Here is a 60,948-nt window from a genome sequence, read left to right on the forward strand (position 1 = left end):
AAGAAAAAGCTCAGATCAATGGGTTCATAACTCATTCCTCTGTCCTGACTGTCCACCTGTCCAAAGGACAGCCTCAGTGACAATTAATTTGCTCTCTTTTCAAAATAACCCCCATCCTGTCTGTGGTAAAGGTTTTAAAATGGTAAATACAGTGTGATCAGATGAATTCTCAGTAGTGGGGAACAGCAATGATGAGATATAGATGGTATCTTTAAACAGAAAATAAAATGTCACTGTCACAAGAATCATCAGGAGAAATCTTATGGAACACAATGTCCCTTTCAAACATACATATTGTAAATGTCCACATTATAATTATATATAGTTAGCTACACTATGGGGCTGAGTGCTACCTCACTTATTCCATATTATTTAAGACCTGTGGCAAACTTTATAGGTTTGCTATAACAAAGAAGTCTGCCAAAACGCTTCAGGTCTCCCTCTCTCTCTCTCTCTCTCTGAATTTCTCTCGCACTCTCTTTCAGTATGTGTGTGTGCTTGCACGGTCGATGTTTGGCCATTAAGAAACCCCACCTTTCAGCATGTGGGCCCAGCCAAGTTTTAAGGGAATGTGTCTTGTTTTGACTGGCCTGTGTAAATGGATATTTCTTTCTGTCCCGCGTGCGCGCACTCCTCTTTTTCGGTCCTGAGTGAGGTTTCTTTCTTTTGGGCAAACACTCTGCCGCTCTCCTTGAGACTGCCACAGCCGCTTAACAATGGAGGCAGTGTTTTGGGGGAAGCCACAGAAACACCCCATGTAACCGTGTCCCAGACCAGCCAGGAGAACTGAGGATGCATTCTTTGTGGGACAGCCCAGAGGAAACACAGAGGTTTCGGGCAAGACATGCCTCTGTTTGAATTGGAGTGCCCCCATGTTATTTTTGTCTAACCTGCGGTGAGCTGGCAGATTTTTAGAAATTAACCTGGAAGCCGAGTGCTGGCCACCACACAGCTTGTTACAAACCTCGCTCATGGGAAAAAAAACGGTTTTTTTTGGCTTGTACAGAAAAATAAATAGAAGGTTTTTAAAAAAAAAAAAAAATCTGCACGGTAATCATAACATCATGCTCCTACCTGTTCTGACACATGCTGCTTCTTAAAAGAACCGTTTCTTTGAAACATGCTTAGCCCAAAATATACAGCTCAACTAAGCTTGCACTGTTTAGATGTTTAGTACAGTAATGGAATGTACAGTAAACCAGGAAACACTGGGCCCACAGTTTATATTTCTATTTTGAGAAAGTGGCCTGATTTGCTCAAACAAGGTAAACACAGACAGTCAAAGCTTATACATATTATTTTTCACAACATTTCTCTTATTTTTCAGTCAATTATAGCACCTCAGAAGAGGATGAATGAACATAATGTGTTAGCTGGGATGGTCTTCACCCTTAACCAGTGAAAGAACAAGAGCAACACAATTTCATGTGTGCTTAAAGTACTGAACACTTGGCATTATTGTAATTTTGATGTTCTTACCTTTTATTTTTTTACAGGAATTTTTCACGATACATTTGAAATGAGTAATTACATTGAAAAAATGAGCATTTTAAAATTATTTGATTATTTTATAGACAGTACACTGTTTATCCCTGCAATTCACTAAACTGTGAATATGCTGGAAATGTAAGCAATTCACCAAACTGTGAATATGCTGGAAATGTAAGTTCATTAACATGATTTTGGAATTTGCACTTTCAAGTGAAGTACTCTATTGTAACACAGCATCAAACAGCAGCCAGTGGTATGAAAACTGGAATTTACATCTTTTAGATGTTATATACAATACCAGAATGCTTTCGGAAGACATTGTGATGGACTTTGGTGCATTTTATTGATGTACAAATATTGTTCAAAAACTGTGCACATCTCAGTGCCTGAAAACACCAGCCAATCAAAGTAGAGGCAATTCATGTTGTAGGTATTGTCCAGATTGACTTTTGTGTTTTCAAGCGAGTTTACTGGGGGCCTTTGTGATGGAGACCTAGGAACGTCTGGCTTATTGATTTTAATACTGCGCATAGAGAAGGCCTTTTACCTTTGAGACATATGGCAGGAAAGATGTCTGGGCCCGCATTTATGAGGCTCTCAGCCTGTGGTGTGGATCCCTCACAACTCACAAAGGAAGCCCCCTCAAGGGAGACTGAATGGTTTTAGTACCCTGCAGATCACTGCCAAGTTATCTTAGAAGGGTTAAACTGTTCTTTATCCCTCAACCCCCCCCCCCCCCAACACACTCACACACAACCACACACACACACAAACATATACACACATACTCTCCCTCACACACACACACACACAAAGTCAAAAAACAAAACAAGTATACTGTCAGATTGTTCCCCCCAGAGGGAAAACGTTGGCTTGCCTTTATTGGGTGGAAAAGCTTTTTTCGGGGTCCTGCCAATCTAAGAAGGGGAAGGCCCCTGTGTTTGTTTTGTTGATCTAGAAGGGATGGAGAGAGAAAGAGCTCCTCAGCCCTCTGTTGTCTACCTCAATCCCAAACCCACAGCCCTCCCTCCCTCCACTCCCTGGCCAAGGCCTTCTTCAAAAGCAGCTCCTCTTGAATGCCCGTTAGCATCAAAGAATTCCCAAATAATTACAGAAGTTTAACTAAACAAACAGAGAAAGAGAGAGTGGGGCATGGGGGGGGGGGGGGGAGCAAAGAGGGGCTGGGCTCTTTTTGTGTCGGGGGACTCGTAGGAGCACAGAACAGGCTCTGTGTTCTCTCACGTCAGGCCCTGCCAAGGGTTACTTCACCCTGACTCCCTTGGCCCTTGGTGCGCTGCGTGAGTCAGTGTCTGCAGCCCCATTACCCGCCCCCTGGCCCCCCGAAACCTCCTCCATGTCAGTGTGGGAAAGACTTGCTCAGGCTGGATACCATTATTCCCCTCCGTAACTCTAGACGGGGGTATTCAATATCTGCAGCTACGCTTCCAAATTGCAAGTTGGCTGAGTGGGCGTTGGAAAAATCCCACCACTCCGGTGCTGGTGTGGCCTGTTCTCTTACCATCTCCATAACTGTTTGCAGACCCCACCACCGGGGCCAAGATTCCTCCATTGTATCCACTTTTCTCATCACTGGACAGCAAATTAGCAGCACCAGCTGGGAAAGTGAGGAGAGCAGGAAGGCAGCTGGAAGCCTTTGCAACTTTTATAGAAACTTCATGGCCATGCCAAAGAGCATGATCCTATGTACACACACATATATGCACACACACACACACACACACATGCACACATAGACAAGCGTACACACGTACATGCATGCACACACATGTACATGCACACACATCCATGCATGCATAATAGACAGCAAGCATGAACACGTACACATGCATAATAAAGAAACAAATATCCATACACTAGCTACACACATACACATACACATAATACACATACACATATAATAGACAGACACAAACATCCACACACTAGACATACACACATGCACACACTAGACACACACGCATTTACATACACACAGACACACCTAAAGAACCACAAACACACACAATCCTTATACACATGCAAACAGAAGGAACATTGCTCTGTATATCACATAATCATAACAGCTTTAACAGCTTGCCATGTAGTTAGTAAAGTAGTTAGTCTTTAATCTAAATGATAATTACTCTAATAAAACATTGCTCTTTAACATGTAATGTCATAAACAGACATCCTGAGACAATCCAATGGGCAATGAAAGAAGTAATGCAGAAGACTGTCATAAAACGAGAGTTCCATATAAATATATACACACACACACACACTAGGGTCCAAAATTATTGGGACACCTGGGCATTTTGTGGTTAAGTGTGGATGTGTCCATGTAGCTATTAGTTTTATCACTCGAACCTAATTTATGGTGTGGCGAAAACAAACTGACAATTCCATGACATTAACTTCATTTTAAAAGGTACCTACATACTTATTGAGTGCAGACAAGTGAACAAAAATGACCATCAGTTCAATTAGGCCTGATTGAACGTTGTCCTACCCCCTAATTGAACACTCATACTGAAGCCTATATAAACCTAACAAGGTTGGAACATGGTCACAGAAAATGAAGCTGAAATTGACATTGACATAAATATGACTTTCCCAATGTCTGATGGAATATGCAGCAAAAATATTGTGGGTTTTCAGAAAAAAGTGTAGTGTCCCAGTAATTTTGGACCCCAGTGTGTATATAAATATATATATATATATATATATATATATGGTATCAAAAATAGTCTTCTGCATTACTTAGCAAGGTGAAAACAAACCAGAAAACACCAATGGACATAGTGGCATATGAAACACATGTGTAGAGAAAGCTGTGAACCCCACAGATGTAATGTTGTTGGAGAATTTGTCTGCAACTGTTCAACTGCACTCATCAAAGTGAAAATAAAATGAGTAATGCTGTGACACACACACACACACACACACACAAACACACACATGCATTTGTCCTCAGAAGACCTGTCATAAACCTCCATGATGGCCTGAGTGTTTGCCATGGCTGCTTTCCCAGCAGACATGCCCATCTCACATCCAACCCGAGCGAAATCTGTTTAAACACACCAAGGGAAAAAAACACTTTCAAGGAAGCACACAAATCTCTCTCGTTGGTGACAACTTTTAACACTTCAAACGCTGCTAGGCTGGCACTGGGCCATGGTGTCTCCAGGGAGTGGGTGGTGGGAATGAGATGGCTGTGCTTTGGCCCTGTTCTCAGTCGCTTGCCGCAGACTAGCCAGCGTGAAGCCCTCGCTGAACCGGAAGGAAAACAAACCCCAGCACCCCGATGAACACAGAAGAATTTCCCGTTTCTCCTCTGCTCTCATGGAGCACTGCCAAAAACATCATTTGCAAACCATAATGAGAACCAGGATATCTGTCCTCCCCTCTCCTCTCCTCCTGACTCTCTCTCTCTCTCTCTGTTCTTCCTCTCCTTTGTTTGTTATTGAACAGTGAGGTAAGGTAAAGGATCGTGCCCCCCCTCCCTTCTGCTCCCCCCACCCACTGACTCTTATTAAGGGAAGCAGTGAGCCTGCTCTTTCCTGACTGTGTGGAAGATTCAAAACACATTGCCACACATCGCCCCTCATCGTTAACACCACACATCTGTCAGGACCCAGGCTGGGGCTGGTGGAAGCCAGCTCCTACATCTGGTTTTTGTATCAGCCTGTCGACATTAACCCCTCTGTGCTGCAGTGCCCGAGTGCGGGGGGGTCACCGTGGCCTCCAGGACATAGTGTCCCAATCCTGGGAGAGGTGCAGGCTTTGCACCCAATGCCCCACAGCAGGAGATGACAAAATATTAGAGGCACAGCAACCATACCTCGGTGCACCACACCATACCATACTGTGCCACACTGGCTCCTGCAGGCTTTTTTTCCTTTGTTTTTCTGGATTTATTCCCCCCTTTCTTTCCTTTTTTATAAAAGACTGTAATGCAATATGTGACCTGGAATGCTTTGCTATGCAGGCCTGCATCACCTCGAACCAGTCCCGCTCGCTGTGGCAGAATTCACGAACAGCCGTGTTAATATTCACAGTGAGGAGCTGAGAGAAAATTGTCCTCTGGGTAGTCTTTGAGGGATATGACACGGAACAGGATCTTGATTTGTGGGTGGCACAGCAAGTGTCTTTTGTTAATGGCATCCTTTGACAATGGAAGTGTGTCTGCATTCTGCACATAGTGCAATAGCACCCCCTTCTGGCAAAATGTTCTCAGAGTCTCTGAGATGCATGACCGTGTACATTCACGGTTTGGCCTGCTAACTGTAGGTCTTCATCAAAGCTATCTGAGCAAATTGGCTGTCATTGGCTCAAGCAGTTACTGCAATGCACTGTGTCTGTATGAAAGCAGAACCAATGGCAGCATCGTGTGATTCCTATTGCGGCCAAATAAAGCTCCAGAGGATGACATGGGTTAATGGCACTGAAAAGGGACGGCTGTTCCAAGATGGACAGCTGTACACTTGGAGACTAAGGTACAAATATGGCCCCTGAACATGACTCCACTTCAGGGCTATGACTCTTAAGTGACTCTGATGCTGGGCCTTGGGTATACAGGCAGCTGGTCTGTAGCTGGCATAGGCAGCCACCTTAACTGGAGTTCTGGAAATACAAAATCCATCTGGGTTTTTGATCAATCTAAACTCCTCTGGAAAAATCATGAAGAGAAATTAATGCAAGTGTCCCTGCGTGAGGGTAATGTTCTTTTTTTTGCTTTAGGGACACCCACATTGTGGGAGCTGGAATGACGCAGCTGAGGATCAAACCCTTAACCCTACAGTGGAGGATGGCACACTCCACCGCAAATGTCCCTCCAACCGGTTCCACTGGTAACTGACTAAACAGGGCGGTAAATATCGACCTGCTGCCAAAAGCAGGCCAGCATCATGGTATCGGGAAGCCTGACAGTGGCACAAAGCAGTTCTACCAGGGAAAGGAGTGGAAAAAGCCGGAGAGCGGAATGCTTGCCATTCTGTTCCAGAGGAACAATCCGCTCAGACGCTAAGACGCGCAGCCAGCGAAACCGCTCCTGGCGCTGTGGTGTGAAAAGCTGATTTCCTCTGTTACGCTTCCAGCTCTGCTGCGCTCCATTGTTCCAGTATCGGAGCCCGGAGCCTCCCAGGGGTCGCTGGTGGCAGCGCTGCTTCAGGGCACAGTTAGGCATGCACCGTGGCCCCCGCAAACCTCTGGGGTTCTGGCAGCAGGGCGAGCGCCAGCTCCTTCCCCTGAACCCCGTCATCATGGTTTTTGCGGTAGTTTATCTCTCGCACAAAGCGGAAAATCACGTCCTGATGTTTTTTAAAAAAAATCATGCTGCATTGTAAACAGCCAAACCGCAGTTAAAGTAGGTCCTGTAGATGTGCTTTTCAGATCCTGCGAATGTCTGGAATTGCAATGCGGTCTTGGATTTCCACAGCGTCTGGGGGCATTTGCTACAGCCTTGATTCAACTCAACCTTGATCACCTCGATCAAGCAGGCTCATGTTCCCCTCCGAACTGTCAGAGAATTAGCGGTTGCAGGGAACCGCTGGAGTATCGCCACAGTCAGACGGATTGAGTCACCTAGGTGGGGCGTTTCAGAGTTTTATTGCCAGGGCTGACCCCATGGACCACAGAGACGCAGCGCAACACTCATGTACTGCACACAGACACAATGCCCTGGAGATCATGATGCAGTCGATCTCCCCTGAACGGGCGGAGAAGTTACAGTAATGCTTACAGACCCCCTCCAGAATGTTGATTTGCTTTAAGGTGTCACACAGGAGTGCATAAATCACAGGCAACGTTGGTTGGTGTGAACAAAGCAATCAAGCCTTACAAAGGCATGGCAACAGCAAGTGCCTTTGCCAAATCATTTATGGCCATCAGAAATGGTCACTCTCTACCTCCTCTGAGGAGACATGTGGATCAGCTGTTGGTTATCTGTGAGTATAGGTGAGGGTACAGGACTGTGGAATCACCATTAGTGTAGGGAACTGGACTTGTAATCTGAAGGCTGTGGGTTTAAATCCCAAATGGTGTGCTGTTGTTGTACCCAGACAGTTAACCTTTTTAACTTCAGGCAACCCACAGCTGTCCAAATGGATGTGTAAAATGTAGGGTTTGCTTCACTGGAAAGAGGAGGGTGTCAGGGAAACAATGTTAAGAAGGAAATGCAAGTCATCCTGGAATAAACATCCCATAATCATATTAGTAATAAGGGGATGGCATGCTTGGGCTGTTATGGAGACCATTTTTATTAAAAATGCTGGTAAGAGTGATTATCCAATGAAGAAACTTGGAACTTAAGATTATTATCAAGAAAATATTGGTATCCTAGTAACAAGAAACATGAAAACAAAAATACTGCTGTATTGTCCGTCTTCATCCAATTCACAGTATTGCTGCATAATGAATACCTTTGATAGAAGTACCCTCCGCATATATGGCAGGTGATGTCAAAATTATACATATATATTTTTTACTTTTTTAAATAAATTTTTCACAAATTTTTTATTTATTTTATTATTTTTTTTTTACTTAAAATGAGTCACAAAATTTTTTAAAAATCAGCAGAGACAGTGCATTAATCTTATGAGCCACAAGGAAGTCTGGCAGGACAACAAACCACTGGGCTATCAATCTGAATACTCAAATATGAAAAAGATACATTGCATTCAACATGTCATTTATTTTTTTAATCATATATAGTTTTCAAATTTTTTAATCAACAGACATGACATGACACAACATACATGACAAAGCAGATAAAAAGCCAAGTAACTTCATTTTAAAGCCACATTTTGTATTCCAGTCAAACACAAGAATACATTTCTTTAATTGGTAACATTGTAAACATTTGTTGGATACTTTAAGGCTCGTCAACAGAGTAAGACAAACTGAAAGTGAAATTTTTAGCTGCTCTGTACAGAGCAAAACTGATTTTTACACATAAGCATAGCATAGCATACAAGCAGACAAAAACACAAACTCATCCACATATTTTCTCCTTACTGCCCCCTTGTCTCCGAAAGCCAAATTTCAAAATTAACCCAGTCATAAGTTCTAGGCAGTTCCTGCAGATGGCAGCACACACCCCAAGATAATAAAAAAGCTGGACTGGCAAAAGGCATATTACAAACACACATGGAACACTGGGCATTTTTTAACAGGATCTACCTGATGTAAGGCAATACATGGACTCACATTTGTTCGCCACTGATAAACATGGCAGAAAGAGGCTGTCACTGACATGGACACTCCTCTATTAAAACAAGAGGAAAAAACCCTCCTGAAAATAAAGAGCACATCTGTTACGTTAACCTACAGACTTTACGGTATGCATCCTAGTCCTGAAGGCATACGAGTCCTGTATTTTTTGGTTTTCCCAAGCAGTTCTGGTTTTGGGTCCAATGAGCTAAAAATCTCCACGGGCCCTCAGCACTTTTGAAGCTCCTGTCTTAGGGGGGAATATGGAAGCTGCCGGAGGCGACGCTCAACTCCCTAACACGCAGGTCACTCTGGGACACACCATTAATCTTTAATGTGATCACGAGACTTTCGCACCGTTCCGCCTGGCTAAATCGCGACGTTTGAACCTCGACGTCAGTCTAAACATTGAAATGGCAGGAACAGAAAATCCAGGCAAGGATTACAGAGAATTACGGAGGGCATTAGTTCACATGGTCATGCAAAGTAGCGAGAAACCCCTCTCCTATTGTATTGCAGAGAGAGGGGCATTGACGAACTGGGGCTAAACGTGCAGGTCCTGCTCTAGGCCTTTGCTTCTGCTGGCATGCTGCACGGTAGCACTGTGTTTGGCCTTGTCTTTGGAAGTCATTCGCACCATAATCCTCAGTTTCCGGCAGAGCCGGTGTTGTCCTCCTGGTCTGATACACATGCCCGCATCGTGTGTTTAAAACCAAACATTATGAAAAAGCAGTAAGTTCTTTAGGAGTAAGAAAGTAAGAGGCATGAAATGACATGACGCCAAATGTGTTTCATGTTGCAACATAGCAGTTAAACACTCTAATTAGATTACAAAAAAAAAAAAAAAAACTTCCTGGCTTCAGGAACTGGAAGAAGCTCTGGGTAATCAGGGGAGGAATTTGCGGACACAGGAAGGCATCCAAGTCCATCTGAGGAAACCGAAAACGAAAAGAGGCTTTCACCCCATTCCAAAGCTTGAAGCCATCATAGCATGTGTGCTAACAGTTTTAAGAGCTTTTTTGAGGACAAATGAGGACACAGGGTGGACAGAGTCAGTCAAGAGCATGACACAGAATCACTTGGGTTTTCCTTCACAAGGAAACAAAACAAATAAGTATTAAACATTCAATCGTTTTGAAGCCCGTGGCGTGCAGTAAAACAGATGGTATTACACCATGGTAAAGTAAATGCATGTGAGTTATGTCATTATGTGTCCCAGAAACTGTCAAGTGTGGCAGGTTCTCAAGACTAACAAAAAAGTCAAGGGCATTTTACATTACATTATTGGCATTTAGCAGATGCTTTTATCCAGAGTGACTTACATCAGTTACAGCTCTTTACAACGTTATCCATTTATACAGCTGGATGTTTACTGAGGCAATTATGGGTTAAGTACCTCACCCAAGGGTACAGCAGCAGTGCCCCCTTGGAGAATCAAACCAGAAACCTTTCATTTACGAGTCCTGCTCCTTAACCACTGTGTTACACTCCCACCCCACTGCCAATAAGTGTCTAGAATGTACAGGAAAGAAGACAACAATTAAATTTACATGGGACTGACGAAACTGGAGGTTAACTGCATTGAGCTCGGATAAAGCACCAAAGATTACAAGGCCTATCTGGTACACCCAACCCCAACTGACTCATTGAGGGTTACCACAGAGAAGGAACCTGCGTGGTTTCAGAGTAACTTTCTGAGAGGCACAAACAAATTGTGGTCAGTCATCTGGTTGAGGCTGGAGGTGAAGGGGGGGTGTAGCTTGTGTGCAGCATAGTCCAACGGAGGTCAGTACACTGCACAGCAAAAGACTGTGGGAGGCAGGATGCAAGAGAGGGAGCATGAGAGGAGAATCAGACATGAGGAAGGAGGAAGGGGGTGGAGAGACGGAGAGGAGCAGGAGAGAAAAGATCTTTGTCCAGATGTGGCAGGCGCAGGGACACCCCCCTCAAGGGTTCTTCTTGACCACGTGGATGAAGTAGCAGGGTGCCTGAGCTTGCCCTGGGGTGTAGCTCTTGAAGTCTCCATACACACTCTGCTCACACTTGCCACTGAAGGCCTCCCTCAGAATCTCCTTGAAGTTTTCCAGCCGGTGGGGGTAGTAGGAGAGACGAAACTTACTGCAAAGCAGACAGTGATGCATTACTATATTTTACTCACATTCCATAACTGTACATCACTGCAATGCAAACAATATGAAGTTAGAGCATTGCATATCCCATTGCTGTTCAAACTTACAGACAGCAAAAACTTGGTAATGGACTTACATGCAAACTGAAGTACAAATTCAGTTACAGTTCAAATAATATGTATATATGTATATGACATTTCAACAACAGTTTAAGATTATTTTTTTTTTTTATCTTTGCAATAGACAGTCCCAAAAACATGACCTACATCTTACATAATTTTACCTTTTGCTTTCTTGTTACTCAGAGTGACAGCTGAACATTAACATTTGTACAGTTGGACATTAACAGAGACAGTTTGGACTTCCAAACCTTCCAAAGGAGCACAACAGGAGTACACCACAAGAGAACCAATCCTGCAACTGTTTAAAAGCCCTGCTCCTTCCCACTACACCAACCGACTGAAGATGTAATTGCATGGAGAAATACTATCCAAGAGAAATTACTTTCAAAACATGTTGTGCCTTTGTGGACACCTGAAGCTCTCCCTACCAAATAACAGTCACCAATGACTTTCGGTAATGGGCTTAAAGTACAAGTCAGCAAGCTAGCCTATTTATTTATATATTTATCTTTCCTTTGATTTCAGTACTTTTCCATGGCTTTTTTAGAACAATGGGATATTTACTACTTTCTGTGAGATTTCAACGGCTTTACAGGATAAAAATATTATTTCAAGGATTTTCCTAGATTTAAAGTACTGTAGGACCCCTGTGCAAATGCCAGTGTGAGAGCAACCCCAGCAGACTGACATCACTTAAAGCCCAAGACATTGCTTACAGGGATGGGGGGCTTGGCAATATATTTTAAAATAAGGTTCAAATTTCACATGTTCATCCAAAGTGAACCGTCATCACACATCCATTTGCTGTGCTTGATTCTAACTGAATTCATAAATTGGGCGCTTCCAGTCAAACCTGGGTATCAATGAACTGCAATGCCCAGCTTGGACTCGAGCCTGTACCTGAGCTCAGGCGTGCTTTGTTGACCCTCTGGGTGGGGTACCTGCACAGTGTAGTCCAGGGTAATCATGTGTGGTTTGCTGTTGACCCACAGCACCGAGGTGGAAATGTCCTGAGTCAGGTCACTCTGAAACAGAACACACACAACTGCATAATCACACGTCTGAAACACAACACACACAACCACACATTCACACAGATCACTCAACCACAACACATACAACCGCGCAATCATATGTCTGAAACACAACACACAAAACCACACAAATACAGGTCACTCTGAAACACAACACACAATCACAGATCACGCTGAAACACAACCCACTCAATAAAATGTCACTATAGCACAAGTGTAGGTATACACAGTTCCAGGTCACTCTGTAATAAAGCACATGCACACTACCACACAATTCTGAAGTCTAACAACACAAACAGTTGCAGTTTGCTCTGACACCTCCACTTCTACTGGGAAAGAAATCACTCACTCTCCCCCAACAGATTACTCAAAAAAAAAAAAAAACACAGAGAGACCCTCTTACAGTGGGACACCATACACTAACACAGATCACTCAGTGCAGACACACAGACAGATGACTGGTCATGCCTGTGGTTACACTATTATCAGCTCTGGTTTACACATGAGCCTGTACCAGCCACTGCTGGGAGGAGTGCCATATCCTTGATTGATTCATTCAAGGATCCTCCTCTTAACATTAACCAATTAACACTGCAGGAGAACTTATCTCTCAAATTGCTTATAATTTCACCTGTCTCCAATCTCCAATGTCACGGTAGCTCTCAGGTGCTCCGCTTTTTGAATAAAGCCTTTTTTACGCCCTGCTCCTGTAGAAAATTGACAACATCCGCTTGGCTCTGCAGACTGATTTATTTTTAAACTACAGCTGCTTCTCTGAGCTGGCAGGAAGAATAACCTTTCCCTACATCCTGGACACTTGAACTCCTCCCTCAGAGCAGAGCAGCTGCCTTGTAAAACTGCTTTCTCAGGCCTTCGTCAAAACACATCATTGTTTAGAAAAGCAGACATTTTGGTCTTCTCACTAAAGTTGCCTTTGAACGATAAAGAAAAAATATCAGTTGGGCCATGGCTTTGAAATAACTGTAGACAGTCAGTCAAAACAAGCTTCATACTAACACCTCTAATGTGGAAAAGCATAATACAGATGATTGTAAAATGTAAAAATGTAAAAATGTAAAGTTCTTAAGTCAAAATGCCTTAACAGCAAGTCTTTTTATGAACTGAAGTAAGGTTTTCTTGGATCCCCTTCGGCCTGATGCTTTAACAGTTTACTGAAAGTCTTTTTTAACTGGAAGTCACCAAGCTTAATTTTCCCAGAGTGAATCAGTTTCTAAAAGAAACACAAATCCTAGTCCTACAGAACACCACTGGAATCCACACTGGCTGTCCCCACTTTAAGGTTTAGAATTTCATCTCTTTCTTCACATCTTATAATTTTGGCTCCATTCAGAATAAAATATTTTTATTTTTTATGCAGCAGTTGGCAGATGCTCTGTGAGTGTGCACATGCACTCCTGTACCTTATAATAGATGTTCTTCCCTGGTGGCGCTCTCCCGGTCTCCAGGATGTAGTCATAATTCCGGTGGTCAATGATGAGGATGCCACCAGGCCTCACCATGCTGGCAATATTTTGCAGAGCCAGCTTCTGGTCACTCTGGTCGCCTGTGATGGTTGATTCATTCATTCATTCATTCATAGACAATCAATCAATCAAAACACAGCAGGAAGACACAATGCAGTGCAAGTTCTCACAGCCTCTTTCCCCATTGTTCTCACCTTTGAAGTCTGGTAAATGAGCGAACGAGTTCCCTAAGCAGATGACAGCATCGAAACCGCTCCCCGGCTTCTCCACATCATCCGATAAGGTCAGCCAGTTGGCCTCCTCAATCACTGCACAGAATGACATCATCGCTATTATACAGCAATCAATTAAACATTATTCTTCCATAGAGAATCTTTACAACTGCTTTGGTACAATGCACTGGAAAGGGACAGAATGTGTTTTCCTGAGGGAATCTAAAAAGCAGAAAACCCAGAGACTGCTGGGGGAAAATGGAAAACTATTCTCCAGGAGTCCAGAAGGCAATCAAGAAACACTGGAAAACAGGAGTACAAACAACATAATGGAACTAAAAGCTTAGAAATTGAACTGGGGGATATATTCCTAAGTAAATCCACAGGTGTCACCCCCCCCCACCACCCCAAAAAAAGAAAACAATCTACAGTACATACCCATGTAGTTTGCTTCACATTTTGACCTTGCCCAACACAAGAGTCAGGAGGATGAAGTCTTACCCCACTGGTCAAAGGCAGGCTCTTTTCTCCTCTCCCATCTTGCCTTCAGGGCATACTTGAGCATCTTGTCACTAGCGTCCACACTGACCACTTTGAAGCCCTCCTCCACCAGCATGATGGAGTCCACACTGCACATACACACACACAAAGCACAGCACACCTGTCACTTTCACATGGACTGGCACTGGATGGCTTACACTTGTGAACATGTGAACTCTGGTCTGTACTGCTACATTAGGTATTTGCTGAGGTGTTTCAGGTGAAGGAACATGCTCAGCAGTACAGAGCCCTGCCATAGATCTGAGCATGCAACCCTCTAATATACAGGTCAAGGTTCCTCAAAAAAAATTCTTGCTGCTGTCCTGAATAAGCTTTAATGGGGGATAAGGGGGAGATTGTTTGCCAACTTTACATGGTGTTGATCTTCGAAGACCTCCTACTTTGTGACAACTGATGCATGCAACTGGACTGCATTTATAATTAGATGTGTCTCAGTTACAGTGCCATAAGCTTACTGCCAGAGGAAGAGGAATTTGGATGAGGCATTTCAGAGAGAGAGAGAGAGAGAGAGAGAGAGAGAGAGAGAGAGAGAGAGAGAGAGAGAGAGAGAAAATGCAACCACCACCCTGAGGCTGCACATGAGATGCCAAGATCTGATACTGCACAGCTGGAAGGTCGCATGGCTGAAGGCATTCCTCTGAACCAAATTTAGCAAGGCCACTGCCCTTTGCTCCTCCTAATGCCAAAACATGTTTACAACATGGCACACCAAAGCATCTCAGTTCTACCAGGATACGGGGACCAATCTCAGAACCTACTCTGCTGCAGATTCGTTCTCTAACCAAGGGAAAATTGAAGTCTCAGCTGCCCAATCTCTGTGGTAGGTCCAGATGCACAACCAAGCAGGATCACTAACTAATGATTAGAGTGCTGTCAAACAATCTGGAGACATGGAGACTACTGATTGCAGATGTCATGCTAAAGAATGGTGCAGTAAGATCTGCTTCCTGGTTTACCAGAATTACACTAAAACAGTCAACTCTACGCCACAATAAGTAACTCCTGTTGTAATAAGTAACAATGCATAGCATGAAATATCTCACTGGTTCTGCCAAAGCCATTTTCCCTTCTCCTATTTCTCTCCTTGTAAAGGAAAAGGCTGCTTACTACCAAACAACATAGAGACAACAGCCAATTATAAAGTGCCACATTTTAGCAGTTTGGCAGTTTAGTCACAAAAAACACTGCAGGTATGACAGCCAGAACTGAGGCAATGGGCCAACAACACCTATGAGGCAACTTCCACAATTCCTTGAGAATTAGGCTGCACCTTATGGAAATTTTAACCCAATGCATCTGTGCTTCTTCCACTCTGCTAATAAAACTTCACAGATCCCAGGGTCCCAGAGATACCTGTTAAGGCAACTGTGAAACATGCGCTCCAACATGTGCTGAAAGATCTGCAAATGATGTTTCTCAGTTCTTTCAATTTGCAGTTTACAGAGTCAGACAGAGCAGCAACCGTGACAATTATCAAGTGTGCACTCACAGTAAAACAGGAACTTTCCTATCACTTTCTCATTAGTCTGTTGAACAATCACTGTATTGAAGTACATACCTATTACAAATAAAACATTTCCAACATTTTTGGCAGGCCATCATATTAAAATTTGGAACCAAAGAGTGGGTTGAATGGAAAAGAAAAACTATAATTTCATAGTAATGTAAGTTCAGATGCATCGACACAAGATACATAAGTATGCCTGATATGGAATAAGCCTATCCATTTTGTCTTATCTATACTGGCAACAAAAGCTAAATTATAATAGTGACATTATAATGTTTCTTTAAAAGAAAAAAGTAAATTGTGTTCTTCACCCCATTATCTTCTGGATGCTAACCTGTTAACCTCTGTGACTCCAATGTGTTTTTCAATTTGCATTTTTTAGCGAAGAGTAATGTGGAAAGCTCAACATTCCTGCAACAAACAATAACAGCAAGGACAAATTAGCACCACTATGCCCTTGATCAGTGACCAACCAGGGGTCATGTACAGTGCCATGGGGTTGTGCAGCTATCTCTGTGAATGTTTACACTGTCCTACTAACACAGACTTTCTGCTGGTCAGCAGCATTGAATATATATATATATATATATATATATATATATATATATATATATATATATATATATATATATATATATATATATATATATATATCCTCCATGTATTTTTCACAACATAACTGTTTTTAACCTGAATTTGGACACATGACTGCACCCTGAAAATGTTTCCCTGTGATAAAAAAAAAAATGAAACACATCACTGCAATACTGCCACGGTGAAAACATTCTCGATTTAAACGCGGTCAGAAAGCGTCTGATGAAACCATAAAACTGCACAGGAGGCGCACCTGCTGAACGTGCGGTGCTGACCGTGAGGGTGGAAGCTGTCTCTAACAGAATGCATGCGCCTGGCATATCAGGCAGACAAAAAAAATATATACACAATTCTCAAGGTCCCACTCAGGGCACAAACAGAGAAACCCCCGAGCAGACCGTGCGAGCAGTGTGTGGAGGTCAGGTTAAATGCAGCGCCGCAAACGTGAAGAGCGCAGGCGGCAACCTGAAACTGAGGCAGCATCCAGCAGCCTTGCCCGTCTGCATGACTTCGCCCTTGCCATGCGTGAAATTCAATAGCACCTGCTGGCTCTAAGGCATGAGCACTGACCATCAGATAAAAAAGCAACTAACAAATGCCAAACGGGCTACTGCTGCAATCTAACCTTGCGTTTCCTTTTGCGTGACAGTCTTGCCACGGCTATGTTTTTTTTTATAACTATCGGCACATGAAAAAACAAATTCTGACACATGGAAGGGTATTTATTATTATTACTACTACTACTACGACTACTTATTGGAATGATACAAGTATAGACAGGCACAAAGCTAAGCCCGAAAATGTGCGCTATGCTAATACAAATAAAAGACGATAATTTCATCTTTTTTTCATGCTTTTTTTTTGGGGGGGGGGGGGCACCGTTCTGTTTCAACTCTCCAGCAGCGTAGTAGCCGTGGAGAAGGAGGGGGGTGTGGGTTCCGTAAATTCAACGCCCACAAGACTGTGACAGCTGCTGAGTACTGCAACAAGACAACATTCCATTCTTAATTCCATTCTTTCTTGACACAAAATATATCGCATTTTCAGATCTGAACATAACCGCAGAGATATTTATAAAGTGTCATCCGACCTCCGCATTAGTGCTCACACCTAAGCTAATTATTGTTACCCCATTCAATGGATTTTAAGATCTAACATGTAGACAGACATATACACAAGTGGAACCTATAGAAATGAAATGGGGGACCAGCTAGCATGCTAACTATTTCACAATTTCCTATCTTAGTGAAATAATGCCAGTTCGCGTAGACCACGAGCTAGTCAGGCCTACAACAGCTGTAACGTCACAGAGTGCGTGGGCAACATAAGAATACGAATCGCAGACATACCCTGTGCCGCACGCTACATCCAGAACTCTCTGGCAGCCGTGCTGTTTCAGCAGAGACACCACCCAGCTCCTGTACTCTTCCGTTCTACTCCGCGTATCTCCGATATAAAGCTGCCACACCTTCGCCGCTTTTCCGTCCGCATATTGATCAGGTAAACCTACGGCGGCTACACCGAGAGAGCGTGTCCGATAAACACTGTCGACCATGCCTGCGAAAACGATCTAACTTGCAATGCAGCTAAACACTGAGTTGAACACAATGCAGGAAGGAACTGGAATGCAGACGAATGTTAACTTTGGTATCGCTTTCTAAACTTGTCCTCCGTTTCAGACTGCTGACTTTTGCTGCTAAATAAAGCCTGGCGTGCACACTCTTCCTTTCCGTAGTGTTTGCGGCTCATGTTATTTTTTATACGCGAACACTCCGGTAAGGGAAACTTTAGACCAATCAAACACTAATATACACTCACGCCTTCTTTTCTATTGGTGCGAATGAGAGATGACGTTGCTGTTCCTCGTTCAAACCAATAAACATTTACACTGAAAGAGCGTGTCTCATGTAACCCCGCCTTGAAAGTGGATGTGAGATTTCGTCAGGGACGGACAGAAATTGTTTCAAACGCGTTAATAATTTATCTTATCGATGAATAAATAATAAAAAAAAACGCGTGGTGTCAAAACCATAGTATTCAGACAACCCTGTGATAAAAACGTTTATTTCCAAAGGGATATTGATAATCTCACCAGAATTTAGAAATATAAAACAATGTAGATAGTAGTCATGTAGTTGATGTAGTAGTCAAATGTCCGGCTGAATGACAGATTTTGTTATAGTGACGGGAGGATTCTTGCATTATTTCCCAGAACAACTGACATACGAGGCGGTTCTATATATTAAACACTGAGGGGGGATTATGAGGACAATCGCTTGTATAAAATAAGTAGCGATTCTCTGTAATATTGTTAACAAACTAAAATAAATGCCCATATAACATTGTTACACAAACACTAAGGGCAAGTTCACATGTGCCGTTGCAAGTCTCATCCTGTCCTTCCAAGTTAGATGCAGTCTGGATTCAGTGTTATTGATCTAGCACTGTGATTGGTGGATTTCAGTTCAGACAAAACTCACCACCCCTTCTTGAGGGCATTGGTTAGCAGAGCAGGTGGCAGACAGGTTTGGGCAGTACCAAACCAGCAGTGAAAATGTTCACTCTCTGAACCCTCCAGCTTTGTGCTGTGCAGGGGCCAAACAAATGTTCGGTTAGAAACTTATAAAAAAAAAAGGCAAGCAGTGTCTTGATCTGACTTAGGTATTTTTCTTTCCTGGGGCTTCTTTCCCCTCTCTGGAGGCAACACAGATGTGAATGGAAAACAAAAAAGCACAGCAGCAGGGCCAATGGGTGCAGATTTGGCTTAGGGGAGGGGATGATGCAACCTGCCCCTGTTATTATCACAGACTGCACTGGCAGCCTTGGCCTAGTTAGTCACTACTGACAGGAGAGAGAAACAGTGTTGAGAACAGCAATAGAACCTACTGATTACACATAGACAACACAGCATATGTGTAACATTCAAATGTTTTAAAAGTTTCAACCAATTTTTAAGACCCTTAGTTTTGTTTCTCTTCATCATTATAAAGTCTTCTGTTTATAGTATATCTTCCTTAGTTATGTTCTTTAAAATATTTTTTTCTATTGTGAGTTTTATAGTATATCTTCCTTAAGTTATTTCTTTAAATTATATATTTTTCTATTGTGAGTTTTGCACAGTCTGCCCTGCTGCCGACCATCATTTCACTGCTTAGTGTACATTGTACCTTGGCGTGTGACAAATAAAACGTTGAACTTTGAACTTTGTAGGTCTACACATTAGTTCTTGAGAGTTTCCATATGAAAATAAACAGTTTTTAATCTTGCTCTGCTTTACCTCTTGTGTTTTGCCATTGTTTGTTTGCCGTTTGTCTTTGAAGGACCTGCTTTGCCACCGTGCTAATATAATAGGAATTGGCTGGCATCAGTGAGGAGTGTTGTAGGAGGGCAAGGCTGTTTCCATAGAAATCAGACTTATGCACCAGATGACTCAGTCTATCAACACAATGAATGACAAAGCATTAATGTTTCATATCACATTTTCATACACCCCGAAGACACCATAATAGCTGCTTCTAGGAAGGCCATAGGTATCATTTAAGCTTTGTGAAAGAGTTTTGATGTCTCATATGAGGTAACACCAGACTCAGCTTGAGTTCTGAGGCTCTGTAAGAGCAAGAATGTACAAATGGACAGAAAAGGAGAAAGCACTTTAAAATCATTGGACAGTTGCTGTTCATGCATACCTCATTCATTCCAGCCTTATTCCATATATGTGTCCTGCACTACTGCTGTTGGCTGTTGTAACACTACTGTTGTTTGGTGTTTGTTGTTGTCATTTCGACGCTGTGTGCAAGCGCTACGAGAGACATTCAAACCCGACTCAAATGCCTTGTATGTGCAGAAGCACGTTTGGCATAAATGTACTGAATGATATGATGCCATGCTCTCTTCTTCAGGGTGAGGGTACCTAAGCAATGCATAGTTCATTAACATCACTGTAATGTAAATTAATGAGTTATCCTTGCACATGGCTCGAGTGATTGTGCCCTCACCCTGACGTTCCAGGGTGGCATTATGCTTTTATCAAAACTCAGGTCTTGATGATTCATTGACTGTGTGGGCTCAATCATCACAATTTGTTCCAGTTTTAAAAGAATGTTAAAAGGCTTATCTTCTTTCTCAGGCACCTGGCTTGATCTGGACAGACTGTTAATCAGGTTCTTCCTGCTTGTGTGCAAACATTTTGAATTCTCTTTTATGTTTGTTTTGTTTTTTTTTTTTCTTATCCATTGCCTCATGTCTTGTATGCTTATTGGCTGATGACTGCAGAAATTGAACACTCCTTTTCAGTTTGTTTTTCATTGCCCTGTGCATGCAGATTCCAGTCAAACCAGAGCCCATCTCAAAATAAATTCATTCAAAAGGTATTGGCATCTTTGATCATCTTTTTCTGATTTTTATAAATAATCTTTACCTGATAGAGGTGTCATTTTATTCCATTTTATTCCAATCACAACCTCCACCCCATCACTCCAACTTCTCCCTTACAGGCCCAGGCCTCTGCTCTCTTGCCCTTGTGATGGTGAAACACATACATTATAGCAACGTTTCCCAAACCTCTCCTGGAGGACCAATTGTCCTGCATGTCTTAGAAATTAGGTCCCCCTGCTCCAACACAGCTGATTTAAATGATCAGTTTGTTATTAAGCAGCTTCAGGAGTTCATAACAAGTTGTTCATTTGAATAAGCTGTGTTGGAGCAGGGAGAGATCTAAAACATGCAGGACAAGTGGTCCTCCAGGAGAGGTTTGGGAAACGCTGCATTATAGCACAAGTCCTTTTAGGTTTGTGCCTGTATATGTGCATAAGCTGTTTAGCATGAAGAATCTGTCAGAATGGAAGGATTATCAATATCCTAGTGATCGTGATACACTTACCATTGATGGGAATATTAGCTGTTCAGCGCATTTTTTGTATGGAAGAGTTTTGTTCAGAGCTTGGTATAATTAACAACAGCAGCAAACATCATATGCTGGACTGTCTGAACAGTGCACTTGAGAAACAAGAGTTCTGTGATTTTCCCCAGTGTACATGCTGATGTACAGTGACATACAGAATGATTTGATTGCTTGCTAAAATCAAAGCTTATGCTAAACTGATATGAACAGAGTAGGATATGGGGTATTTTATCTTTAGCACCTGGGAAAGAGTCTTTGTCATTCCTGGCCAATGATCAGAGCAATGATTAGCAGTCATCAGGGGAAGCTTTTTGAAGATCATTCATCAGTTACCATTTTTAGCATTGTAAGAAAAAAGGACGCAATTCCGATCTTCGTGGAAAAGACTTCTTTATTTACAGGAACGGCAGTTGTCAGAAGTACGTGAAAATGCACTCTGGGTTCAGCAGAATCAATGTGAACCCCAAGCACTCAGTGAAAACATTCTTTATACTGATACAGAGCTTTGATCAGGATTGACAATAATTAGCATAGAGGTGGTGAAATACAGGAGGTCTGGTAATTAGATCATCTTCCCTAGCAAGAACAGTTCTCAATCACCTATTAGTGGTTTCTTTAGCAGTATCAATTGCTGCAATGTCTAGCTGTGGCCAAAGTGACAATTGAAGTCTGTGAGCAGAACTGTGGTTACAATAAAGCCATCTAGACAAATGAATACAAGTATTTGCATGCCTTAAGTGAGAGGATCTGTGCTATCTTATGCTGCACTGAGTGAGCTGGTTTAGGGACCTGGACCAAAATCTTACAATAATTTTACAGTAATCTTACAGCATAGAATTTTTGATTTTGAGTTACATTGGATCATTTTGAACATTTAGGTTTTAAAATCATCGCTAAAATATTTACTGACACAAAAAAGAGGAATTAGTTGACTGTGGTTAACATTTGCAGCAACGTTACATTAGGAATGGCTGTCCGACTCACTTTCAGTTAAACTTTTATTTTTGCAGCTTGCTGATCACTCACTAATGTTTAATATCATGAGGAGCTGTTTGCGACCTTCACATTAGGCAAGAGATTGAAGTTCAGTTCGTACTGGAGCAGACTGCACTAGACAGTCTCAGACTTTGAACCCCCCAAGGTGGACACATTCTGAACTAACAACAGCTACTTTTACCTCTGTCCTGATTTACCTCTGAACGTCATGTTTGTGACAAATCATAGCTAATCTGACAAAAGTATTTTGGTTTAAAAAGTGGATAGATTCTTCTTCACATTGTTGCATGTCCTGTATACAAATAATCCTGAGAAATCCCCAAAAGGCACAAGGGACCCATATCCTCTGAGTAACATTAACAGTCTTTAGATTTTGAATATATAGTCCCTGGCATCCTAAGAATTGCCGGGTCGGGTGGTCCCAGAGAAGGAAAAAAAGGTGTGTGGTAACAGCGTTGGCAGCCTAAATGATGCCATGGACAAGACTGGAATGCAAATACATTACCAAATACATCAGTAGTATGAAAGGCTTGTCTGCCTGACATTTGGCACAGTATTCCATTCAACATTCTGTATTCATATGCTCATTCTTCCACAGATGAGGTGGTCAGTGGTTTGGCTGCATCCTTTGCTTAAGATAAGTGGATTCTTAATTTTTTAGGGAGGCTATTTCAGACAAATGGTATTTAACAACTAAAGAATTTTTTTCCCCACAAGAATAAGATAACATGCCTCAGAAGGTAGGCGATCAGATGACTGCTACTCCCAATGTCCGCAGCTGTTTTCTGTATCTCTGTTCTCATGCTACCAAGTCTCCAATCAGCCCTCCTAACTGCCAGGACTCCATTTATGTCCACCTGAATCCAGCACCCTCCTGGATTGGTGGGTAGCCTATACATCCATTCACCTTCTCAAGCTTCTCTTCATGTGGACTGTGCTATTCCCACGGGTAAATAAATAACACAATCTGGCTGAGAAATGGCATTCCGTCTTAGTGAAAGGTGCTTCAGCTCTGTCAGGCTGCCTGTCTGTCTTTTGCATGGATTTTCTGTTAATGAGAACCTATGTTGCATAAGCGCTTTTTTTTCTAGCCCTGCATGCTTGCATCATGGTACCTGCGCCGTGCTTAAAAGACTCAAAAGCATGCAGTTGAGCATGCAAAACTGAAGAGTTTTTTTTTTTTTCAAACTCATGTGACCACACAAACATACGCAATGCAGCCTACTTCTGCTATTTCAGTTGTGGTGATTTCCCCAAACATGGACTGCTTTGCATGCTTTTTCCTACAGTTGCAAAATGCATGCATCAACATGACAAAACATGTTGATGTAGGCTATGTTGACAGTGCACTCATTCCTCTCCCCCTGCTCTGGTTCCCCACAATGCACATGCCCAGTATATCAAAGTCGTTTGATTCTAAGTTAAATATTTTTTAAAATAACATTCTGAAAAGGTTCAGTATGACTGATATATTTACGCAACGTATATTACAGTTTTATGCTGTATAGTTGATTTGCAAGGACACAGAAGAGTGTGGTGTGAAAACAAGAGTGTACACAATACACAGTGTGCTTTGTTTTTTGTGTGCTTGTGATGTGCTTGCGCTCTGTGTTTCTTAGCAGTATGATTTCCTGATACAATGTAATCATTCATTAAATCAGTACCTCCACCTTGAATATCTTCTCCACAGAGTACATCTCCAGCACTGCACAGCTGAGAATCTGTGCTTGTGCTGCACATCTTCAACTAGCCCTAACTGGAAGATTATCGTAGCGTTCAGCACTCATAAATGGAAATAAATGAAATTGTCTTGGCTGGCATGGTGTAAAAGATTTAATCCGCATTCACAATACTGCACAATTCAGGCCACAGACAGGGTTGTAATTACATTTAATCTATATTTAAATCTAGTTCAATTTAATCTGCTTCAGTCAGGAAATGTGCCCCCATTTGTGCCACTCGTTTTTCCGGTGACACACAATGGCTTTGTCACGGAAACAAACAGATCATCAGATCCGCACAGATCTCTGAACAAAAAAGTGCATCACTCAGTGTTTTACAGAGAATGACAGAGGAGAAATGAATAGGTCACTCTTTGTTAATACTCCATAAGAGTTATGTGAGTTTCTTTCTCCCTGCCACTTTGTTTTTAATTTATTCACACATACAAATGACCACATTGATATCTGTATCATGCTCCTGTCTGGCCAATCTTTTTTTTTATTATTCTAATAATAGATGTCTATCACAAAATGTCACATTTAATTTTAAAAGGTTCGACACTGCTTTTACCTCTGGTCTGTGTAAAAGAGTTTAACAGCTGCAGGACAGGTATGCATTGTCTCCACTGTGGTGCTTCTGGGAGTATATGAATGGTCTCCAGTACAACTAGATCTGAGTCTGAAAAAAAAAAAATCAGGAATCCCAGTAATCTGCTTACGTCACCTGTAAATGTCCATGTTTTTCAGTCCACAGGTAAGTACTTGTCCTGTCTGACAATAAACTTCACTGAACTGTAGGATCTGCCATCTCCCCTCTGAACCAATGATATGTATCCACACAGATGAGGTCATCAGCATTAATCCCTTTCCTTGTGTGGCCTAGTTTTACATGCAGGTGATGCTTCCACATCCAGTTGACAGTTCTTGCTTTCTATCTTCAGATACAGTACCCTCAGTAAGACACACAGACATCCATCTTTTCCAGGTTTATTGACTGCTTAGAGGTGATTCCACAATAGCTGGTTCTGTGTAGATCCACAAGAATTTGTGTTATATCTGTGTTAATCTAATCATTTGTGTGCATGACCAGAAAATATACAGACAATGAGCTGTTGTCATGACACAAAAACAGTTTTTGTTAGGATTAACAAAAAGTGCTCTGCAGGGGGTCCTTGTGTTTACAAAGATTATGTGCACGCATGACACTTTACTTGCATCACATCACAAATTACATGGTGGGGGTTATAATCAGCATAATGTGAGAGTTGACATCTTGGTGTTAGTCTAAGAATTTAAGAATCCAAGTTAAGAATTCAAATGCAAATGCAGATAAAGCGTTCCACATCATCTGGCATCACATCACAGTTTGATGGTTATGTATTCTAAAAAAAAATAATAATAATAATTGTGCAAAAAATTACCTCTGGGCGGTATACTTCTTTAAACTGAATTAATTTATGTTAGTATTATTTTTCTATATTTATCATAAATCACTTTTAGCTGTTGCTTTGGCTAATTACAGTTTGCATTATTTGGTATTCCATTAAACCTATGCCTGCACGTGCTCTCTGTGTGAGCACAATGGAAACACTAATTCATCTATGAGATACATTTTTCAGTAAGAGGTTTGATTAAATAAATCAATAAATTATATTCTAATCAAAAAATTAACTTACAGAAGGAATGTTCCTCAAAGCATGAAGATAATTAGAAGTCTGTTCAGCATGTGAAAATGTGCCTTTCAGCAGCCTAACCAGGTGACCACTTAGCCTCATATCAACACTGACCCCTAGTGGTCAGGTATTTAGTAGCCGCAATCCTCCAGATCTGTGAGGAGGGATTATTTGACAGTTGGTTTGGCAAATTCTGGACTTGGCAAGAACAGGCATGTAATTGCTCTCTATCATAATTATTGTAATTATTCTTGATAATATGCTTAGCATGCACACATATCCTGGGAAACTTTCAGGGAATCTTTGTACTGCAAGTGCCAATTATGTGAAGTGCATAATACAATGTTCAAAGCAAATGTAAGCAAACGTACAATACATATCTACATAAAATACAAAATGCAGTGTATCACTACAGTATAATAATATAGAAGTGACAAAATTGTGAGACAATTTACACTAAATGAGTTTTATATCAGAGATACTCATTTCATGATTTACAGTACAAGTACAGAGTAGGATGTACAGAAATAGAAATATGAAATACACATTAGCCTGAGGGAGCCAGTCCTGAGAAGTCAGCAGGAGGGGGTGATGGATCTGAGGAGCCTGTGAAGAAACAGCAAAGACGAAGGGTCAAAAGTACAAGGATCAGGGAAAAATTCAGGTTTGTGAGGAAATCATCCTGAAGAGATACAGGGGAGCGCTACCTGAGAAGTAGCTTTTTGAATGAGGTACAGACACTAGTTGTTACCAATGGAAGCAGGCAAGATAAGGGGAAAACCATTTAAGAAGCAGAACTGTGAATTATTGGGACAGTGAGGATGACACTGGCAGGGAGGGTGGCTGGGAGGATGCTGATGTCACAATGATCCAGGAAGGTCAGCACAACAGCATGGAGCTTTGGATTAGGATATACTGTTTTGATGTTGGTCGGGAATTGGTGTTATGTGGGTCAATATCTCCATGTTCTGACACATAGAGATGAATAATTTTACTAATTGATGTGTTCACACTATTACATTCTGGGATGGGTTGAGTTAGGGTTGGTGTTAAGGGTAGGAACAAGGTTATCAAGGGATAGAATTAGGGTTAAGATTGGGGTTAAGGATGATGTTAAAGATAGGCCTAGGTTTAGGGTTAATTCAAGCCATAGGCCTAACACCAACAACAGCCCTACCACCAATACTATTCCTAACCATAGCCCTAAATATAACGGCAAACCTAAATTTAATAATAACTCTAACCCCAAGAACTGAAAAGTGCAGTTGCGAAAACAAGAACTAAAAATAATAATACAATGAGCATCAGTGCTTGCCAAGTTTTGGCGTTATTCATTCGGAGTATATCTAATATGACCTTCAAAATCTGACCCTGGCCCATCACTGTCCAGGGAGTTCTAACTGGAGTCATCCTGCTTTTAAAAAACCTTTGTGACAACCACTACAAAGGTCAAAAGCACAGGTTGTGATGCATCTGATCAGTCCACATCTCTTCGCTCTCGCCATTTTTACATCAGAATAACGCATTGATGGATCAGCTAAATTTACTATACATGGAAGAACTTCAGCCTCAAGGGATGTAGATTTATTTATGTAAAGTGGAGGAGAGCAGTTTTAGGGGAAATCATTTAAGCACACCAGGAGCTCTCTGTCTGTATTGGCGTCAGGGGAGGGAGGAGTTATTCAGGTACATGTCTGCCTCTGTTGAACTGAGACACAAGTGTCCCTCTCCTCCTACTCCATGCTGCAGATTCTAAAGTTATTACGTTCACACTCTCTTTCACACTACTATCCTGTGCCAAATACCTGATAGCTCTAGGTCAGGCGTATACAGCACACATAAAGAAATAAGTAAATCAATGCTCAGTGGTGTAATAATGGATGCACATTTCACACATCATATGTTAGCCTCAACATCAACAATTTGGATGCTTAACTCATAGCAAACCACAACATTGAAATGACATTTCAACTAAGCCCTTGTAAAAAAAACATTCTCAAACTTTCAAAACAGGGAACATTTTATGATTGCATATTTCAGAACATTTTCATTCACATATTGACTAGGTATCTATAGTAAATATTTGAACAATATCAAATATACAGTACCAATATACTGGAAAAAAATCAGTATTGGCAGGGGTCACTGATGCTCCGAGGGAGCTCTTTGATTACTGCTTACTAGCTGTGAGCTCTAAAATCACTGAAACAGGTCCCCTTCCCTCTCCTACAAGTATGTGTCACTGTATTAGATATTACTATATGTCCTTAGATATTTGGATCACACAGGATTCTGTGGTTTTTGACTTTGATTTTGTGGTTTTGATTTTGATTTTAATTACCCCAGAGGATATTTCATTAGCTACAGTAATTCTTGATGCAAAAACGTGAAACAATGCTTTAGATTTCTTGACTGCATATTCGTTGATACTTTTTTTTAGTTTAGAAGGTGCTCAGAAGCCATCCTGAAGTTCGGGTAAAAATGTAGGTCTGGGGTCATAAATGACCTATCGTTGAGGGCTAAAGTTAAAACATAAAACAACAGCAAAGGAACAATGGTTATTAAGTGATACAAATGAGATTGCCATCTATCAAGATAAGTGGTATTAAATAAAGGCATTATTCATCATGGTGATAAGTGATCGAAAAATATGCTTATGATATTTCAGTCTGATTATTGTCGTCCTTAGGCACAGTCATTTGTGGGTGTGTATTTGAATGTTTTGCCTGTTTTCTGCCAGTAGATGGCATTCTTTCTTTACAGATTGACATTTAGGTAAATGCATTTGTGCAGCGGTTACTTTCTGCCCTTGACAGCAGATCTAAAATCAGATCGTCCACCTCCGATAGCAATCAAAAGCATTCAATGTGAAATTTTGAGTGGGACTCAGGACCAGTTGCTGAGGGTGGAAAATGTCTATACCAGACTCGCAGTCACTGTGGGTAGTATTCAACTCTCTGAGAGTTGTCGATCTGTAGAGTTTAGTCAGGGCAAGTACATCAACAGCATCCTGGTTCTCCTGTATGGCTTCTTCTTAAGTGACCTTACTTGACCTTGAACAGTGCTGTTCTGTGCATATTCTGAACACATTTCCATAAGCCATGTGATGGAAGCTTGTGCCATGACAATTTGGACCTGAGAAAAGGGATTTTCCACCCAAATGAAATGTCTTTTGACTTTTGTGAACGTGATGAACATTACTTTTTAGGGCGGATCGAAAATGCAACTGCAACATCAGTTGATGATTAACAATTAATCAATGCATGTATTTTTATTGTACTTACAATGCAAGATTAATCTATAAAAAGCAATTAAGAGATATGGCCACGTTTTGATTATTACAGTTAGACTACAGTTTGTTTTATTTCAATTTACTTGTTTGAAACTTGCTTAATAATTTATGTTTTTAAGGAGGTTAATCTTGTTTACTACTTTTTTTATATACTTTTAAGAAAAGGTAGCATAAAGAGGGGAGGCTGTAACTGAGACCATGATGAGTGCAGTAATGTGTATAAAAGTCTGCAATACACTGTGTTTATGACTGTGAGGCTAAAGGTGTGTGAATGCGTGTGAGAGAGAGCATATGTGTGTGTGTTTCCTCCACTGTCCAAGCAGTGTAGGTCATGGTGTGTACGATAGATTTTTTACAGTGTGTTTGTGAGTCTGAACGTGTGCGTGGGAGTTCTCTTCATTGTGTTTACAAGCGTAAGCTCCGCATAGTGTGAGAGACTCCAGCTCTGCATTTACACGCGCGAGCGACGCTCAGCTGGAGGTCAAAGGAACCTGTGTCCTTCCTCAGCGTCCACACAATGCCCACGCTCCTAAGACGGTCTCTCCGCATTGTTTTCCCTCAAAGCGGTTCCCTCAAGAACGCAAACAGCCGCCGGCACGCTGCCAGCCGGCCTCCCAGGGTCACCGGCGCTGCGACCAGGGGGTGTCCGAAAAGTTTCCGCCTCAGATAGCTGCCGCAAATCAGGAAATAATTGGTGCAAGAGAGTGCGCGGCGGAGGGCAGCAGCTGACCTCCGTCAGTTCTTTCCATGCCAGGAGATGTTGTGAAGGGAAGCACCGGATTGGTATATCCGGTGCCCTTCCTCTGTTCACAGGGGAGCAAGCGGGAAGTGAGCCGGGATAGCCGGATGCCAAGGCCAGCATGTTTGTCCCGGGCACACAAGGGTGTAGGCGCGGCGATGCGGTACGGAGCCGCGGCTATTAATACATTACCTATTGCCTTGGGTAGGCGGTGGCACTGGACAGCCTTGTACGGCCATCGCTGTGTGCCCTCTGAATGAGCAGTGCAAATGTACTCCCCCTCTCCTTATTGAATTCTGGACCCATTGTAATGTCCAGACATGGATTTTAGTGTAAATTACACGAGGTCCTTGTGGTGTCAACTGGGGACAGAAAGGCACAACAAGGCCTGCACACAAGAAGTGGAAAATGGTGAAAAAAAGAAGGGTCATTTTACACCCCTCCTTAAGCCCCCCTCACCCCTACATGGGCATTTCCCCCGGAAGGGTGCAGAATAGAATAGCTACAGCATAGTGGTAAGAAATAAGGCTTGTAACCAAAGTGTTGCCGGTTCGATTCCCAGCCTGGGCACTGTTGCTGTACCCTTAGACAAGGTTCTTAGCCTAGAGTTGTACAAATGAATAACATGTAAAAACTGTAAGCTATGTAAATCAATCTGTTATCATAAGATCATCTGTTAAATGCTGATAATGTAACATAATGAAGAGTGAGAACAAGGCTCTTGTTGGACACAAATGGCCCAGTTATAGAAAGACTGTGTGTGTACAACAGCTTGCTAGCAAATTCAGCACAGAGCTGCCTTAATCTGTTCACAAGTACACACTGCAGCCAGGGAGCACAAACTGTGTGTGAAGGATGACAATGTGAAGCGGACTGTCGTTTTTGGATGTTGTAGGGGGATTGCATAACCCGCCCCTCTCGACAAGATGGGACAAGGGCCTTAGAGGCATGCCTTCTCAGTGGAAAGTTTGGATTTGGACTAAGCAAATGTCTGTGGGCCACCTCAAATGCCTCTTTTGATCCGTACAACAAAAGCGCCAAGTGACAAGCGCGAGATTTGACAACTTCTTTCCTGAGGACTTTAGATTAGGCAGAAGTTCAAGATTGGGAGCTTGTTTTTTCTTCTGTGTTTTTTTTTTTTCCCTCCTGGCTCGCAGCACATCAAAAGATAACATATTAGCTTTGGCTAAAGCTTGAACCTGTGGTTCCTTATTCGACATATCAGTGTAAGATTTCAGCGGCTGATCACACCTCTGCTCCATTTTCTGCTTTTCTGAAGCGCACCATTTTGTAAACGGACATACCTTATTGGAAAGAAATGTATTCACTTCAACAGAGTATTAATAACATGTCATTCATGCAGTATAATCACCTTAAATTTTCCTCCTGAACAGTCTACAGTGCACATATATCGACCATTTATAGATGCAGAATCAAAAACAATCATAATACAGTAAATACAGCTGCATCTTGTTTTTGTTGCTTTTGACTTATTAATGCTTACAGCTTGTTATTAACATGTAGGCCTATTATATCTTACATATTCCTATGTACAGCTGAATGTTCCATTGACAGAATTGAGGTTAAGTAACTTGCTCAAGGTCATAACAGCAGCTTCCACGCAATATCTACAGACATTTGGTAACAGTGCCAGCAGCCCGTATCCACTATTCCACACTGCTGTGCCAAAGTAGAATACCATGAAAATTGACTACGTTTTAATCAAATAATCACACCTCCCGGGTAGCACTCTCTGTGCTGCTAGTTAAATTTTACAGGGCAAACTCAAGAGCAAGGTGGTGGCGTTCAAAGAAAGCTAATCTGTGCAGGAAATGGTCTGTGTTTATTGGAAAATGTGTCAGTGAGGAGAGCAGGCTGAGTAAAGTGCTTGTGTTTTATCTGCTGAAGATAATGTTTTACTGTGGAGCAAAGGATCCTTTCGAGACCTCCGCGGTACAGTGTGCTCCAATGCATGTCGATGGCACCCTTAGTTTCCGTGATTAGATATTCAGGCCGTTCAAGCTCCTGTTTTGCTGTTTATGACCCAAATGAGACCAAATTTTGTCTCTGCTCTTGTATTATTTATATCACATTTGTCCTTCGGAGGTTGTTAAAGAGTTGACTTTTCGAAGAACGTTTTATTATTTTATCATCAACACCGTAGTCTGTGCCCTGCAGAATGTCCAGACAGAGAAAGTTATTACTGCATCCGCAAGGCTTGGTCCAGAAGGCTGTTTGTGGGTTTGAAGACAAAGAGAGCTTTGCTTTGAAGACAAGGGAAGTCCAGAATGTTTTTACATTCACCATAACGGCACAAATTGAGCATGTAAGCACCCGTAATGAGACTCTTCCATGGACTTGGATGAAGAATGTATGGAACCTTTGAATCAAAACAGAATTACTTCTGTATTTCAGACATAAATGATTGATTTGGGATATCTATTAAAAGATCAAGGCAGCAGTGCTTTTGTGACACACATAATTCTGAAGGGGGCCCATAACCAAGGGCAGATTGTCATGTGGCCTCTTGATAACACTTCTGGCAGTTTGGTTCCCTTATCGTAATCAATGAGCCTGTTGTGAAATGTTTCAAAAGGTCAGGACTCTGTCTGAATCAGTCTTTCTAGTGAAAGTGCAGCCCCAGATAGGGAGAGCAATGCTTCAACAGAAACAATGTTCAACAAAAATAGCAGAAAACAGACTTGAGGTCACTGCTGATCGTCACTCAGTGCTCACACTGTGCGCCAGAAATGCTGGATGTATGTATTTGTTCCCACAGATGAAATTTAGTTATGCAATAAGTTAATGCTGAAATTTTAGCAGGATTAGTATTTGTATATGCATTTACCAAGTTGATGTAACAGCTTTACAAGAGATAACGTAACAAGATCACTCTTTGGATATTCATAAAAAATAAATATATGACTATACACCTACACACACATACTGCATATGCATATACATATATACAATGTTCTGCAAAAGTCTTAGGCATTTTGCATTTCTACACTCTGAAGCAGAAAGATACTAAAATATGCCATTTTAACCATTGCCTTTTTCACCTTTCTTGACAGAGGTGTAATAGATTTGCAATCAGCCCTGATTTCAAGAGTTATCTTGTAATATTGACAGATGGACAATGACATGAGCCTTCTGCCAGGTCTGCTGTCTATGTAATGCCTGTCTTCTTTCTATTCCTTAAGGATATCATCTTCAAGTTTTGCTCACCCTTGTCAGACAGCTTTTTTCCTGTCTTGGTTTGTACCAGTTTTTTCATTTACATATGATGTTCCTCTATAATACCATTGCACTACTGCTATTGTGCACTATTACGATATTAAGGGACATGGACACACATACAGTTTTTGCTTGGAAATGAGGAACAACAAATAGATAGGGTTACCCTGTTCTGTTAGGAGCTGCCTGGCACCCTTTTGACATTTATGCAGCAAGCTGTAAATAGAGACGTGTTTTCATGCAAAAGAAATGATGCAAGATAGGAATGTCATACTACAGGCATCTTTCATGTTTGTAGCTTTCCATTGCACTGTTTTGCCATGGAAACTTTTCATGTTGAGTCACAACAAACTATAAATGCATTAGTGCTTTAACATGACAAGTTCATATACAGTGGGGGTTCCATGGTGTAATGGTTAGCACTCTGGACTCTGAATCCAGCAATCCGAGTTCAAATCTCGGTGGGACCTTGGTGGCTCTTTTGGGCTCTGCGTTTAGTTTTGGGGTGGTAGTGTAGCATAGTGGAAAGGAGCAGGGGTTGTAACCAAAAGGTTGCTGTTTTGATTCTCTGCTGGGGTACTGCTGCTGTACCCTTGGGCAAGGTACCTAACTTAAAATTGCCAGGTGTATAAATGGATAACATGTAAAAACTGTAACGTGTAAGTCACTCTGGATAAATGACAAATGATGTGATGACTGATGTCCAGTCTTACTCAGTAAGTCTTACTAAATTGATTTTGGTTTGGTGAAAATTCCCAAATAAGTGGGGTTACTGAGTTTTTTCTCCTACCAGCTGCAAGGATTTTAACTTATCCCACCGACACCTACACATTCCACCACAATGCTTATGATGAGAGTTCTAACGTACCGTAGAGTGCCTTTCTGACAGCAAATTAATTTGTTACAGGGCTATTCTTTAACTTGTGAGAGCATGTTTCTATTGGAATCCTCTCACATGGAGGAGACAGGAGATTTTAATGTTCATCCTTTTATTTGTCCACTTAAATTCTCTTGCAGTCAGCTTCACATACCTCCAGCTAACTGCCCAGCAAGTTGTTTCTGGACACAATCAGTCAGCTCTTTCTGCTGCATGTTCTAAGAGAGGCAAGGGGGGTTGCAAGCAGGATCAAACCTGCCATGCTTTCAGCTGCTCAAGAGCCTTAAGGTTTAAGAGCTTCTTTTATGGTATGTTTACCAGAAGTACCTTTTCCAAGTTAACAAATGTCCAAGTGCATTGTTATATTCAGTCACATTTCTATTCATTTAATTTTTGTTGCTTATTAGTCATGATTAATCACAATTCATTATCAAAGTGGTTTACTGTGACTTATTGTGATGCAGATTCCCACTGACAACTTTTTAATCAGAATGCTTTCAAATTTATCATTTTCTCCAGTGTGAAGAAATCCTCCAAGGCCAGGCTAGGAAAAAGCTAACATACACACACTGGTTTACAGTGTAGATTGTGTTCAATATCTTCACCTCAGTGTCACCAAAATTATTTTTCTTCAGAATAGTTTGAGCAAGGAATGACAAATGTGTGGTCTACAGCTGAGTGCTGTGGAAATAAAAATCGTGAGAGCAAGGCAAGATAAGGCCTCTGTGCTGACAAGCCCTCTGCCCTTCACTCGGCCAGGCTAAGCTCTACAGCTACTCTATGCAAGATCATTTAAGGGGCTATAGGGGTATTATTGCAATGGATAAACATTTCTCACCTGACCAGCTCCAGATAATGTAGCCTTTAGGCACATTTATCTCACTAGAGATGGCTGGTATGTGCACCTTAATCTGAATCTTTTCATTGGATGAGAAATGCCTTAGCAATGTCAACAAGGGAAGCACTTCAGGCCTGGCAGTCTATCACACATTCCCTTTTTTCCTTCCATTCAGTTATTTCACCAATAGATAAGGCCAATCAAGTAAACAAATACATTCCATACAGACAAACCCTGGGCTTAAAGGAAACAAGATATACCTGTTATGTACCGGTAATCTTGTCCTTCAACTGGAAAGTCATCTTGAGTTCCATATTTTTGTATCTAAGGAGAAATACTTAGATCTGGTGTAGTTTTTCTGTGGCAGCAGTGCATTTAAACATAATGGAGCTCAGGCTGCTGGGAGCTGCAATACTTTTCTGACTTCAGTGCATGGAGCTTGTTTTAGACCTGCATTCTTACCTGTAGGGAGAGGGGAATTAGACAGGAAGCCATAAAATTTAAAAAAAAAAATATTAATGACTCATTTCTGAATAAGAAAATTATATGTGCTTGGTCGTGAGTAACTCCAACTCCGAACTCCGGGCAGGCAATGAGAGCAACTTTTCACTAATCAATTAGATCTCTTCTTTCTTGTCATTTACTTAACTCTGGTATTAAACCTGTCTAATTGCAGCCCAGTATTTTCTCCCTGAAGGTTCCAAAGATTAGGTCCCGTCAGTTAATCCTCTCCTCTCTGGACTCACTCCAAGCCTTGGCACCGCATGATGCCAGCTGGAAGCCAGCTACTCTCATCACACATACTTTGACAAGCTGAACAAAGTTTGGGCAGATTTCTGATCTTTTCATTTTTAAAAAGGAGAAACAGCAGTTGAAGACAACTCTTTCACCATCCCTCCTAGAATCTCATATTTCCTCATGTGCACATGGCCATGTATTCCCTTTTTATTTGATGACTTTTCACTGCTACTGTTCACCGACCAGTTGCCATTATTTGGCCGGGGCTTACGTGACAGTTTGTGGAGCATCAGCCCAGTTGCCAAATGGCACAGTGACAGCTGACACGAGTTGGAATCTGCCAGGGGACAAATGGAGAGTGGGGTGAATTGTGTCGTCTACATCTCAGCGCTGTTCGCCACTGGTGGCCAACCTCATTGATAAGATGTGTGAACACGCGTCTTCAATAATGCCAGCTGACATGACATAGTGGATGAGTGAGTCCCTGAGCAGGTGGAACAGATGTGTGTGGAATGGGCCCAACTGTCCCAAGGTCATGGGATATGTAATTTTGACATGAAGCATCGCAGGGGGTCAGATTCCTCAATCCAGGGGAGGGAGGGGTTAGTATGGCTGGAAGAGTAAGTAGGTGTTTTCACAGAATTCAGTCTTACAGAACAGCGAAACAGGGCCAATACCCACAGCTGGAGAAGCCCAATTTATCAGAGCATTCCCAGTAGTACACCTGAGTAATACATACATTACAGCCCCAAATAGTGAAATTTACATTCAGTTTTTAATGAGACAGTGTAGCATGTATACAGGCAAGGCAAATCAAAATATGGGTGATGTACTTGATTGAAAACTGAATATGTACACTGTACAATATCAACTTAAGTAATTAAATACTTATAATAAATGTGCTTTAGATGGATGAAGATGCTGTTCCAGTGCATGTGATCCCATCATCATGATAAAAAAAACACACCTTATTTCTTTACAAAATGTTTATTTAATTGAAATAAAATATATACTTTTATAGGAATTTGTTATATACAACAGCTTTACCGATACTAAATAATTTATAAAACAAAATATGCTGGAATAAGTTTTACACAAATGGAGTTATGACAGGAGTAAAACTTTGAAGACAGCGTCAGACCAACATAGCTTGTTCTCTGATCATCACATCACATAAAATCATTTTGATTTCATTCAGAAACCATTAGAAGTACCACTGCAACAACACAATGTGCCCGATCACAGACCTCCAGAAATCATTTAACTGTAGAGACAAGGAAGATATACATGAATTTTAATGTGAGTGGAACAGTGAGAGTGAGAGTGAGTGAGTAAGTGAATGAGGAAGCAACATTGTGGAAAGATAGTGTGCATGAAGGTCTTAAACACGTAACATTGTGAGCTAGAGGCAGGACCTTCACAGCCTGCAATGATGGAGTTCATGAATAAACAGAACACTGTGGCCCCAGGTTTCACGCCTGTGAGCATGATCAGGGAAACCACGCTCACAAGACTAATCGCATGAGACTGGGGTAGTTTTTTTTTTTTTAACACTTTGACTTCCTGCATTCAGCCTGGCAGTTTTAAAAAATGTACATACAATGTTCAAAACGCTCACAAGTTTGTACAATTCCCCAACAGCATTTTTTAACCCAAATATGAAACATTCCTGTGATTCTGGTTATAATTCTGTGAATAATAATAGTAATAAATTACCCTTTAGACAAGTCTGAGGGCAAAAGGATACGTGTACAATGTGGCTCAGTTGTGCACAAACAACATTCATGTATCCAAAATTTAACATATTGCTCATATAGGATGACTGTGTCCATTTTAATACTGGGACTTAATGTAAGGGCCTGCACTTCAAAAACAAGGGCTTTCCCATGAAAGCAGATGACAGATACTGAGAGTAAAATCTAACAAAAGCCTATGAGAACATAGGTGATTGCACAGAATGGCCAACTTTGTGGAGTTCAACATGTACAATGCACAATGATGTCCTGCAAAGACTGACAGCCATAAAAAACAAAAAAAAAACAAAAGCGCTGACAGCCCCTCAGACAGGAAAAAAGAAAGCTTTGGAAGCAGTTTGCAAGTGCAAGACAACATGATGTTATGAAACACTGATATCTGAAATGCTGTGCAAAAGACCATCCCAACACTCCTACATCGTGCATATAGGAGAACAGTTCTGCAAATAGAGCGATCAGCATCGACAACATAAGAGACAAAGGGATACAAAAGGGGGGAAAAAAAAGTGACAAATAAATCATCCTGGCATTTCACTGAAAACACCCCGCTGACCTGACAGAGTGGTCATTTTAATTATTGCCACCCACATAACTCACAGTCATTCATGTCATGCCACCAGGTCTACTGTACAGGAAAATGAATTCTGGGAGCAGAACAATAACCCCAAACACACGCAGCCGGCACAGCTGCTACTGGGAGGTGCTTTTTCAGTATGCAAGGCACACACATGCAGCTCTCAGAAGACAGATAAGAGAGGGACACTGGCCTTGCAGCACTGTAGGAAGAGCTCTGTTGTATGTAGCTTTCCCTTGTTTTCTTAAAGAAAAACCTGCAGTAGCCTGCTATGTCGTCCCATAGCCTATCTTTCATCATCATGATCCCCTTGCTGCCATGAACCAGGGAAGCAAAACAAACCAAGAGTGCACAGAAGCGGGTTCAGCACCGCTGCTTTTCAACACTGAGGACAAGGAAAGTCTCAAGAGCCTTTCAGAGAGGCCCTTGAGGAAAAAAAAGCACAGATCATTACTGGCTTTATGAAGAACAGAAAGAAAAGGGCAAACCAATGGGCCATGGCGTTAGGGTAAGAACATCACGAGTATATACTTTCTGTTGTTTTTTTTTTTTTTTAATAAAAACATGCCAGGAAGTGCACACAGGATAACCAGTTTTCAGCTCGGAGGGCTTCAGCTCTCTGACGCAAGAGAAAGTGTGAGAAAAACAGTGGCACAGTGCAGCGGGGGACTTCTGGGCCGGATATTCACTTTTGTCCAGGACTTAATTACTGGAGTGATTCTCCTGTGCTGCGCTCGACTGTGCTTGCGCTTAAAATATATTCAAGCTTCGAATGGTAAAACCAGCCCCGCACAGCGTGCCCATTTCCTCACCTCACATGTCATTATTTGATTGTCTTGCTCGCCGAACGCCTGACTCAAAGTCCCAACGCTTTAAAAAAGAAAGAAAAAAAAAAGTTCAAACATTGTCTAACGTAAGCAAGACATCAGCAGAGAGATAAAAATACTCTAGAGGAAAGAAAACAGGGAGACAGGGGACACGATCCGCCGGCAGACACGGCGCCCCGCCCTGCTGAGTGTCTTTTAGAGAACAAGAGCTCTGCCCAGGGCTCCGGCAGTCACCTGAATGGCACTGGATCATAAGGTACCCTTCCTTGTGTTCTTTTAAAGGCACTGATCTAGAGTTGAGGCCTGCACTCCATTAAAAAGGACACTCCTTCATTGCACTAATAATAAAAAAGCACCAATATGGTGAATATCGTTTCTGGAACTAGTAGCAGTCCACATTTGGAAGACGTACTGCCAGTCTCCATGCAATCTAATATTGCTGCTGAAGAAAGTATTCAGGATTCACCTACACGGATTCATCCACTCAGTAGTTCACAGACATGGATCAGACATGAGACTTCCATTTCTACTAATAAATAGCATAATATGGAAAAAAGGAAAGACACCATAAAAATGAAATTATTAATCCACTAAAAAGGTCTGAATGTAAGTGTAGACTGATGTTCTTTGCTGTTTGTGATTACACAGATGCTGGTGAATTGTTCTTCCACCATCATTTAAGTCACAGTTCACATCTCAACTATTCATAGGGATGACGATGACAGTGGCTGCATAACTCTCACAGTATAGCCTCTGTCAATTTTCACCCCTCATTCGTCCACTGGAGGGAACTGTTACTTCCCATTCTCTCTTTCTGAATGTGTAAATAAAAAATATTTTTTTCTAGTTTACACAGAGAGAGCACTGAAGCAGAGTATGTGCACCTCTTCACCTAACACCTAAATTTGTAGTGGATTTTAAAACCTTTTATGACGTTAAATAAAGTCATTAAAAATAACCTTTTTTTTCACGAGTGGCTCAATGCAAGTCCAACGTGTAAACGGATCAGAACACGTGAAAGGGACATGAAGAGGGTGCACGCTCGATGGCTGTGCAGGTCTCAGGACTCGGTGTTATCCTCCTTGGTGTATTCCTCCACCAGCTGCTCATAGGAGTGACAATGGTCCGACCCGTCGGAGGTAAAGACCGACCCCTCTGTCCCCTCCGACTCCTCCGAGCCCTCCGACCCCTCCGTCTCCGAGCTCTGCCCTTCCTTGGAGTCCGTCTCCGACTCCACGTTCTCGTCGGACGTGGACAGCTTGGTGTGGGCGTCGTCGTTCAGCAGGTTCTCCTCGTCGATGAAGGTGATGTTGGCACTGGCGTTCTGGAAGATGAGGGCCTGGTAGTCTTTGGAGTCCCAGGCGCGCCCTCCGCTGTCCACCCCGGCCTCCTTGTCCAGCTGGTTCTCGAACATGCCCTCCTGGGCCTCCAGGTCTCCGTCTCCCTGGAGCTCGGTCAGGAGCATACCGTTCTCGGCGCCCATCAGATAGTTCTTGGACTTGGAGAAGGCCACGGTGACGCGGTCGCTGAAGCTGTAGCGCCGCTTCTGCCGCGGCGAGCGGTCGAAGCTCAGGATGGTGTTCATGTTGTTGGCGTCGCTGCAGCTCTTGGAGCGGTTCGTCTCCTTGGCAGGGCCGTTGCCGCCACCCCCACCTTCCTTCTTGGTGCCGATCTGCTTGATGAGGTCGTTGTAGCCCTCCTGCTTCTTGGACAGGAAGCTGAAGATGTTGACATCGTTGGGCGAGGGTGACATGCGCAGGGCTTTGTTGTTCTCTTTGTAATGGCGCAGCTCTTCCAAGGACAGCTTGCGCCTCTTCCTCCTCTTCTTCAGCGCTTTGTGGGCCTCCACCACCATGCGAACCTTCCAGTTAAAGAAGAGCGAGAGCCAGGCCAGGCCCAGGTAGATCCACATCTCCACAAAGTAGCGGTATAGGGCAGGGTAATTTGCATTGGGGTCAACTCCTGTGGGGAGGGAGCGAGAATTCCTGTTAATATTTCAAATGAAAAGCCTCCCGAAATATAGAGTCATGATTTACACTGCTGTATCTTTGATATTCCAGTAAATTTCTTTCCCTATAAGTAGTCATCATGCAGTTTTTGTTTCACATACCGCTGGTAACTTTATTTAAGGTATCCACATATGACATTAAAATCAGAAGACATCAAAAGATACTACTTAAAAATGAATTACTTGTTTTGATTGGACTCCAAAGTGTTAGTAAATTGGAAACAATAACCTAGTAATAAACTGATGGTGAGAGACCTGTCTTGTTCAGGAATAAAAAAAAGCATCAACTGCTTTTTAGGTCTTCTAAAAAGACATTGCAGCAAGGAACAGAAACCACAGCTGTTATTCAGCACTTAAACATCTCGGCTCATTCCATTCCTACAGCTCAGGGAGCAAAACACTGCTTATGAAGTTAAACCACAAGTTTGTATATCAAGATGACAGACTACAATATCCCATTCATATTACTGCTGAGAAACGTATCAAATCTAATTACTTTTTCAAATCAATTCTTATCTAATTTTATCATGTTCAGGTGATGGTCAACAACATTTAACGGTGATAATGGATACTTCAGCTCACTTTAGAACTCATTTCTGAGAACTGCAGTAAGCACGTTTCTCAGAAGTAGAGGAAAACACGAGAAAAAGTCTGCCCTACAGACTGCTATCTAATAATGGCAGATTAGAAATATTTGAGTGTAGGAGTGTTAAAGCAATAACATGAATATAATTTCCACATTTAGTCAAGGTCAACAGAGACTTTCCACCATTTACTACTGGAAAGACTGACACCTAAGGAAAAGTATCTGGAAATGTGCAGTCAAACACCCAGGGGCCGAGGGAATGAGAATGGGTCTGTCTTGTGTTTCAGCTCATTTAAACCCACTTTCAGTACCAGCCTACTATGTGACACATTCGGCTGAGCTTTCACTTGGTTTCAGAAGACTGAACTCTGAGAGAGGCCAGCATGGGCGACCTCAAAAGCCAGTCGCCTGGAGAGTAATATAGTTATGACGCACCTGCCACGAGATCCCCAAAACCGATGGTTGTTAAAGTAACGAAGGAGAAGTACAAGCCCTCTATGTAGGACCAGCCCTCTTGAGACATGAAGACGAAGGGTGGGATCACCAGATGGACCAGAACCCCCCACAGGATGAACAGGGCAGTGCAGGTGAATTGAGCTTTTCGCTGGAAACATACAGAACATCATACAAAAATGAGCAAACAATCATTTCAGTCTTCAAATGGAGCTAAGGTCATAGAAAGAGATGGCCCTGGCATGATATTCCTGTCTTCATGTAACACGCTTGTATTTTTACATCCTCAAATCATACAAAGTCATCACAGGTGTTCTGAAATTAAAGGAAAGAGTGTGGTTGGATGTACCCTTCAGGCTAACTCTTATATGCAGTGGCCTTAACAGGGCCAACTGAGCACTGCTTGTTTGGTTCATATAAACACTTTTGCTGGGTTCACAGACATTTCCTCCTTTAAGCCTCTTCTGCTTTAAAAAAGCAAATGAAGCAAATGTGCTAGGAATAAATTCAGATAAAGTCAGGCATGCCCTCACCAGAGTCACCCCTCTCTTGGTCAGATACTGGCCCAGGTGCTTGGCCCTGCCCCCGAAGAACTTGCCAAGCTCGCTAATCCAGGTGAAACACAGCGGGACACCAAAGAGACCGTAGAAGATGCAGAAAACTCGTCCCCCAGGTGTCTTCGGGGCAATGTTGCCATAGCCTGTGAAGACAGATATAATAATGAAATGGATGGGGTAAAAGAAGAGCAATTCTACAGTGACAGTGGAGCATAAAAGTGGAGCATAAATTACCTAGAGCTACGGTATAAAAGCCAACAAGACCCACAGAAGCTGTACAGGTTTGCCCATGACGGATTCTGAAGCAACACCTTAAATATACAGCAGTGAAATGCGTCCTTAAAGGGAACCTTTGGGTCTTGTGGACAAAACTGCACTTCTTTACCCTCAACAGACAGAAGGAGGAAGGCTAATGAAAAAAACAGCCACTGAATGACAGTTCATAATGGCCCCGTGCTTCAACACTGAGGGCCGCTCTCTTTGAACACAAACTGGTAGGGACCTGGCGATGAAGGCAAAAATGGCAGGCAGCGGAAAGCCTCACAGGCAACTTTGATATGGAGAAAATAATAACAGCTTTCCATAAACACTGAGGAACTTCTCCTCTAATTGTGTTTTTTCAGTGTTTGTTTTTCACCTGATCCTATCTCCCTAGCATGCTGTACCGTATATTCAGATCACCCAGACACTGACCAAGGGCAAGTCACCCCCCTACCAGCACAGCAGATCCTATTCAGTCAACCAAAGTTAAACATGTCATTACTGGAAAATGCCAGCTAGCAAAAATAATCCAGATATTACAACATTAGATAAAAATTACATAACTCTAAAATTATATAACCTCAATTTGTAGGGGAAATACATCTCTACCAATCATATTTTAGCCCATCAGCAACATAAGCCTTTCAGCTCTGTTGTAGCTTACTCCTTCCCCCTGCCCTCATTGTAGACTGATACGCACCTATGGTGGTGATGACGGTGGCAGCAAAGATAACAGCATTAGGCCAGTTCCAGTTGTTGAATGTCTTGTTGCCTGTGATGGTGACCCCCTGTCCTGCAGCCTCCGACACCACCTAGAAACAAGCACATTTGATTAAGTAATGGAGATCTGTGACCAGATGGACGTGGGTTATGACCTCACACGTGGAAGTATGTTACAGTAACTCCAGTACAAGTAAACCTATGAAATGCGAAGAGGTGAAGCTGAACGAGGTGAAGGAGCTGAACTGCAGGTAAAGCCAGACAGTAATACTACACCACATGGCGAAACTCACACCCCATTTCTCCCAAAGCATTTACAGACACAATTTCCAACTACAGAAGCCAACTCAGGTTGGATTGTCCCAACACACACACAGACGCAAACACACACACTCACAGACCAGCCAAACAGTCTTAAGTGGCATCACGAAGACCCTGTTTCCACAGGAGGAGAGGGGTTGTTGTGTCTGGGGTCTGCTGCTCAGACCACATCCTTCCTGTGATCCACTGATCTAATCAAGCTCCAGATGCATGCCCCGATGAGACAGGCCATTAGTGATGACCTCACTCATGAGCAGAAGTAGGCCATCCTCCACCTGGGGGGGCAGGTTTGCGACAGGCAGACACTTGTGAGGAGCGGTGGAGGTCGTTTTGAAGAGCCAGCTGGGTTCAGGCAAGGCCACTGGTTTTAACAGTGGCTTCTTGTCAAACTCCTGGGGCTCTGCATAATAAACATGGAAGCTGACTATTCTGAAGAGCCTGGCACTCAGAACATGGAAACTTTTCTGATGTACCAGTATTCTACAACCATGACGACATCACCAGGAAAGGGATATATTGCCTCTGCAGAGGAGATGTGGAATAACCCCTCACCCAGTTTTCTTTGACAAAACCTTATTAAAACATTCAGAATGAAGGGCTACGGCTGTGCCTCTTCCAAAATATTACAATCTTTGGCAGGCTTGGGGTGGGGGGGTCGGGGGGCAGGTTCACAGTGACACACCCAAGCCTAACTGGGCAGCCTGCTCCAAACCGTTATGGTATACTGGAAACCAATAAGCTACTTATTCCAGGGATAAAGATTCTAATGCAACACATACACTTTTCCAAACACAGCTCTGGGAGGAATATTAAAGGCAAAAATGATTAATGTGAAGAATAAAGGCCTTAATAAGGGTGCCATTTTGCTATTTAATCATTACCAGCTTTTAAAAGCTCTGTGCTTCTACAGTAACAAGAAACAGAACTCTCCAAGAATATGAATTGCACTTTGCTCAAAGCCACAACTACTGAATCGTTATTGTGGTACAATACATTTGTTTTCTGTACTCGGAGTTCTCATTTCTCTCTGTTCCTGCATTTATGAAGCCCACAGTGGTCCAAGGCACTGCTGCGGAGCAGCTGGCAGCACAACTGTCAGCCCGGCAGATGGGAGAGCACTCTCTAATAAGCACTGACTGCAGATCAGCTCTGTAATTAACGGGACTGCAGCACTAGAGGAGGGAATTCCTGGCTGCGCTGAATCAACACGACCCTCCGCTGACAGACACACCCCAAACGAAGTGACAAGTGGAAGCCACTTAGCTAATGCGGGGCAAGCGCAACTGCAGCTTACTGCTGGCTTTAAACAGCGTCCAAATGCTGACGCAGGCATCTTCATTTCAGTTTGCCAGCTGGCTTAACTATCTACTGCCCTGGTGGATCCAATAAGCCCATGAGTCACAGAGGAGGCCCTTTGCAGTACAGATGATTTCCAATGTTATGAAATTTAGAGGTGTGGGGTCTAATATTGGTGTGAATGGCCCTCCTTTTGTAAAGAAACACAGCTCCAGTGCACTCTAATGCACCCAGACTTCACATGTATGAGGAACCAAAACTAGTCTGTCTAGCACCAACCTCACACCTGACCAAATGGCATGACACGGACATGGAACTGAAACTTCATTAGTCAGCGATACAATGTTCCCTGCAGCCCAACTAATGCTCATATTAAATACCAAAGTTTTTTTCTGCAGTAAGATACTGTGCTTCACAGAAGCAGAACCTCTGTATCATATATGGATCCACTGTGAAGAAAAAGCATTCAGCTTCCCCGCACGGCGCTACCAAACTGATCGAAGGTATCAAGTCAATCAATCTATGATCTGGGGTGGGGAAAAACAACAATTCCTAGAAAGCAAAATACTAACTACTCCTTATGACATCATGTTTTCATTGCAACACAAAGTTGTTTTGCCTCATAATTGTCCTCTTACTTCTACCTAACAACCTCCACCCAACACAAACTCCACCTAACAACATACCTGTATGACTCTTAAGCTTTAAACTGTTTTCAAACTATGTGTATGCGTGTGTGCATGTGTGTACATATGTGATAATTAAGCAGCAGCAAAACCAAACAAAAAAGTACTTTCAAAATCTCAGACTTGCAAAAAGGCTTGATGGAATCTTGTGAGATTCTCCCTTCTGGATTTTGGGAGCAAAGTCCTATTCTTTGGCACTGGGAACCGGCACAGAAGTACACTGGTTCAGAGAAATGCGTCAGACATGCAGGGAGATACCAGTGCTTTCCTCTCCCAGAATTGACTGTGGCTGAGTCACAAGTCTTAAATCCAGAGAGATTTCTCTCCTCCCTCAAGAGAAGGAAGGTGCCAAAAGAGAGCTCTGTGAGGATGAAGAATGGGACATTGTAGGAGGCGAGAGGGCTTGCGAATTCTTCATGAAATCTACTGAATTACAGCACAGTGGAATGTTTGGAAGACAGGAGGCTGACTGTTAGGGAACAATAACGTAGGATGCAGATATTTTACAGGGCCACTATTCAGATGAACTATCTGAACTAGTGGTACTATAGTGCAGATGGGAATGATGGTGAGAAGGCTGGAGGGTATGTGCCTTTAGAGCGAGTCCTATGGCAATACGCCTTAACGCAAAGGCAAAAACCAAGAACTTTTTATTTTGGAGCTGAAATTTCATATCTCTGTACTTGCCCAAAACCAGAGCTACAGCAGCTGATGTTATGGGTCATAAATCTAGCTGACCCACCCTCACCCCCAAAAAGGGGATGGGTTATACCATCACATGATTCATTTCCTCAATTCCTGACCACACTGGTCCAGTAAGGAAAAATAAAACTATTTGAAATGTGCTGCTATAACACTGTCCACTGTCCACTCCATGATGTTATGCCTGACTTTGGTTCCAGTTACCATGCACAAAGTAATCTGATGTTGTAATGATGAACAGATAACTCCCACTGTACTTCATCACTTGGTACGACAACATTAAAAATATTTAGTTTTGTGGTCCAATAGTTTACAGAATAGGAGGCTTGAGGTTCTTAAGTTCTGCGTGCAGTGTCTAAAAAGACATGCACCCTCAAATGCTTATGCTGCAATCACAAATATATTTCAGCTCCTATTCCCTCATTCAAAGTAATACCATCCTACTTTAACAGTATGTCTACAAAAGAGAAGAAGGTGCATTAAGTCTGTATATATCTACTTTTTCTTAAGTTAAATACTTTCACATTCTTGCCTAAGAAGGATCAGGCAACTGGATAATTACCGAATTCTTGTAGACTCTTGTGATTATTGCATCATCATATCTCTACTGCTGAAGTGCGCTGGGCTTAAGGGCTTAAGAGCAGACTCAAATACATTTTGTCTTTGATATAGAAGTAATTTTTTTTTTTTTTACAAAATTCAAAGTAAAAATGCTTGAGAAGGCAAGGGTAACATGGACATAGAACCGTGAAAATCACTTTTGCAGCTGGCTAGTATTTTGCTTTTATAACATTCAAAATTGTCATGTAACCAGTAATGTGGAATAAGACATACCGCCTTTTCAATAGTTAAACCTGAATAATGTTTTTGAAGATACTAGTCATTGTGTTCATCCCATTAGTGTTGTAGAGTATCCACTGTAAGACTTTGCCTTGGAGCAACTCCAAGATCAAGAGGTCAAAGACCTGGTTGGGTTTGAAGAATGTTCTCATCCAACCAAATTAGATGCAGACTTTTTTTTCTTTTCAAAATGCATTGTGGACAAATATAAAAAATAAAGATATTCATGATATTCAGCAAGAGTGGAAAATCATTATTCAGACATACATATTAAACAAGATTATGTATTCATAAATAAAGGCTGATCTGCAAACTTTACGCGAGACACACGTCAATGTGTTCCCAGCCTCACATCAGAAGCCAATGCCCCACCCCCTCAGTTGTTTTGTGGTGTGGATTTGTGCAACAGTTAGCAGTGCCGCAGTAAAGCCACAAGAAAGCCAGGGGGGTCCCCCTGTTCCCTGAGCGCAGACCTCCCCCAGACCGCTCACTGACAGCATCCTCAGAGCAGACTCCAGGGTCAGGCTCACTTAAGGCCGCAAGTAAGTCCTTCAGTTAAAAGCAGTGATCCGCTGGACGCGGTCTTCCACACTAACCACAGGGTGTCAAGGGTGCAGAGGGTTGCAAAACGAGCCCCTGGGGCCGCTCTGCACGTGCGCCAGGCCGGCCAGCTCCCAGGGAATGGACACCAGCCGGGCGCACAGGGGGCTGCTATGAACATTAACCCCCACTGAAGATTCGGTATCCTGCTGGACTTTTCCTCTTAAACCGGAGATGTCTGCATGCCTCACTGCATGGCACCACTCCTGAAGCCCTGAAGTTGCTCCCATGTATATCGTGCTTATGTTTAATCTTCTAAGCCTTCACTTTTACCTTTGTCCCTGTGAGCATTCCTGACTGAAGGTAATACACCACTGTAAAGGTAATCAAATACCGTGGAAAAGACGACAAAAGCAAAACAGGTCCTTAATGCTGGGTAGCAGATTACAGGCTTTTCAGAGACATGGACGCACAGCTCTGCAATCAATGACATGCAACGTGATCCAAAATACCGGATAACCCATAACATGTATTTAAATAACTCACATTCACAAGGATTTCTCACCTAATCTATTTACACGGTGTACAGAAAGTACAATATGTACAGAACAGAGCACGTAAGATGTTCCCTAGAACAGAAAGAATAGATCATACTTCTGCTCCCCTGCAAAGGTTTGCCATAAAACAGCTTTAAATGAAGTTTCTTCTTACTTTTAAGACATTGAACGGCAGCAGCCAAACATACTTCCTACTTCTGATCAGTCAACAAATGCCTTATGTCTCATTAAGTCCAGCATGGCCAGCACCTTCTCTGTGCTCGGGATGCTACAATGCATCATGGGTAATTGGGCCTTCTGCTCATTGGTGCCCCATCTCTGGAGCACACTCCCCGAGCACATGAGCATGTTTTTAAATTTCAGCTCTCATACGTGGCCTTCAAACCCACTTCTATTGTACTACTTTACACCAGCTTTTATTATACTTGATGGCTTGATGACTTGATTAATGATTAAGTCATATTTATACTATGTCCTAGTTTGAGTGCATTTTATATCAGCTGACACATTTATAAACATGTTACATAAAAAATTCTATTTATGTACTGGACCTATCCGGGTGTTCGTGAAGAAGCATATCTTCTTCCTGTACCATAAGTGGCAGGGCTACTGGTCTTCCGTGCATCTGTTAGCATCTTCATGGTCCAGAGAGGATGAGAAGGGAAACTTCTGTAGCAGCTCATCTTCCTGTGCGCCTCATGAATATGCGCATCTGCAGAGCTCCGATAAGGAGTGAGGGCGCCGAAACCACAATGACAATCTCCAACTGCTATTACGGCAGCCACCTCACAGAACAGCTTCAGTGTGGCCACAAAGCATGGCAAGCTGGGTAGTTTTCCACTGCGACAGAACTTGCAGGCAGGTGGTAGGGAATTCAGCACAGCTGTTTACCTCATCCAAAACAGAGTCAATTATAGCTCCTTCCTGGTCAAGTGGTTGCAGATACAATACAGTACCTTTTGATCACAATTATCAGTGCAATGAGGACAATAACCGCAAAGCAAACACACGAAGTGCTGGAATGTGCGAGCTGCAAAGGTATTCCAAATGGTAGGCCCACACTTTTGTAGCTTTTCACTGATGAATGATTGATTCATTAGTTTAATTCTCAGTGATGAGTATGAAAAATCCTGACTACCCAGCAAAGACAATCGGGTCTGTACACATCGTCTCCACCATTCATGACAAGTCTTGTGTTTTAGACAATGATGATCCCAACCCCTGTTTCAGAGCTTTAAGTGTGCCAACCCAATAAGCGTTGAAGTCCATTTAAAGGAAGATATTTATATAGCAAAGCAATGTTGCTGGTTATGGCTGTCTGCATAACTTTATATAACTTTCACTACCCACACAGTCTTTAGGGTTGAGGTTAATTACATTAGTGCAATGTTACATCCCACAGAGGTACCAATTTTATACCAAAACACGCCCCCTCTCTCGTCTCATACAAAACTAGCGCCTCAGTGTCCCCTTCGTTTCCATAACAGTAGGCCTTAGTGTGCTTTCACACGTGCCCTACTGCCGTGCACCAGAGATACCTGGAGTGTAGCTTTCATTAAATGTGCCATGATCTGCACCATCCTTACTGTTCCAAAGGTGGTACTAGGTAGTGCTCCAGTATGCTTACATTTCAACAGGAAGCGACTTGTACCCACTTGACTGTGGGCACTGCATTGTTATCGTGACAACCGCAGCGAGAACAAGAAATAAATAACAGCATCTGGTGTTTTTTTTTTTTTTTCCCCCCCTGTGTAATTGTCACTGTATTGGTATTCTAGACTGAAATATAAAATGAGACATCAGGTTTTTCCTGACTGTCATTCACTTGAAGAAATGTTTTCCCAGTGGTATATTTCCTTAAGTCAAGATAACAACAGTCCCTTCGAACTACTGGAATGCATAAATCACGCCTTGTCTGCATGCAGTGCTACCCCACCGTTTGCTTTTCTACCAAACACATGCTCACCTACCATTCACGCAACAGAGTGTGTTTGCAAACAGGGCTTCCCACTTGCTCACATCCCATTACCCTGGCAAACACTATTAGTCACAGTCAAGTCAAGATCAAACAAGAAACCTTACAGCCATGTACCCTGTCTTTTGCAATTGCCAGCCATTAGTTCTTGCCCTATAAAAAATGCAAAAGCAACAAAAGGCATTTTAATACATCAGTTTTCCCCCCCTGTCCTTAACCTGCAGAACAGGTTCCAATGCAGTCATGTACATTATACAGGCCGTGAACTTCAGAAGCCTGGAACCTCAACTCTGCTGAAAGTGCCTCTAGCTACAGAGGATACAGACAGTATATCAATGTATTCAGAGCAGCTTTTGCTCTCCACCCAACAATGACAGCATTCTCAAGAAGCACAGGATTACCACTCACAAGATCTATGACTGCAGTTAAGATCTAGATAAGACAGAAATAAAGAAAAAAAAACATTTATTGGTCTTTCGTAACAGGTAAGTGGTTAAATGTATAACTGTCCAAGAGGCAATAAAATAAACAAATAAATACCAACCTTAATATGAAACCACTCTGATTTGCTTATTGCTGGGTAAAATGATATGGAATCTTCTCTTTCAGTTTTTTTTTTTTTTTTTTTTTTAAAGCACACCTACACAGAATGAAACTAGATGGACGCTCATGCAACAACCCTTAGTTATTATCTGGAAGTCAACTTATCTGGGCAGTCTGTTGATCATAAATGAATGTAACAGTAGAACAAACACACATGATACACTTGCTCAATGGGCATGTTTCGGGATCAGCCTCCGGGTGACAAAAGCTTCAGAAACTGTCACCTGACAACCCACAATGCCAAAAGTAGCTTCTCCTAATGTGTCACATTACAGGACCAGATGTCAAAAGGTTCTGAACTGACTTTGCCAGTCAAACCTGCCCTTTTTCGCCACTCAAAATTGCGCAGCCCTTAAAAGTAGCCCAGGTGAAAAGCACTCGTGGTTAATCACTAACGGAAACCATCACAGGAGGTTTGGATGAGGTGCAGACGTCATGCCTCGGACAAAATGCTCCAGTCTAACTCGACCTCGAATGGGAGATACTTGCATGGTTAAAGTGTAATCCACTGTAAACTGTGTTCACAAGACCGTACTTGCTTCATTAGACTTCCTGATAGACTTGCAAGTGGCCCAACTCAAAGCCAAGGAGGTTCACTGTAATGCAGATGACTGATTTCACTACCATCTCAATGTTTTTCCACAGTGCACAAGTGCATAGTGGTATCAGATATAAGCAACAGCAGATTCAACAACTCAAAACTAAGGAGGGTCCTCACATGAAGCCAGGCATTCTGTCTGGGCCCGTGCAATTACTGCAGGCTTCATGCATTCTTCTGAATTACCATCTGCCTAAACAGGCAACCACTCAGGTAGGGCAACAAAGCTGCAAAGCCCTAATGAACGCCTTTTGCATGTGATGATGTCGAGACGTGCCGCCGAAACCAAAGGACGTCAAGAGGAAGTGCGGAGTCAGCTGTTCAGCGAAGAACTTTATCTTGATGAGATGTGACACTCTCAGCAAGTTCCACCCCCCCTTCTTCATACATTGAACTTTCCACTCTTGCTCATTGTTCAACCCCACTGTAACTGCACAGCAGTACTGCTTTAGCATGTGCCACTTTTAACAGAAGGAATGGGAGGTGTACAAAAACATATAGTCTCACTAGAGCAAGTTTTATGTCAAGGTTTTCAGGCCTACTTCATGGTGAGAGAAGGAATTACACTTACTACAATGAAGCTGCAGGCTTTGGACTCCGGGTTAAGAGTATTATATAATAAGGCACAGTTAAACATGACAAAAATGCCACGTTAAGAATTTCGGATCTTGACCTGGGTGCTACAGACATGACATAAATGCAATCCAGGCATAACAACTTCACAATGAAATGTAGTCTTCCATGTGACAACCCAGACAACTAGTTGAAGAAATTTGAGCAGTGTCTGAGACAGCAGAGTTTCATAAAACCTGCAGATGACACATCAAAATATAGCACAGAAGAATATCGGTGTGGTTGACACCTGTATCACACCCTGCCCCTATCAGAGATAGCATCTTAAGTGAATAAAAGAGCATATCTTCCCAGCAGTTCCATTTAATATAACCAAACACTAACCCAATCAACTTTTTAACTGCCTGAGTTCATGGTTCACCTAAAGAGATAAATTATGCTGGGTTAGCTTCTCCATCAGGCCCTCATAGAAAAACACATGGGCTGCAATTAAAGCCCCAGAGGAAAGACTGGAAGCTTCTCTCAAATTAAACAGGCAATTAAAGGAAAAAAAGAGAAAGAAATAGAAAAAATGACAGGGAGGAATATTAAAAACTCTCGACATGGGAAATTTGTTCCATAATAAAGTGGTCTGTTCCATAAATCATGAGGCAACAGCCCCTCAGTCAAAATTGTGGGAAAAAAGAAATCAAAAACTCAAACGCACAACTATGGGAATCTAGTCAACCAATGCAGAGGAACCCCCCAGAGTCCATTACAATACATTCTTTGTCTGAAAGCCAAGAGAGGCAGAATCACTGATCCCTCTGAGGGCTGATCGACCTCACGCCTTCACCCTCTCACTCAGAGGAAGACCATATCTTCCACAGCTGCTACACCAACTGCCCTACAGTGTCTCCATTCCACCCCCCCCCCCCACCTCCCCACCACCCCCTTTTTCTACCCCACATTCAACCAATCATAAGAGGCAGAGGACTGGGGCTCACCAGTTGCTTTCACTGAGGCATTCACTACTTTCTCCTATGGGGAAGGAAGCTGGAGGGAGAGGGGACACAGGGAGAGGTCATAAATTATCCCCCCGTCTCAACAGTTACTGGCACATGTGGAAGGGGAGATACGCTGGGGCACGCTTTTCAGTTAAAGGTATCTGGAACGGACGAGGATCTCACTACGGCTCAATCTCCAGCCTAGGTTGTCAGCCCTTTTCCTCCCTGGACCCTTACCTTTTGAGTGGTCTTTTCTGTCAGCAAGCTGGGGACCTAAAGCTCCTGCTGTTATTTTACCATTCTCAGCCTGTACATTTTAGAGGAAGAATGGTTTACTTAGACTTTTGTTTGTTTGTTTATACAAATGTCAGAGGAAAGCAAGTTAATTCCACTAGTTCTCAGCCACTGCCTGAGATGTGGATGTCTGCAGCTTCTCTAAAGTATGCAGAACCCCCCCTTTCAGATATTCATGTTGCTCACTCATGATAAATGTTGATAACTATGAGGACAAATTTTCTGATTAATAAATGTGACAGTTAACCAATGCACTACTGAAAATTCAAATTATTTATATCTTATTGGATTTTGCCCAAGACAAGCAAAAAGGTTAATGGCTAATTATAACTTCAGATTTGTAAATTACTTTGTCAGGAATATAAAAACTGACACCACACCAGGAGTAAACCCGCCATTCATGTGCAGCCAGGGCTACAAAATGGGACTGCTGACCTGTGGTAGGAGCAAGGAGTCAGGGATTAATTTAGGTGAGTGTTTCAAATTGTCCCCAACATTGTTAGCATGAACTCTGAGGTCATTTACTCTTGTTCAAATACCCTGTCAGTTTGAACAACACAGGCCCAAATTTACAGACAAAGCACACACACTGGCTTCGTCATTCACAAAGACACATGTATGCAGCAGGTCAGACGCCACGTGCTCTCCACAGACTGCATCACTTTCTGGCTTTGGACTTCAACTCCCACCATCCCCTCTGCAAAATATCACTTCACACAAAGACATTGTTTTTTCACCATTGTTTTTTAACCACTGTAATCCCATCTGTCTGAATTTACTTCAACCTCCGAGTAGCTGCCTGCTAAAGTGTACCTGATTAGCTGTTTGAATTGCTTTTGCAGCCAAATAAGATTCAGATACAGAGGGGTAATTAAAACTAGGCTGGAGCTGAATTTTGGAAAATACTGACCTTGGATTTTGGTAGAACTCCTTAAGTACTAGTACACAAAAACAGTGCCTCCATTGTCATCTACTGTAACACAGTGGCAATGCTTAGTAATAATGACATCGTATTTTTGCGACATTTTGCGACAATCCCATTGTGACAAGCACTGAAGTCATGCAATAGCCCTGCCACTACACAATAGAGAAAACCCTGATACAAATATTTTCAATTTTCACACATATTGCAAGACTAGTAGGAGTCCTCTACCATTTCTTATCATTTGTCAAACAGGGAGTAATGCAGAAGCACCAAATGATTACAGACAACGCCACAATACACACATGCTTGTAACCGCTGTCATCATCTGAACTGTCTCCATGACTGCTTCTCATATGGTCAGCAGGGTCACACCCTTAAAAGATGTCCAAAGTATAATGGCCACTTTACTTGCAGTGTACACCAGAGATGTTTTATTGCATTGACTCAGCAAACTTCTTTCCACTGCTAGGGCAACATAACAGAGAGGCAGACTATGCGGAGAGGTGGTGTGAAACAGCAGAGGAATTCAGCTCTAAAAGAGAGTCACTAACCATTTTAAAATCTTACTCAAATAATCCACGCAGAGGGTTAAATGCAGAGTGTGGTATTCTTTATGTTGGTGTCCATTCATTAATTCCTCTTTATCATTCTGTCATATCATAAGTATCTCCTAGTCATTCCAGTACAGCTCCTCTGTGCATGGCGTATAAAGCAGGATTCACTGAGGTGATGATTATGAGCAGACTTCACACCTTCCCATCAATAGACACTGGGATGCTGGCTGTTCCTTTTGTACTTCATTTGGGTCAACATAAAGTTGAGCAGCTGAAATCACAGACACCTGGCAAAAAGTCATAAAACCAAAATGGACATTGGCCTCCACTGAATCTAACCATAATGCAGTTTGTTCTCAATTTTGAGTAAGGCAATAAACTCCTCCTGCCCCTTCCCCCCTCTCCAGATACTTACACAGTGCAACACCCTTACTCACAGTGCAATATCTCACTCAGTGTCATTGAGATTATTCAAAAACTGTTGTGCAGGGGGAAAAAAACACACATTTAAATTCTTAACACTCTTACTAGGTTAACGACAAGGTGCATTATGGATTCACTGGATGCCACATTTTGATGGGCTTCTATAGCAGTTTATAAACACATGGAATCTCCCATACATGAATTTCGAATACACACAAGGACGACTCGCAGACTGTGCTGCAAACTGATTTTACACACGGTTCAGAAATGGTAATAAAGCAAGAGACCCGTCAAAGCACGATGTATTAAACTTTCACGGGTAGCAAAAAAAGATCCACGACTACTTTAAAGTATAAGAAAAAAGTTACTTAAAGAGACGCTTGTTTGGTTTACGGATGGACGTTTCTTTATGCCCTCCACATCCAAAGGTTGCACAACAAAAACTAAAGCAACTTGCTTTACTCGAACAGGTCGAAGGAAAGAAGTTACGAATTCTAGTATATAACTTTAAACCATGTCTATGTCATTGGTAAATCACCTACACATAGGTTTGCTTCTTTGGCCTTGGTAATTTCTTTCCCACTTAGATCACATGCCACGACACAAGACATGGGATGTCCATGTCGGAATTACAACTAGTACGTTTTGTATATGAAATGTGTATATATAACTCCATTGGATAAATTTAGCAGTGCAAATTACTATGAGGTGGACGTAAATAATTCGTTATACATACTGCTACAATACCTCCAAAATCTTGTCCAAGTCTTCTTTCGTGAGACAGGGGTACTTTTGGAGTAATTGTTCCTTTTCGTCCGTGTAGTTTTTAACCGCATTCTTCCAATTGGGCTCCTCAAGAACTTGAAATATTGCTGCCCCGATGGACAGATAAAAGATGATGGCCGATGTCAATAATGGCCCCTTATCCACCATAATTAATAGCGCTACTTTTAGAACGCAGGAAAATCGCTCAGATTTGAATTTGGAGCTGTTACACCAAGCGCATGCTCATAGATCAAATTTTGGAATTGGAGACTTTTCGTCTAACAATTTCTTGAAAAAACCCTCCAAATTCCACTGGAAACATAGATTGTGGTGTGATTGGCTTACACACTAGTACAAAAAACAGTCGTTCTGTCAGGTAAAGAATTTCTATTGATATTACAACAATACTGAGCGTCCCGCAGCTCTCTGCTGCTTGGCGTCCTCTACACGTGCGCACTTGGTGTAACAGAAATCAAGCCGCGCACAAGGCTAATGTGGTAGAAAAGTTTGAGAGAAGGGGAGTGGTGAAAGACAGCAGAGAACCGCCCATGACGCTGGAGAGGGGAGAGTCAAAAACAAGTTTATCTACAGGTAAGCGCGCTACAATTAAAACAGTCCTTTGGAGTTTTTTTCCCCCCTCTCTCTCAAGATAATCACTATCCAGTCAACAGTTCCCAGCTCATAATCTGCAAGTCGCGTACCTTGCAAGTAAATTTCATTCTGAATATTTTTTTTTGCTCCTCTGTTTTTCTGATGGTCATCAGCCTTTGTGTCATTAATGCTGTCCCTCGTCTGTATTCTCCTCTTTCTTTAAGTCTTACGATTAGTTATTTAAGTTAGTACGTTTTTTGTTCTTTATAGTTTTTTTTTTATACACTTTCTTTCTGGCTTTCGGACTTAAATTTGCTCAACCGTTTGTACTTTATGTATTTGAATATGTTCTTGTATAAGTAATGAAGCCATATTACTAATCTGGTAAATCTTAATTTAGCACACACAGTTTATTTATTCCATACTACTGTTTTAAGTCACTCGAGTTGTAAAAATAAAGAAATAATAACAATAATATTTTTCTTTGGATGAAGGCAGTGACACTCTTCCCTCTTGTTTTTCAAGCCTTTAGCTTACTGTTATGTTGTGTCACTAACCTAATTTAAGATGTTTGACAGAAGAATGTAAAAAACATAACTGTGATATAATGAAATCAGTCCTGCCATAAAATATGAATTCCATTCTAATAAAATTCAATGACATTTCATTAAATGTTTTCCACTAAAATTCAATATTGCTTTTCCATGCAAATCCAATATTGTTTACCATTGAGTGGTTTTAACCAGTTCCTGTGCCTCCAATTTGTGGGATGACACAAGTGAATTATATTTAACAGCAGTTTTGGTAAATCACATATTAAGCATAAAGTGACTAATTTGAAGGTGTGCATTAAAAAGCAGTCACCATCACAGAGTTTGCCCACTTGAAACCTGCATAAGATGTTGACCATAAAGCTTTGAAGAACTTCAACATAAAATGAAAAGTACAGGTACACATAGATTAATGGCAAAGGTCTTCGCTGTCTCTTGGCAGGCTCTGGATTAGCTGCCATTACAGGTGTGCTGATGTCCCTAGACAAATCATTTGGCAGAAAAGTCATTTTTAAGGGATTTCACATACCTGGGTCAATATAATTCTATGTAGGGCACAGTGTGAACCTCGTCTGACCAGACCAGGACCGGGACAAAGGCTTCCTCGCTGTTTAACAAAGCCAGGACTACTTGTTTAACTGAACCTGGAGGCAAAAAAGCAATGCTGGCCAACGAGTTTGTAGAAGATGCAATTACCGCGTGAACTGTAAAGCTTTCTGACACATACAGGATGATCCTTAATGGAGCAGGGTGTCATTGCCATCACGGTAAAGTGTTTCACACTGTTTACACAGCTGGAGGATGAGTGAGCCCCATTCCTCCCTGGCACACACGGGACAGTCTGCCATCACCACGGTAAATAAATGCACTCTGTATTTAGATGCAGCAGGAGTGCATATTGTGAAATATGAACAAAAGGCAGACTTAAGACATCCCCGGTGGCCGTCCTTGTTATTGGTACTGCCATTTAGCGTAGAGCCAGAGAATCTGAGGAATGTGGAAGTGGTGGAATGAATAGATAAATCATGGCGAGTGTTATGATGCTAATGCAAGTGTGCTTCCATGTTGGACTGCTGACCTGTGTGTGTGTGTGCGTGTCTGTTTGTGTGTATGTGTGCGTGCGTGCGAGTGCATGTGTTTACTTTTCTTCCTTCTGTGAAGTTCCAGTTAAGCACATCACAGATCCTTGCTCTGGATATTAAGCCAATAGTTCAATGCGGATGGAAAACACAAGCACGTAATTCATTAAGATCTGGTTATGGGGATGGATATTTTCTGGTATCCATCATGTCACATTTAGGGTGACATGTTTCTCTAACTATTTTAATTATGTTCTAGTTGGCAAAATACTAAATCCCTGTTGTGTAATGACCTTTACAAACTAACTGACTGTTGGCAACTCAGGCACAAACCTGATGACACATTACTGTTCCTTTTCATGTTGTTAAGCATGGAGGTGGCAGGGTAGATATGTGGAGCTGTCCAGAGTACCAGGGTAATGGGTACATGTTGTGCCCAGTGCACTGTGGGAGTGTTCCATGCCCCCTGGTTGTTGCCAACCTTTTGATAGCTGGGTCATTCTCCACTCCATTGTTATATATGTGAGTGTTCATGCATTCAAGCTTCCGAATATGTGTATTTACACTTGTTTGTATATCCAAGCCTCTGGTCAAGTGCATGTTTGTGTGCGCGCGTGTGTGTATGTGTGTGAATGTATGCTACCCTCTAACCAGTGACTTCTAATATCTATTTATTTGTCCTTTTCAGTTTATTGCTGTTGGAAATTCTGGTCTAAATGATTTCTGTGGAAGGATTACCATTTTCCTAGTTGAATTTGTTCTCACATGCCATACACATGCTACATGGAAGCTGTCCTCACATACCCAGCAGTAAGGTTGCCACAAGCCCTGATTTAAAAGTCAAACCAGAATATACCTGACTAAAACATACATACTTGCCCGACTGAAACCAGACTTAGTATCAAAAAGTTTTGACCTTGATAACTTGTGCTTTGGGTTGTTTCATTGCAGTTGTCAGAAAGTATTTCTGATTTTTAGTGAAACCAGCTACAACTACAATACAGATACCTCTACTACTATTACTACTATAAAGCCATGGGTATGCATCTGGCTCTAAGTGTTGCTAACGCCTATAAGATGGGTCATGCTGAAAGCTACTGATTCCAGGATTCAGGCGATGGACTTCCTCATAATGACTTCCAAATCAGATACATTAATCTCAATAAAAGTTTTACACTACTATTGCTGCTACAAAAACTATTAGTGTTACAGCTGAAACTACTGTTATCATTGTCCTCCATCCACATCAACAATACCGTTTCATTTAGCTAAAGTCCTTCTGGAGTTGCATGTTAAGGTATTGCTCCCTGAAAGGCTAATTACCAGTTCCTGTGCCTGCAGGAATTGTCAGCCTAGAAAATAATATTGGATGCACTCAGATAAACAAACAAGAAAAAAAAAAAAACCTTTTAATTAGCTTTTATAATGTTTATACCTAGGAGTTGATGATAAGAATCAATTGTTTCACATGTCTGGAGGTTTTTCTAAATCATTCATGGCATATTTAACATAATTTAAAAGGGAAAATATTCCCACATTATCAAATAATGTGCATAAAATGAGGGTGTGATTTTATATTTACTGCCAAACCTTTTAGAAGTCTAGTAGTGCTCTTCCCATTATCACTGTGGTGTTGTGCTACTACTTGCCTTGAGCGTAACTCCTAATGTAAACAGTGTTTAGGTAAAGTACAGACGTACTTTGTATCAAACATGTGACGTCATTAGATTCACTTTGGCAGTACTAAGCAAGGTGTGCTCGAGTTTGAAAACAACACTTGTGTGCAGACATCCCTGATTCTTGTTATAATTGTTGATATTCAGTTTGATAAAGGACTGTTTGGGGGAAAAGAAACGTCACTGTGTCTCCCTAGAGAGATGAGTCCATTGCCCCTCCGCTCCTGTATTGTCATTCTAGAACATACTGTCAACAGCATGAATACAATTTACCCGAGCCACTTACAAGGTGTCAGCTGACAGTCCCGATCAAAGCAATCATAAATCTTAAAAAAGATTAATCAGTCATTTCAACCACATCACATCATCATCTCACCACAAGAAATGCAAAGCCAGTGATAGTGTTACTTTTCTTTTCCCGTGAACAGTGTGACGTGTAAAGGATTACAGGACTGTTGTTCGCCTCAAGTCACGTTCATTTCCTAATTGACCTAATGCAACATTCCGCAAATCCCACACCTTTCAGGATAACTAAGCATGGGAACAATTGAACAATACAGAGTTTTGCCTGCCTTTGTCTGGTGGCTAGGAGGTTTAAGTGTATTCTTACAGCATGTGTCAGAGGGACTGCATCGCATTGTCCTGTACTGATCTGTACACAGTTGCAGGTTTGTTCCTGTTCATCCTAGTCTGCTCTCACCATGCCTTTTAATTAATTCGTTATGACTCACAGCTGTGATCATTCCACCTGGAACCACACAACAGTGAAAAGTACTTGGCATGTGAGTAAAACATTTCACATCTTCAGTTTGATATCTGGCCAATCAAATTACTCTATTGCTGTTTACCTAAATTTATGACATGAAAATTTGTCATTGTGATTGTGTTTCTGTAAACTGAAATTTTTTGAAGTAAGGGATGATGAAGTTCTAGAACAGAATTGGGCAGCCTGTGTCCTGGATTGTCAAAGATGCTCTGGTTTTTCATCCATTCAACTTTATAATTAGGTAACTGGTAATTATGTAATAAAATGTGCTAAATTGTTACAGGTGAAAAGTGCTTAAAGTGTTTAAGTATCTCATTCTTGGGTACCTTGTTATTTGTTTACCTAATTATGAAATTAAGTGCTCTAGAATACTGCAGACTTTCAAATGTTGTGTACTTGTGGTGGGTATTAATATTCTATATTGTTATACATATGTGGAGTGGTGACATTTTGGAATGTTGTATAACTTGAGTGGTTGTGTACATCTGTAGGGTGTTGATTCCTGGAATTTTGCATACCTGTTTGGGGAAGTGATGTTCTAGAAGTATATAAA

General features: G+C 41.9%; 2 protein-coding genes and 1 non-coding gene across 3 annotated transcripts; 1 reads left to right on the forward strand and 2 right to left on the reverse strand.

Moving 5' to 3' along the window:
* Window positions 1-10,562: 10,562 nt before the first annotated feature.
* On the reverse strand, window positions 10,563-18,095 carry gnmt (glycine N-methyltransferase). Its single transcript, XM_036543115.1, has 6 exons — window positions 17,693-18,095; window positions 14,183-14,310; window positions 13,664-13,777; window positions 13,407-13,549; window positions 11,852-11,976; window positions 10,563-10,818 (listed from the first exon to the last, which is right to left on the reverse strand). Exons 1-6 carry the CDS (start codon window positions 17,896-17,898, stop codon window positions 10,647-10,649), a joined length of 888 nt encoding a protein of 295 aa, XP_036399008.1. The 5' UTR covers window positions 17,899-18,095; the 3' UTR covers window positions 10,563-10,646.
* Window positions 18,096-33,299: 15,204 nt separating this feature from the next.
* On the forward strand, window positions 33,300-33,371 carry trnaq-cug. The gene has a single exon. It is a non-coding gene; the product is annotated as a tRNA-Gln (tRNA).
* A 6,056-nt stretch (window positions 33,372-39,427) lies between these two features.
* On the reverse strand, window positions 39,428-56,170 carry kcnk5a (potassium channel, subfamily K, member 5a). The gene is made up of 5 exons (XM_036542705.1): window positions 55,715-56,170; window positions 43,075-43,186; window positions 42,090-42,256; window positions 41,539-41,707; window positions 39,428-40,471 (listed from the first exon to the last, which is right to left on the reverse strand). The coding sequence occupies exons 1-5, from the start codon at window positions 55,898-55,900 to the stop codon at window positions 39,570-39,572; spliced, it is 1,536 nt and encodes a 511-aa protein (XP_036398598.1). The 5' UTR covers window positions 55,901-56,170; the 3' UTR covers window positions 39,428-39,569.
* Window positions 56,171-60,948: the final 4,778 nt, after the last annotated feature.

This window comes from Megalops cyprinoides, chromosome 12 (assembly GCF_013368585.1).
Source record: "Megalops cyprinoides isolate fMegCyp1 chromosome 12, fMegCyp1.pri, whole genome shotgun sequence".
Lineage (NCBI taxonomy): Eukaryota > Metazoa > Chordata > Actinopteri > Elopiformes > Megalopidae > Megalops > Megalops cyprinoides.

Bases quoted from the DNA above. Each gene is read 5' to 3' on its own strand.
- gnmt (XM_036543115.1), bottom strand. From the start codon at position 17,898: ATGGTCGACAGTGTTTATCGGACACGCTCTCTCGGTGTAGCCGCCGTA. The intron at 13,550-13,663 runs GTGAGAACAATG...CAACCATCACAG, and splicing joins TCATTTACCAGACTTCAAAG to GCGACCAGAGTGACCAGAAG. The intron at 11,977-13,406 runs GTACAGGAGTGC...GTTCTGTTTCAG, and splicing joins GGAAGAACATCTATTATAAG to AGTGACCTGACTCAGGACAT.
- kcnk5a (XM_036542705.1), bottom strand. From the start codon at position 55,900: ATGGTGGATAAGGGGCCATTATTGACATCGGCCATCATCTTTTATCTG. The intron at 43,187-55,714 runs GTATTGTAGCAG...GCTTGTTTCTAG, and splicing joins ACTTGGACAAGATTTTGGAG to GTGGTGTCGGAGGCTGCAGG. The intron at 40,472-41,538 runs GTGCGTCATAAC...CCCTCCCCACAG, and splicing joins TTTTGGGGATCTCGTGGCAG to GAGTTGACCCCAATGCAAAT.